Raw genomic sequence first — 72089 nt, forward strand, 5'->3', positions numbered from 1 at the left:
TTCATTTACTATTTTAAATTGATTTTACAAAACAGCTGCGCACTACTACAGTAACTCCGGTCGACCGGACCGGTCGACCGGAAATGTCTCTGGAACTCTTTCAGGTTTGTACAGTGCTAGCGGTCGACCGAAAAAAAGGTCGGTCGACCGCCCAGCTCCCAGAATGCCCATAACGACTATTTTTTTGTATCCGTTGGAGGGGTTTTTGGTCTTTTGGTTTGGGCTAATCTAGCTTTACATTTTATTGTTTGATTATCATTTTATTAAGCTAGTGTTTATATTGAGTTTAGTTGATTTTATTTATCTCTTTGTACACACACAACCATTGAGCTTATTGTATTTGCATATATTGTATAATTAGGTTGTGGGATTGTGTGACTTAGAGAGTGAGCCTACATTGAGTTCTCATCTATTGTAGAGAACAATCTTATTGTATTTTGAGCCTAATTATGAGATTCACTTTGTAATACACTTGTACATCGAGAGGAGTGTGTGGTGAGAGTCGGGGATCGTCCCAAGAGGAGTGGCGTCGGTTGACGTGCCTAGAGAGAGGTTGTAACCGAGCACTTGAGGGAGACACGGCTAGGTCCAACACTTGTGAGGGTGTAGAGTGTGATTGCAAGAGTGTCATTGTAAGAGTGTAAAGTGAAGATCTCCTCGAGGTGAGGAGCGGAGACGTAGGACGGAATGTCCGAACTCCGTGATCATATTGTTTGTTTGTGATTGCATTGGCGCACTTACCTTTATGTTCATATCTTATATCGTCTTTGTATATTGCTTGTTGATTATATTGCCCACTATCTAGTTTAGATTGTTTACCCTTGAGTTTATATATCCTTGCTCATATACTTGTAATATCTCATTGATAGGATATATTCATTTATTCATATTACTTATCCTAGCTTACATATCTTATTGTGTTTCATACTTGCTAGGATAACTTGTTAATTAGTTTTAATTGGCATTTAATCGGATTAGATTAGCATAAGATCCTAATCACCCCCCCCCGGGTCTAACAATTGGTATCAGAGCTTGGTGCTCTTTGATTTAAGGTCTAATCGCCTTGAGTTAAAGATCCAAGTTAGCTTATTGTGCTAATCTAATTTTGAGCTTTATTTGTATCTTGCTTGCCTTTTATATTATGGATATGCATGGTTTAGGTTATGCCATTAATATTGCTCCTAGGTTTGATAATTTTCCTTATGCCCAATGGTGTGTTAGATTTAAACTTTTTGTTCAATCTAAACACTTTGATTTATGGGAAATTATAGATGATGCCTATATTGTGCCCACTATGGAGAAATCCAAGTGGAATAAAAATGATCATCGTATATTTACTATGAACAACATTTTGTTAGAATATTTGCTAAATGCTTTTAACTCATCTATGTCTAACAAGTTTGTTCATGTTGATAGTGCTTACACCTTATGGAAATTAATTGAAGCACATCAAGGGGACTTGGAGGCGATCCAACAAGTTTTGGCGGATCCGGCTTCAAGTTCATGTGGAGCGTCATGCACACGTGCACTAGTCGATATCCCTAGTGAGGTTTGCGAGTTCGAATCTATAAATGATTTATCTAATGATGAACTTGCTTGTGCATATGATAGGTTAATGCATGCCTACACTAAGTTGCATAATAATTTTATTGATTTAAAATGCAAGCATGATAATTTAGAATCCGATCATGAGTTGTTGATTTCTAAGTTTGATAATATTTCTAATAAGAATGTGATCCTCAAAGAAAAGAATGATAAATTAACTTCGGATCATGATTCATTGCTTTCAAACTTTGCTATTTTAACTCATGAAAAAGAAAATGACATGCTAGAAGTAGAGTCTATTAGAAATGAAGTTCTATCATTCAAAAATGATCATGTTTGCTCTACTTCTTATGACAATGCACACATATCTCATGATGAATTGAATCTTGTAAAAAACCGCATATCTTGTTTAGATTCAACCTTAAAAGCATGCATTGTGAAAAATGATAAGCTTATGGACTTGTGTGCAAAGTCCCGTGTTAACACTTCCAAATCAAACACTCACTATGCACACATGTATAGCAAAATTTATAAATGCTCTATTTACGGCCGTAAAGGCCACCTAGGTAAATTTTGCTATGATGCACAAAAACATAAGAATATTAATCCTTATTGTGCATCTCATAAGACTTCTTCATCACATTCATATGTACACACACATATAGATCATCATAAACATGTCCATGTGTACAAATGTGATTTTTGTGGTCGATTTGGTCACTTGGCCAAATTTTGTTTTGATTTAAAGAGAGTTTCACATTTGCAAAACAAATTTAAAAGACCGTCCATGTTTGCAAATGTTTCTAATGTTCCACGTGCACCTTTTAATGGTCAACATAAGCAAATGCTTCCTTTCCATTGTACATATTGCAATCGGAAGGGTCATTTGAGTGATTATTGCTATGACCAATCCCGTGCACCACATATACCTAAGAGGGTTCATAACCCTAAGGTTTTGAGCTTAAATGATAGGGGTCATGTCCCTAAATCTTTTGGTACCAAGAATACTTGGGTACCAAAACAAATTTGATTTTTAGTGTTCTTATTTCTTCTTTTCTGGGTTTTGAAAATTTTGTCTTAAAATCTTTTTGTTATGAAAACAAATTTTCTTTGATCAAATCTTTTTTTGTTTTCATGATTATTGATCTTATTTTGATGAGTGGTTTGTGTTTATATAACCCTCCGGGTTTATTGGGTGTTTATTCCCAAATCAAGTTTACCGGATGCTAAAATGATTATATGGGTTGGAACAAGCTCAAGAGCTTGATATAATTGTTGCCTCTCTTAAAAATTGTGTTTTGATTTGTTGCTTTTGAATTCATTATAATTCACTTATATGATGATATTTATGTGTTCGTGCTAATGGATCATTTATTCGTGCTTTATAATGTATTCTGTGAGTGGTTTGATCAAGTATTACAAAAGAATTTTTTTGTTGATCAAACATCATTTTTGTTTTAAATGGTTGATTTATGATTTCATTTGGTTGATTTGTTTTCATTCGAAAACTCTTTTTGCATGATTCTCATGTTTTCTCCCTTTGGATTTCATAAATCTATTTATTATACATGGTTTTTAGGTTTGTATTTTGAGACACCTATTTATCGTGACATATCATTACGTGTTCTCCTTATCTTGTTTGAATGTGAGTGATTGTTAGCATATCTTTTATGCTTGCTCACATATTTGCCTTGATCTTTATTGCATATATTTTATATGGCATTTTGATAGGGGGAGCTATTCCCTATTCTATGTTTGTTTTTATACTCACCTATGCTTATTGATAGGGGGAGCTTTCGCTCTCTTAATTCGTTTGTCCCCTTTTTTGATGTTGTCAAAGGGGGAGAAATATTGTGAGTATACATTTATATGCATGTATATTATCTTGTATATGTTCATTTACTTCATGCATATATTCCTTTTTGTAAATTGTTTGTCATCATCAAAAAGGGGGAGATTGTTGGCCTTCTTGTTTTGATGATGTTTAACAAACAATTTATTACTAATGTTGTTTGTCTAGTATTTGTGTTTTCCTATATATTGTAGACAAACAACGTTGCTGGAGGATGGATGGAATAGAGCTTCAACGATCATATCCAAAGGATGTTGGCGGAATGTCGGTTAAGCATTGCTATTCAAAGTTTAAGATCCAAGTTAAAGCTTCATCCGCGAGATTACCTAGAAGAGCTTATTGAAGATCAAGATCTAGCTTGGGTAATTTAGTTTAGGTTTTATATTATGTGTGTTAGATACTCTAAGCTCAATATCATATACACACACGTATTTGGTTTCTCTCACAAAATGAGCTATTTTGAGAAAACTTTGTGATATTGTTTTATTGACCATGTTTACTTTATATTCATGTAATCATTGTGCAAAGTTTCAAAACATTGTTTATGTCAAAACATCAAACTTCATGTATATCACTTTTTCATGTTTTGAACACTTTTGCAAAATAATGAGATTTCACAATTGGGAAATGCAAATTGGAAAATTCTTTTTGTAACATGTTCAAAATATCATTTGCAAACATTTCTCAAAGTTTCATCAAGTTTGGAATTGATTTGTTATGTTTAAAGGAATTTACAAATTCACGTTTTCATTCATGCACATGTTCGTGCATGTTTTACAAAACAGATAAGTTTTTATAAATGGGAAGTTATATTCAAGAAATTCTTTCTTTGACATGTTTATCTACATGTTTAGAAACTTTTCTCAAAATTTTACTATTTTTGGAGTTGATTTACTATGCCTAATTGATTTTACAAAATCGTGTATCACAGCAGATTTTCAGAAACTGTATTTCTATGTTCAAACATTTATTTATCTCAACTGGGAAATGATTTTTCAGAAATTCTTTCTCTAACATGTTTTTATACATGTCTAGAACCTTCCCACAAAATTTCATAATTTTTGGAGTTCATTTACTATGTTAAATTGATTTTACAAAACATTTTCAGACCTGCTCGCGGTCGACCGGATTTGCCATCGGTCGACCGAATGCTTTCCATCGGTCGACCGACGAGATTTCCGGTCGACCGACAAAAGAGCCGTTGGCTCCTAACGGCTATTTCCTGAGCAGATTTCTGGGGGCTTTTCTGTCTTTTGTTTTGGGTGTTTTTGGCTGAGCTTTGAGTGGGTATATATACCCCATTGCTGATGTCTTTTCAAGTTGATTAAGAGAGTTTTTTAATCAAGTTTAATAAAGTTTTTAACAAGGGTTTTAGTTTGGTTTAAGTGTGTTTAAAAAGCTTTTAAGCAAATTGAGAGTTTGTTTTTGTGATTCAATTCTACAAGAGCTTGAGGAGATCATCTATTGGTGTTTGGGCATTCAACTATTCTCCCTCCAACTCTTGATATATTGAGAAGTTTTCTAAACTCTATTTCTAGCTTTTTTATATATTTGATTATCATTGTTATTAAGCTAGAACTACATTGAGTTTAGTTTTGATTTATATCTCTTTGTTCACACACAACCTTTTGAGCTTATTGTATTTACATTCATAGTATAATTTGGGGTTGTGGGTTTGTGACTAAGAGTTGTGCTTAATTGAGTTCTCACCTTGTTTTGAGAACAATCATTTGTCATATTTGTGCTTATTGTGAGAATCACTTTGTAATACACTTGTACACCGAGTGAGGAGTGTGTGGTGAGAGTCTGGGATCGTCCCAAGAGGAGTGGCGTCGGTTGACGTGCCTAGGGAGAGGTTGTAACCGAGCACTTGAGGGAGACACGGCTAGGTCCAACACTTAGTGGGTGTAGAGTGTGATTGCAAGAGTGTGAGTTGTAGAGTTTTCGGTTAGCTAGAAAACCGTACTGTGAGGGTGGAGTGTAGCCACATTGTGAGAGTGTGAGTGGAGATCTCCTCGAGGTGAGGAGCGGAGACGTAGGTTGTGGGGACCGAACTCCGTAATCATATTGTTTGTTTGTGATTGCATTGGCGCACTTACCTTTATGTTCATATCTTATATCGCATTTGTATATTGCTTGTTGATTATATTGCCCACTATCTAGTTTAGATTGTTTACCCTTGAGTTTATATATCCTTGCTCATATACTTGTAATATCTTATTGATAGGATATATTCATTTATTCATATTGCTTATCCTAGCTTACATATCTTATTGTGTTTCATACTTACTAGGATAACTTGTTAATTAGTTTTAATTGACATTTAATCGGATTAGATTAGCATAAGACCCTAATCACCCCCCTCTAGGGTCTAACAATTGGTATCAGAACTTGGTGCTCTTTGATTTAAGGTCTAACCGCCTTGAGTTAAAGATCCAAGTTATCTTATTGTGCTAATCTTGTTTTGATTATATTTGTATCTTGCTTGCTTTTTATATTATGGATATGCATGGTTTAGGTTATGCCATTAATATTGCTCCTATGTTAGATAATTTCCCTTATGCCCAATGGTGTGTTAGATTTAAACTTTTTGTTCAATCTAAACACTTTGATTTATGGGAAATTATAGATGATGCCTATATTGTGCCCACTATGGAGAAATCCAAGTGGAATAAAAATGATCATCGTATGTTTACTATGAATAACATTTTGTTAGAATATTTGCTAAATGCTTTTAACTCATCTATGTCTAACAAGTTTTTTCATGTTGATAGTGCTTACACCTTATGGAAATTAATTGAAGCACATCAAGGGGACTTGGAGGCGATCCAACAAGTTTTGGCGGATACGGCTTCAAGTTCATGTGGAGCGTCTTGCACACGTGCACTAGGCGATAGCCCTAGTGAGGTTTGCGAGTTCGAATCTATAAATGATTTATCTAATGATGAACTTGCTTGTGCATATGATAGGTTAATGCATGCATACACTAAGTTGCATAATAATTTTATTGATTTAAAATGCAAGCATGATAATTTAGAATCCGATCATGAGTTGTTGATTTCTAAGTTTGATAATATTTCTAATGAGAATGTGATCCTCAAAGAAAAGAATGATAAATTAACTTCGGATCATGATTCATTGCTTTCAAACTTTGCTATTTTAACTCATGAAAAAGAAAATGCCATGCTAGAAGTAGAGTCTATTAGAAATGAAGTTCTATCATTCAAAAATGATCATGTTTACTCTACTTCTTATGACAATGCACACATATCTCATGATGAATCGAAAATCTTAGACGTGGAGATCAAACTTCGCGTCGAAAATCTTAGATGCGAAGATCCAACCTCGCGTCGAAAATCTTAGACGTGGAGATCGAACCCCGTGTCAAAAATACTAAACGACAGAGTCCAGCTCCGCGTTATTAAAACGAGTATCCTCATTGATTCAGAGATCAGAACTCGCCGCAGTGAGTTTTGACGACCACATAAGTTATACTCACCCCCAATTAAAGAGAGTTGAGGCGGAGGCATGCTCGCCTGAGTCACGGTACCACCGACCGACGCAGATGCCGACGAACCCTGAGCCAAGGCGACATCGGATCTGGAGGGTCGAGAGACGGTTTTCTTCTTAGGCGCCATGGATTTCGGTCGAGAGAGAAGAGGAATAGTGCTCGCCGGAGATGAGAACAAAAATCTTCGTTGAAATTTCAAGAAGAGTCGAATGACTCTTGATTTGACCCCCAGCAGTCTATTTATAGATAGCTATGAGCTGTCAAATCGGAACGGGATTCTAGGCTAGAATCCCGCCCAAACGCGATTTTTAGCGTTCGAGTTGGTTGAACTTCCGAACGCGGAATTCACCCACGCGCGGAATTCACCTAGGCGTTCTAATTCTCAAACGCAGATCTCACCCACGCGTTCTAATCCTTAAATGTAGAATTTATCTATGCATTTAGACCGCTATAATAGCAGCCTCTCGACTACCAAGGCTACGGCACAGCCCTAGATAAATAAAAGAAGAGCTAACAGCGATCATCAAGGTGACCAAAGCCGAGAAGAAACAGACGACTCCGCTGTGGAGTCTATTGGATGAGTACAGATAGATTACAACCAACAACATTGAAATCATCTGGCTCGATCCGACGCGCGACTCATTCTTCTAAGTGGCTTAACATTCCCACAAAGATTAATGAAGCCAGGAGCTGCGCATAACTCATTCTTCTAAATGGCTTAACATCCCAATGAAGATTAAATGAAGACACGATTTGACGCGCAACTCATTCTTCTAAATGGCTTAACATCCCAACAAAGAGTAATGATGATATTGCTAAAATCGTCACCCTAGTTGAGCTGATCAAGAAAGGAGATAAAATGGATTCCTCTGAGGCTGCCCTCCTGACTAAACTTAGGATAAAGCCCCTCTCATGTGGGCTTGCGATTCTCTCTATCTATGACAATGGATCTGTCTTAAGCCCAGAGGTGCTCAACCTCACGGAGGATGACCTCGTTGACAAGTTTGCAGCTGGTGTTTCTATGGTTGCTTCGCTGTCCTTGGCTCTCTCTTACCCAACTCTTGCAGCTGCGCCTCACATGTTCGTCAATGCCTACAAGAACGTCCTTGCTGTTGCTGTTGACACTGAATACACCTTCCCACAGGCTGAGAGGGTGAAGGAGTATCTAAAGGATCCGAGCAAGTTTATTGTTGCTGTTATTTCTGTTGCATCTGCTGAGAATGCTGCTGCTCTTGTCTCTAAGGAAGAAGAGAAGAAGGACGAGCATGCCAATGGCTTTAACATAATTTCAACATTACAACAACCAGGTTCGCGATGTCTTTAAATCAGACGGAGTGAACAATCAATCCACTAAATTTTGGTATCCAAAGTATTCCGAAAATTTATCCCAGTCAACCGCGAACTTTCGAAAACTTTGGAGGGGGTTCTATAGGCTATCTAGAAATCATAATGGATAGTTGATCCCCATCAAGCTCCAACAATGAAAGTTACAATCAGATAGCTTTCATGCCAACAAACGAAAGCAGCAAATGGAGGAATTTTCACATAGAGTGAGAAGAGTTACAATTCAAAGACACTTCCGACAACTGATAAAAACTCTATTCAGCAGTCTTCACAATCTACAGTGAAAGTTACAATCTGACGACTTTCACACCCCCACAATAGCTAATGCGAGGATTACTGAACAATGGTCATTGCAACGCTCTACAGAAAAAGTTACAAATCAACTAGCTCCTTCTAAAACACAGAACTCATCTTCGCGTTACAATTCTTGAAATGCAGGCGACCCACATGTTTCCAAGCAGCAACAAGCAAAACGCGAGCAGCCCTCGCGTTTTTGACGTTTAGTCAACACCCAACCTCGCGTCTCAATTCCAAGACGCGAAGTTAGGGTTCTGAACACCAAATTGGGCGTTTGACTCATTCAAATATGAGTCGAACGGCTTTAGAACCGTTTTCCCCATGATCTGAGAAAATCACGCCCACCTAGGAGCGGATTTAGAGGACAATTATAACCTCTTATCCACCTATAAAACCTCAACAAACTCAACGGAGTAAGGGGTTGGATCTTTTAGCATCTAAACCGCAGGTGGAGGCTCGGAGTTGGGGATTTTTCCTCTGGAGATAGAGGATTTAATTCAGATTCAGAAGATCAAATCTAAGGGAATCCTTCAGCAACAGAAAATTTGTTTGGTTATTAACCGAATTTTCCGTTCTAACAACTCTATTCATAGAGTTCTAACTCGTTCTGAGTTCTTAAACTCGTTAAGAGTTATTCATTAAACTTTATACGAAAGTTCCCTGTTCCCACGAGATAAAAGACGGTCAGATCGTCAACGGAGAGCAAATTCGATGCAGGCAATCGAATGAGGCATTCCATCACCACCGTGAAGAACCCAGTTTTAAATAAAGGGGAGAATCAAATTCATTCTCCTCTTTTTTGTAATCAGAAAATCCAAATTGTAATCGATTTTGAGAGAATACAAGTCAATTTTCTTTCATTGTCTTTTTACTACAAATTTTCCACAAACAATTGCCCTTGCTCAGGGTACATCGTCGGCCAAGGCCACTGGTGATGCTCAGGCGACCGCGCTGCCATCGTAGGTTCCCTCAGTTAATGGTAAATTTGGGCAATTATAACTTGTTTCGACAAGTTTTATACCATTACTGAGTGAAAACTCACGTTTCACCATTAAAACACTGAGGTTACCCTCAGTGTTTCTTGATTTGGGATGCATGGTTAGCCCTGCATTTTAAATTTACAACGCAGGTCTGGACTGTGCGTTTGGAATTTAGAAGCGGGTCTGGACCCTGCATTTGCAATTTAGAACGTGGGTCTGGACCCTGTGTTTTAAATTTATAACGTAGGTCTGGACCCTGTGTTTAGAATTTAGAACGCGGGTCTGGACCTTGCATTTGGAATTTAGAACACGGGTTTGGACCCTGTGTTTTAAATTTACAACGTAGGTCTGGACCCTGCGTTTGGAATTTAAAACGCGGGTTTGGACCTTGTGTTTGGAATTTAGAACGTGGGTCTGGACCCTGCATTTTGAACTAAGTTTTTTTTTGAATTTATCATTAGTTTCGCACTAACTGGTTGTCTCTTCCATTTGCGTGCGCTATTCTAGTGAGCATCTTTCCTTCAATCATTACTTCGGTCATGCATGAGGTGCAAGGAAAAATATACTCTTTAGTTTTTGTTTAGAGTGTCCAATATTCCAGGATATGAACAAAGAAAGGGCAACACTCATCACTCAAGCTTTCCTTTAAACCCTTAGATATTTGGTTACAGATGCAAAGTTTGAGACAACAAAGCGTAAAGTTTTAAGTTAACCAACCTTCCTTTCTGGAGATTCTATTGATATGGATCTGAAGCGAATGTTTGATAACAATTACAAGTGGCTGATGACTGTCAATGACTGTTGCCTTTTTTGCCAAATATGGAGTGGATGTGGCCGATCTCTTATTATCAGCGTGCTTCTGTTCCGTGATCTATGGATTGGGATCTTGTCTAGGAACAAGATGGTGTCGCTACTAGACATATTACTCATTGTGGTACTCACCCAGTTGGCTTCAGTTACTTTATGATTTTGAAGCCTAGTTCAGTAAAAAAGGAACATACCGTCGGTGAGCCTGCTAAACTGGCGAATACATTCGTCAGAAAATTTATCTCTGTGCAGGGAGAATTCCCTGCTCAAGACTTTAGAGCTCCGACATGTGTACATTCTAGAGAGATAGAATGGTGGGGTCGGATGGTAAATTTTGTTCTGGAGGAATTAGAGGAGCCCCTTAGAATTTCTGACCTGAGAACCCCGATATTGGCTACTCGATACAGGATTTCTTCAAACTACAGTGACCTTTTTGCTATGCTAGAATTCTACAACCCTCATACGGACACCTTTTTCACTCTTGTTGGTGAATTAGGTTTTGCACTCCACGAAATGTTTGAGATCTCAGGGCTATCATTTGGAGAACTGCCTTATGAAGAGTTTGTCCCTGGGAATAGGGAGTTGGAAATTTTGAAAAATGTTGCTCCGGAAATCTATGACACTTATTGGGAGTTAATGTGCTATTTCTAGATATGTGCACAGACTATCGATAAGCGAGCAAGTGGTGTCAAACAAGGACAGTGGGCTGAGTATCTCTTTCAAAACTTGTATGATAAGGATACAGAAGTAACTCGCTTGGCTGCCAGCACACTGGAAGAAATCCATGAGTGTATCGACGATGCAACCTTCCATTACACTTGTGAGGCAGAAGAAGATGTTTTCCCGACATACACTATGTTTGAAAGTTTTCACTATCAGGCCGAGATCCTAATTTCCGGCATGGCCTTGTTTGCTGGTTTTCTCACACTTTGGTTGAAACGTTGTATAATATCAACCAGGCCTATGGATGCCATTACAATGGAAGTGTTATATCTAGCTGTTCTTCTAGCTTATAGATAACCTTTGAACCTCCTGTCGGCCATGGTATGTTGTCTGCATAGTGGCTTTCGGGAGTTAGCCTATGAATATGTTGCAGTTAAGAAGTTAGAATCAGACGGGAAGACTATTATCCAGACTCCTACCCCTCGGGTGCCGATGCCATATATCTACTTGGTATCTTAGTTCGTGCTACACTTTCCTTCCCTGTTGTCAACTCCTGCATCGGAAAATACTTCAGCCCCTATCGTCCAGTGATTAGAGACTGCTCGGTGGGTTGGTTGGTACCAAGTTAAGTTCCGAGAGATATTGAGGCGGGATTATAACTATGTGATAGCTTGTAAATTTCCCACTTTTGACGGTGGTGCATATGGGGAAATGCACCGAGATACTCCAGGGCGTAATTCATTCACTACACTTAGTAGAGGCGCTTTCTGGTGGCTTATAAACATACGCCATGGCTATCTTGTCTTTCGGTAAGGGAAGAAGTGTTTTAATGAACCATATCAGCCTTATCGCTTCTCCCGATAATTCGGCTATGATCATATTTATGTCAGAAATCCCAATCCGGCACTCGCATATACAGGCAACATGTACGAAGGGGCAAGAGCCTGATATTACTTAGTGTCAGGCTACACAGGGGCGACGTTCCAATTGCCACACAAAATGCCTAACGCCTACACTTCCTTGAGCTTTTGTACTTGGTATCAGGCTGCCTCACAAATCCCCAAGTATAAAATTTATACCTCTTGCTTGAAAGCTATTTGAAAATGGTATGATGCAAAGAGGAGTTCCAAAAAGTTTCGCACCAGGGGAGTTAGCAAGTACTTATCATATGAGGAAGCACTTGCTGAGGAAGAAAAGCAACATGCACAAGAAGGAGTTCAAGTGGAAGAACATAGGGCACCTGAAACTCATGAAATGGAACCCTCAAGGGTGGAAACTCGTAGCAAGAAGACTAAGGGAAACAAGCTCTTAATCCAACTGAATAGGGTGAACATGAGAAGCGAGCTCGTCACAAGTTAACACTCGAGCCTCCCACTTTCCAGACTTATGCAAGATGCCCGTAAAGCATGACATGCGAAGGAAGAAGAATGAGAGTCTGTTGCTATGGAGCTCTCACATCAGTCTGGGCTTCCTTTAGTTGGCCCAGCTCTAAGAGGTCCCACCTATTCTGTTCATCCACCGGATGAAGAAGAAGGTGGGGATGAATCGCTTGTAAAAGATGCATAATCCGTCCCTACAATGGACCCTGTAGCTTCAGTTGAAGAAATTAGGCCTTCTATGGATAAACTTATGATAGTCGAACCTGAAAGACTCAACAAAAGTCCATCTCCCTCCACTTCAGCATTAATACCATCGATGGAGGACACAAGACTTAGCCCTACCACGAGAATCATATCCAAGCCAACTACCATCGTGGACTCACCTGAACATTCGACAGCAGGTGACGAGGAGCAAGTAGACTATGAGAGTTCTTTGGGATGTGGTGGTGATGAGGTTGATGATGATGTAGGAGGTGACAACATCGGCGATGACACAAACGATAACGTCAGTGAAGAAGACTCTTTGGACGGATGCATCTACTTACATCCATATCTCTTCCCCAGGTAAGTGTTGTTCATTTTAGACTTCCCCAGAAGTTCTATTTTGTATTCTAACAAAATATTTTTTATGTAGGGTCGCCGGCTCCAGTTACCGAGGAGGCCACAATCGTAACTCCACCATCAGAACAGTTGCCACCTACACCAACAACTACTCCCCCTCCGGCGCAGCCATCTCTTACACCAGTGATAATGACTTCTCCGCTTCCTTTGATAATTTCTCTTACAAAGGTTGTGAGTACTCCAAGTTCTGCTCAAACGGGAGCGCTTATGGCTCCCTCTTCAAGTCCGGTGCACTTGGACGTCATAACTCCTTCTCCGGCCACCACACCAAAATCACCTGCTCACTTCCTGCTTAGCTCTGTGACCTCAGGGGCCTCAGCGTCATCTTCTGCTGCTTCTCTAAGCCCTATTGTCATCCCCGTCGTGCTTAAACTTCTTATGGGGCAATTGGAGAATATGATGAAGATGGCAGTTGAAATGGTCAGCGTTGAACAGACTTCTTTTGACTCTTTCAAGCCGATCTTACTGAACTATTTGAGCAGCATCAGGTGTCTGGACAACACCCATTGTATCCATCACTACGCAGAGAGTGTTTCTCGCTTAGAAGAGGACTTGAAAGCCTTGGAAGACTTAGGTCATGTGGATCTAAATATTCAAATCCAATTCACCGCTGTTGATATCCAGACTAAGGAGGCACGTCAATATGAAGCAATTCAGAAGGACTTGGCCGAGAAGAAAACCCGAATTACACATGTACAGGGCTATGCACTCAAAGGCGTGATGAGCTAAGCTCGAGCCAGAATTATTTAGACCGGAGAGGCCATTACTTAGCTGCAAGCAGAATTAGCCTGACAGAAGGCCTAATACACTCGGGATGAAGCCATTGTAACTGAGTTATCTATCAGGAATGCTAAAGCTCTCATAACTTATCACCAAGAGGTCCGAGTCTTTGAGGAGGCCGAGAAAGAGGTTGCCGCCAAGGTGTCGAATGAGGACGAGATTAAGAAGAGGGCTGAAGCGGTGGTGCGAGCTGCTCATGAGGAGAAGCTTTCCATTATTAAATCATGGCTCACATCAATTAACTTAATGAGCTCAGAAGCTTAATTATGTATTGATCTTTTTTGATAAAAATAAAATTTTGTATCACTTCTTAATGTTTTGAATAAAAGTGATATTATTTTGACTTTTCATTGTTTCTTTTACATGTCATGTTCTGACACAAAACAATAAAATACTTAAAAAATGCTAGAGGTGTAGCATAAATACCCACACAAAAATGAGATTTAAACTTCTCTTTATTATCAGTTAAAATAATTCCAGAAATTTTTTTAACTCGTTAAGGATGTTTATTGGCTCCCAGACTTGATATTCTGTTCAAGAATCATCAAACCCTTAGAGTTGTGTTGAACGATTGAAATTCTCATGAAATGAACTGACAACTCTGTTTCTTCACGTGTTATGTTTTCACTGGAAACACTGAAAGAAAGTTATAAGCGTCAGAGGTGTAGTATTAATGTGGCGTGAATTTTCACTTAGAATCTGGAACATTATAAGTTCCAGATTCTAAACGCCAAGGTCTGTGTTTTGTTAGTAGATCAACACAGTCCTGAGACTTGCGTTTAGAATCTGGAACATGCTCCTGAGAGCTGCATTCAATTTGGGAAACGCTTCCATGAGGGTTGCGTTTTAAAATTAAAACACATCCTTGAGGACTGTGTTTGGGTGTTGAAACGTGTCCCGGAGGACTGCGTTTTGCTTTTGAAACATGCCCCTGAGGACTACATTTTAAGTTGATTATGCATGACTCATAGTTGGGCTCATCAATGCAGTGCTCAAGTTGAGGCTCGCAAACACGGTGTTCGCATTGATTGAGAGATCGTCTCTCTTTTGGAGATAGGCTCGTCACAATGATCTTCTCCTCCGTAGGGCGATATTCTTCTTAGCCTATTTTAAGCCTTTGTAGGGAGGTCATCTGCATTGACAGAGCTTGTCGTCGCGATGGGCCTCTTCTGACCCGATACACATCGCTTTGACGTAATCTTGGGATCTTCAACTCATTTGACGAGTCCAACAGAAGTCGAGCCCACTCCTTCAGAGGAGGGGCTGTCCGAGCCATATAGTCCAAAGGGGAGGACCTCCTTTGATGGTTCAACAATAGTTTTGATCCCTTTGGAGACCACAAGGACCTTACGTATAGCCTTGGGGCTAAGGGATCCAAAGGAAAGTACCTCTTCATACTTGGCTTAATCAAACTCTACAACAAGAGTCTTGATCATTGTTCCAACGAGGTTGATGTTGGATTGCGTCACCACTTCTTCGTCAGTGAAGCTCTTCGCCAGCAGAGTCGCCATCTTTTGCTTAGTGAGAAAATTAAAAGAAGAAATGAGAAAATAAATTTGTATTATTCTCTCTAACAGACTTAGAAAAAGAATTAATTACAATTCTCTAGATGCAATCTCTCTCTAACAAACTTAGAAAAAAATTACAATCTTCTTGTATTGAATTCTCGATTTACAAAAGAGAGAATGAATCAACGGAGATTCTTCTCTTTGTTTAAAACTGTGTTCTTCTTGGTATCAATGAGATGTCTCCCTCGAAACTCGTGTCGAGTTTGCTTCTTGTTGACGATCTGACGTTTCACCTCGTTGGAACAAAGTCTATTCCTTTCGGATTTGATGTTGTGGGGAACTTGCGTGGCAAGTTGAACAGAACTCCCGACGAGTTTAAGAACTCAAAATGAGTTTAAAACTCTGTAAAAGAGTTAATTTAAACCGAAAATCGGTTTGTAAGCCAAGAGAGAAAACTCCAAAGATCTATGTTGCTGAAGAAGACCTTCGGTTGCAGAGGAAAAATTCTGATCTCTAAAAGATTCGAGCTCTCTTGATGATCTGCCAAAAGATCTGATTTAAGCTAATTTTTTAGCTATCTATAGGGGATTAAGGGGTGTAACTGATCCCTAAAATCACTCCTAAGTGGGGAAGTGATCCCCTCAAATCGTGAAAAATAATTTTAAAACTGTTCAGTTTGTGTTTGAACGAGTCAAATGCAAAATTCACGTTCTGACATGAATTATGCGTTCGAATGCAGCATTTGGAAGCTGCGTTAGCAACGGTTTGGAAGCTGCATTGGCAGCTTTTGAAGCTGCGTTGGCAGTAATGTTTTGAGCTCCGTTTGCAGCTGAATTAAAGTTGCGCTTGCAGCTGGATTACGTAGTTATTGCGTTACTTTGACTCTGGAACGAAGCCTCTTGTATTTTATTTCTGGGATGCAGAGATGAACTCTGCATCTTGGATTGAAGAGATCGTTGACTTGTAATCTTTTTTGTCAGAGCGTTACAAAAATTATCATTTTGTAATCTTTGCTTTAGCTCCTTGAAATGTGAGAGTCGTCAGATTGTAACTCTAGCTGTTGATTATGAAGACTGTTGACTCAGAGCTTTCATCGGTTGCCGTGAAGGTCGTCAATATTGTAACATTTCTCGATCTACTTGAAAATCTTCTAATTGTAGCCTTCCTTTGTTGACGTGAAAGTCGTTTGATTGTAACATTCATTGTCAAGTTGTTGATGCGGAAGTCATCAAATTGTAACTTCTATCATTAGTGTTTGATGGGAATCAGCTATCTGCAGTAATTTTTAGACAGACTACAATTTGACAAAGAAACCATCTAATTAGGTTTGCAAGTGTTAGAAACCTAAAAGGAGTTTTCTAAAAAATAGAGTCAAATCAATCAATGAGATGGTGTAATCTGTCAAATCAATCAATGAGATGGTGTAATCTAACCGTTCCATTTGGCTTCAAATTGAGAACAAAACAAAAGAAAAGAAAATTTTATAGGAAAAAAGTTTCCTATAATTAATATGTCTTCTTCTTTTTTGGGTCAACCAATAGGACCCTTAAGTCACGCACGTCCATATGCTACCTGTTTGCGCGTGTGCTCACAAGTCAATTAGTGTAATTAAAGCCAAGGAATAGGATGCCCAAGTGCAGACTAATCAAGCATGCAAACCTTTTTTCATTTGGCAACTAAGAATAGTCATGACAAGACAATTCTAACTTCAGTGTCATGCTGAAGCAGAAAGCCGCCGCTGCATCACCTACCCCTGGAATTCGTACATTTGCATGATGATGACCAAGTAATGATCTAATCTGTTTTTGATCATACTTGATTTTATTGTTTTTGAATCTACACTATCTTATGGGATAAAGTATGGGGAATCGTATGAAATGTAAGTCATTATCTGTAACCTTATATTTGATGTTTCATGACCGCAAAGATTGTAATTGCAGAGTTGCATGTGACTATGTGAGACATAAGTATATTTAATTTAAGTTAGTTAATGAATGTAATTGAGAAAGATCTCCAATCATCGCTGGTAGCTTACATGGATTTGATTGTGTGAGTCATAGTTACAGTTGCAAGTGGGTTATAACTCAGATTGCTATCGATCCCCACGCATAAACACAAAAGAAAAAAAAAAACTTTAGAGCAAACACTTGTGACTACAGTACAAATATTGTAACTCTAAGTTGTAAAAGTTTAAAACTAAATCAAACACTTACAACTAGAATTGTATGTGAAAACATTTTCGAATTTGCTTGCAGCTGACAATTACATCAACCAAATAATAAATGAGGGAACTCGTTGCTATTTACTAAAACAACTCTTGCTGGTTGCATAAATGATAAGCAACAGTTGTTTATGTATTTATTTTTGTGAAAAAAAATTAGCTATAAATTATAAAACCACCATGATAATTTCTTTTGCATGTTCTATTGAGAGTAGTTGTTTACTATTGTTTAGTTCCACATCGGTCAAGGACAAACTTTTTTATTTCCTTGAACACGGTAAATAACATTCTAGAGAGAGCTAATAAACTCGCTAGATTTTTCCAAATTACATGGTACCAGAGACACCTTGTTTTCTCTCTCTAAATTTCTAAACCTTAGCCGCCACCTTCCACCCCTCTTAAACCCTAGTCGTCATCCTCCACAACCAAACCCTCTCTGACACTGTTCATCCACCCAAATAATGTTCATCAGGCACTATTCATCAAACAGTGTCGTTCATTCGTTGTTAGAAAAAAGCTTATCAACTAGATCTTTATAGATCTTTAGCTAATTATTTAGTTTACCAACTATATCTTTATACATTGTCAGCTAATTATTTAGCTCTATGGTATGATCACTCGTTAACAATTTTTTTGAGATAAATGATAAGTCATTCTTTACGCGATGGTTTTACTTATCGAACTAATTACTTAATTAGTTGTTGATAATTTGATTAGTGGAAGTTTATTTGTTGTTGAGTGAGGTTAATAGTTTATTTTTGGGAAATTACTAGTTGAAGGATCTTATTTGCTGTATTGATGGCGTCCTCCAGTAATTTTGTTGATGAGATAAAGACCCACATGGAGGTACTATCTAGCAGGATCACTGACCAAAATCTAAATGGTCCAATTATCAACTTTGAAAATACTAGTTCGAGTTTATATTTCAGGAAGGGGAAAGGATCATCATCTTACAGATGACTCTCCCGTACCAGTTACTGCCTCCTAGAAACAAGATGACGTTAGTCTACTTCATCAACTTTGGAACAACATGGAATCATAGGTCCTTCAGCTAGCAATTCACTATAATATACTGAAACAAGTGTGGAAGTTCTTTGAACAATTGTACTCAGGCCGGTGACACACCAATCGGGCGTATGACGTTATTACGGAGTTATTTCGGAGCAAGATGGATGAGCATAATAAGACTTTTGAAGAGCATTGTGGCAACTTCAATCGCCTTGCAGAGGAACTGGGACAGATTTTTCTCATTACGGGGGAAATTCAGAAGATGTAAGATCAGTGGGATCAACTGATGGTATTCACCTTTCTTTGTTCTCTTCCGCAGTCTTATAATTCAACAAGGCCACAAATTATTGGGAGCTCTATTATACGTTTTTTTAGCAGAGACATATTACTTTTTGAGATCAGTAGTGCCAGCTTCACTAGCAAGTACTATTGCAAAATCTGCAAACAGGTCTGCTATCATCACACAGAGTAGACAGACAACTTGTCGAGCGGGTGGTCGTGGTGGAGATCGCTTTGGCAGATGTGTAGGACGCTTTGGAGCACGTGGCGGATGAGGTGATAGTTCGCAAGGAGCTATAGGGGAGGGTTCATCTAGTCCCTCTATCTGTTGTCATTATTGTAAGGAATCAGGTCACATGAAATTTTATTGTCCTCGGCTACAAGGAAAACAACATCAGAGTGCACATGTGGAACACATAAGAGTCCTGTGGATGAAGACACTTACCACTAGTTTGTGCGGTTTTAGCTCCAGTTATTTCAGCAAATGAAGAATACTCAATTCTCTCTTACTACGGCTACACTTGCCCAGACAGCTAAACCCATTGCTTGCCTTACATTGTCATCATCTCATACTTGTGTTATAGATTTAGGAGTAACTGATCATATGACTGGGAACCGAGGTATCTTTTCCTCCTATACACCTACCACCTCATTTCCTTTAGTAGTATAAGCTAATGGATACACCATACCATTGGAGGGTACTGGATCTGCCAACACTAATACTCTTCCACTTTCTTCTGTGTTATATCTTCCTCATTTTCCACTTAATCTCTTATCTATTAGTAGAATTACTAAAGCATTAAACTGCACGGTCATATTTTTTCCTACACATTGTATTTTTCAAGCACTTTGGATGAGGAAGACGATAAGCACTGGACATGAGCGGAACAGCTTGTACGAACTAAACTTTTCCCTTTCTCAAGAGGCATGTATCAGCTCCACATCAGCTTTTGAAGCACATTGCTAGCTTGGTCATCTCCATCTTTTAATTCTTAAAAGTTTAATTTTAGATTTAAATCATGTCGAGTCTTTAAAGTGTGAGTTATATCAACTCGGAAAACACCAACGGGTGTCTTACCCAAGTCGCATCAACAAGCGACTCAATAACCCTTTTGATTTAGTACATTCCGATGTATGGGATCCTTGTTCTATTCCATCTAAACTTGGTTTTCAATATTTTATTAGTTATATGGATGATTTTTCTCGCATGACTTGAATTTACTCGCCGAAAAGTCATTCTAAATTATTCTCTGTTTTTAAAGTTTTCTGTGTTGAGATTAAAAAGCAATTTCATAGCACCATCAAAACTTTAAGAACAAATAACACTAAGGAGTATTTTGAAAGCTCTTTCATAAAATATTTAGAAGAAAATAAAATTTTACATCAGTCTTCTTGTACTTACACACCCCAACAAAATGGGTTTGCTGAACGCAAGAACAGACACTTACTAGAAATTTCTAGGACTCTGTTATTTCCTCGTCAAGTTTCAAAATATTTTTGGAGCAATACCATTTTGAGAGCATGTTACCTGATGAATAGACTACCCTCATCTATTTTACAGAATAAAAGACTGATCTCCCTTTTATATTCAGCTGAAGATACTTTTCATTTACCTCCTAAGATCTTTGGATCTCTGTGCTTTATTCATAATCATAGTCCTCAATGGATGAAATTAGATTCGCGATCTCTTAAGAGTATTTTTCTTAGATATTCTAGGACTCAAAAGGAGTACAGATTTTATTGCCCATCCTTGAATCGATATATTATTTCAGCTGATGTTGCCTTCTTTCAGAACAAATCAGGACATATTGCCTTTGATAAATTATTAGACCCTCCTGATAATTATGACTACCTTTTTATTCGAAAAAAACATTATCAACGTTCTTTCTAAGGTTGTTGTACAAACTGAACTACCGTCCACATTTGTAGAACCAGTTCATGTTTATACAAGACGTACTGCTTCGTAACCTGAGCCATCATCTCAATCCACCCAAGAGCTTGATATACCAACAAGTCAAAATGTGCTCATACAACCAAATTCTCAAGCTACTGATGATCTTCCAATTGCTCCCCGAAAGGATAAGAGATCTTGTTCTCGAAGTTCTCGATATCCTCTTACACACTATGTCTCTTACACTTCATTATCTCCATCACATTACTCATTCATATCTTCTTTGGATTCTTATTCGATTCGCAAGAATTTGTCAAAAGCTCTATCTAACCCTGGTTGGACAGCAGCAATGCAAGACAAAATGACGGTCTTAAAAAATAAGACTTGGGATCTTGTTTTCCTACCACCAGAGAAGAAAACGGTTGGCTTCAAATGGATTTACACTTCAATTAAATCCACATGGCTCTCTAGCTCGCCTCAAGCTCGATTAGTTGCAAAGGGGTATTTACAGATCTATGGCCTTGATTATATCGATGCATTCTCTTCTGTAGTTAAAATGATATTTGTCTGCATTTTTATTTTGCTCGTTGCTCGCTATCAGTGGCTACTATATTAGTTGGACGTTAATATGCATTCCTCAATGACATTCTTGATGAGGAGGTTTATATAGAGCAACCACCAGGTTTTGTTGCTCAAGGGGAGTGTGGCAAGATTTGTAGTTAAAAGAAATCTCTCTACGGTTTGAAGCAATCTCCTAAGGCTTGGTTAGGATGTTTTGCTACAGTTGTCTAGACCTTTGGTCTTCATCGAGCTCAGAAAGACTACTTAGTTTTCTAGAGATTTCATGATGAATAGCGGATTTTCTAGAGATTTCATGATGAATAACGGATTCTTTTGGTTGTATATGTTGATGACATTATGATCACTGGTGATAATGCACATGACATTAGTCATTTGAAGAAATATCTATAGCAACAATTTCAAACTAAGGACCTTGGATTCTTAAAATATATTTTGGGTATTAAGGTACCTAGATCAAAGAAGGAGATTATCTTATCTTAGAGAAAATACGTATCTGATATGTTGCTAAATGCTAAGATGTCAGGATGTAAGGGTATTGGCTCACCTATGGACGATAAAATTAAACTACTATCGACTCAGGGGGAGTTACTAAAGGATACTAAAGAATACAGACGACTTGCAAGTAAACTAAACTACCTAATAATCACGAGACCAGATGTTGCATTTTTTGTTAGTGTAGTCAATTAGTTTCTTTCGGCACCTAGGGAACCTTATATGAAAACAGTGAAGAGGATTCTAGGTATCTTAAGAAAACCCTAGGAAAAGGATTACTCTATTCAGATAGTGGTCACATGAGAGTTGCATGATTCTCATATATAGATCGGGCAGGGTCTCTTGAGGACAGACGGTCAACTACTGGGTATTGTGTGTTTCTTGGAGGCAATCTAATATCATGGAAAAGTAAGAAACAGAGTGTAGTCTCTCGATCTACAGCTGAGTTTGAGTATCGAGCCATGGTGAATTTGACTTGCAAGTTGATCTAGATTAGAGATATACTAACAGAGATTGGTTATCCTCCAAAGTGTTCCATGAGCTTGTATGGAGATAACAAGGCCATTATATACATACATGAGAACCCGGTGTTTCATGAGAGGACAAAACACATAGAGATTGATTGTTATTGATTCGTGAGAAGATGGAGAAGAGAATCATTAGAGCCAAGTACATATCATCGGATCATCAACTTGCAGATGTTCTCACTAAACATCTTGGGAGAACACGAGTGAATTTTATTTTTAACAAGCAAGTCATGTACATAGGGCCGACCCCGAGGTTTGGGTTGCCCTAGCCCAATCCAATTTTGATTGGCCCTTATATTAAAAATTTGGTACGAACAATAATGATAAAAATAAATACATATAATACCATTTAGCATTCTATATTAGGCTCAAACTGATAATATTCTCTTGCAAAATCAATATTCATATAAGAAAATATTACATTTGTGCTACAATTTAATTCAAAGAAAAATACTTCTCCTTAAATTTTTTAAAGCGAATTCTTCAATTAAATCATCATACATATGCATGTGTTTGAAAAAAAACTAACAAAATACGCCCTCTGAGACTCGAACAGGGGCGGTTTACACAACAGACAAACCCCTCAACCACAATACCAAGCATGAATCATGTTAAAGCTTGAGATTTTATGTTTATAAATTATAACCCTACATTATATATAAAAATTTGGTTGCGCCCCGGTCCTGGGTTGCCCCAGCCCCGGGCTTGGTGGGCTTACCCCAGGGCCATGCCTGCATGTACAATATGTACACTCAGCTTGAGGGGGAGTGTTGAGAGTAGTTGCTTACAGAAGAGATTTGAGAAAACCCTAATTTTATTAAATAGATAACATGGGCTTATATAAGCCCTACAAACACATATTACAAATAACCCCCTTAACTATATTAATATGTCAACACTCCTCCTTAAGATGGGCGAAAGATATCCACTAAGTCCATCTTGTCACATCCTCTAATCATATCTACTGAGCTAAGTCCCTTAGTCAGACAATCTGTTGCCTGGTCTTTAGTTGAAACATGACTTAACTCCAGTAGTCCACTGTCCAACTTCTCTTTGATGAAGAACCTATCGATCTTGATGTGTTTGGTTCTATCATGTTGTACTGGGTTATTGGCGATACTGATGGCTGACTTGTTATCACACCACAGTTTCATCTTTGCTCCTTGATCCAGCTTCAGCTCCACCAGTATACTCTTCAACCACAATAACTCTGCAACTCCCAAGGCCATAGCTCTATATTCTGCTTCAGCTGTTGATCTCGCCACCACTGACTGTTTTTTGCTCTTCCACAAGACCAAGTTGCCTCCTACAAAGATACAGTATCCTGAGGTGGACCTCATATCATCAGCACAGCTAGCCCAATCCGAGTCACAGTAACCCTCAATGCTCATATGTTCATTTTTCCTGAATATCAACCCTTTTCCGGGGGCACTCTTCAAATACCTCAGAATCTGGTACACCGCGTCAATATGATCCTTCCTCGAATCATGCATGTAGCGACTCACCACGCTCACTGCAAAAGAAATATCAGGATGTGTGTGACTCAAAATAGATCAACCTGCCCACCAGTCTCTGGTATCTGTCACGATTAACTGGTTCTTCAGCCTCAGCACCCAGCTTGAACTTCTGGTCGATCGGTGTAGTTGTAGGTTTACACACTAACATCCCTGTCTCTTTGAGAAGATCAAATGCATACTTCCTCTGGGATAGGACAATCCCCTTCGCTCCTCGAGCTATCTCTATTCCAAGAAAGTATCGAAGCAAGCCAAGATTTTTCACCTTGAATTCCTTACCTAGTCTCACTTTGAGTTGGGCAATATCCTTCTCATCATCCCCTGTAATAATCATATCATCCACGTATATCGCAAGCATGGTGATATGTCCTTCATTCCGTCGAAAGAACACGGTAAGATCGGTGTTAATCTGCTGGTACCCCATACTTAGCATAGCTCTCCTGAATCTGTCGAACCAAGCACAGGGAGACTGCTTCAGCCCATAGAGAGACTTCTTTAATCCGCAAACCTTGCCCACTGTCTGATCTATGTCGAATCCTGACGGAATTTCCATGTATACCTCTTCCACCAAATCTCTATGAAGAAATGCATTCTTCACATCTAATTAGTGTAGCTTCCATCCACCATTTACTGCTAGAGAGATCAAGGTCCGAACAATGCTCATCTTCGCCACCGGTGCAAAAGTCTCATCATAGTCGATGTCATATGTCTAACTATACTATTTTGCCACCAGACGAGCCTTGTAGCGCTTAACCTGTCCATCTAGATTCTGCTTCACAGTGAAGACCCACTTGCATCCAACTGCTCTCTTCCCTTTTAGTAGTTTTACTAATTCCCAAGTGCGGTTCTTCTCAAGGGCCCCTAGCTCTTCGTGCATAGCAGCTTTTCATTTTGGATCCTTCTTTGTAACCTGCCAATTGTTAGGTACAGTAACAGAGTCCAATAATGCAATGAATGCTCCATGTGCAGGGTGGATGTTAGAATATGATACAAACTGGGTAAGATCCCAACCATATCTATCAAGAGGATTTTTCGCATTACTACGAGCAGTCCTCCGTACAGACATTGGTGTGGGAGGAATGATATCACCTTGGGAGGAATCTGGTAGTGGTGTAGGTGTCTTAGGAGTCGGGGCAGGCGTTGGCAAGGAACTTGGCACTAGTGACACTGTAGATACTATTCCTGCAATTTGCTTCCTCTTCCTACTATAGGTAAGTAGCTCCCCCTGAACCGTGGGCCTAACACCTCTTGTCTCCTTCTCCTCTTCACCTCTTGTCTCCTTCTCCTCTTCTTATTCATTCTCCTACTCCTCCTCGGCCAATTCTTCCTCCCAAGGAATCGATTTCTCCACATTATTCTCTACATTGTTCACCTGCCTCTCACCATTCTCCCCCCTCTCGCCTCATACTTCCAGTATCGGGCGAGTCACCAACGGATGAGGTTACCTCCCGGGTATAACATGGCTCGAGTTCTCGAAAGTGCACATTCATGCTCACAAACAGCCTCTTCTCCATCGGGCTCCAGCAAACATATCCATTCTGAGTAGCAGAATATCCCACAAAGATGCACTTCACCGCTCTAAGGGCAAGCTTCCCGATGGATGGTCTGTTGTCCTTCATAAAGCACACACAGCCAAACACCTTTAGTGGAAGAAGCCCACCATTATCTCCCTTCAACATCTCACACGGAGACTTCCAGTCTAGCACTCTTGAGGGCATTCTGTTGATCAGTGCCGCTGCGGTCAACACTGCTTGCCCCCACAATGTTTCTGAGACATTCATGGAGATCATCATGTTTCTAGCAACCTCTAAAAGATGTCTGTTGTTCCTCTCCGCTACCCCATTCTGAGCTGGTGTGTATGGACATGTAGTCTGGTGTTGTATTCCCTGAGCGGACAAGTATTCCCCAAGCACTCTGTTGGTATACTATGTCCTATTATCAGACCTCAATACCTTCACCACTGCTCCGTATTGAGTCTTAACATACCTATGAAAGTTTTGGAAGCAACCAAACACTTCACTTTTATTTTTCATTAAATATAACCAAGTAATGCGAGAGAAACAATCAATAAAGGTAACAAAATATTTGTATCCACTCATAGAACTTGTGGAATAAGGCCCCCAAACATCTGAATGTATCAGGTCAAATGCATGAGAACTCCTATGACCAGAACTAACATAAGGGCTTCTAGTAAGGTTTCCAAACTCACATGCATCGCATACAAGTTTCTGTTTATTTGCTTTCTCAAATAAAGATGGATACAATCTACTTAAAACACTAAAGGATGAGTGTCCCAAATGCTGGTGATGAAGCATCAACACACTCTCAGCACTCATCTCAGATCCTACTCCTGTTCTCTCTACCATTGATATCAATGCTGAATCTAGCTCTTCACGATCCAGGTACCACAGTCCATTACTCCATGTGCCAGTCCCAAGTCTTCGTCTTGTCCCCTTCTCCTGGAAGATCACCTTGGGAATATCAAAAAAATAATACATTTTAGTTGGAGTATGATGACACTAATGGACAAAAGATTGACTGAAAAGGAAAGGAGCATGCAAAACATTGGACAAAGTTACAGAACCTGTACAATTGACTGTACCCTTACCAACCAGCTAAAATGTGTCATCAGCTGTTTGGATACTATCAGCCGATGCGAGGTGAGTATATGATGAGAACTCACTAGCATTACCTGTCACATGTCGAGACGCACCGGAGTTGACTATCCATTCTGATGATCTATTGGGAGACATAGAAGTAAGAGCATGTATGTCATCAGTACCTTTGGTCGGATGAGCATAAGTAGCAGTGTTGCCTCTGGCGAAGGCCGAAGTGGATGTCTCCTCAGTACCTTTGGTCGGATGAGCATAAGTAGCAGTGTTGCCTCTGGCGAAGGCCGAAGTGGATGTCTCCTCAGTCCCACTCCTCCTGTCTCCATCTCCTGCTACTTTTTGCTTCCTCCTGAGTATCGCCAGGAGCGCATGATCCTCCTCAGTAAAGACCACTTTAGCCTCTTCTTCTCCCTCTGCTACCATCAGATTCGCCCGGTTGCCTGCTCCTCTTCCACCTCGTCTACCCCCACGACCACGACCACGACCTCCGAACTGTCCACGTCCACTCGAATCTTCTTTTTTGGGTGGCTTGGTGTAAGCATACCTTAGATGACCCACTTCACCGTAGTTGTAGCACTGTCGGGTCTCCCCCTTGGATCCAGTGTTGCTAGAGGTCGCCAGTGCTGACTTCACCACAGGAAGTCCACCTGTCCCCGCCTGCAGCCTAATGCGAGTCTCCTCCTGGATCATGACCGAGACTGCCTCCTCAAGTGTGGGAATCTTCGGCTGAGCTAGCAGCAATGCAGTCCGCTGAGCAAACTCTGATGTCAGCCCCTTGAGAAACACCATAGTCCTCTCCTGTAGAAAGGCCTCTCTCTCTTTACACTCCGGGTCCTTGCAGCTCACCCAAGGTGAGAAGTGATCATAATCTAGCCACAGGCGTTCCAGCTCTGTGACATACTCCTATACAGTCCTCTCTTCCTGGACTGTGGCGTCGATCTCTCCCTTGATCTGGAACACCCTCAGGTTATTCCCCACTCCATCATAGGTCCTCTTCAACTTCTCTCAGACGTCTTTCATCTTCTCAATGCCATCCACTGTGGCGGCGATCGACTGGATCAATGAGTTGAGGAGCCAGATGTACACCAACATATGAGTGGAAGAGGGGGTTGGCGGCCAAGGCTCTGATACCAAGAAGAGATTTGAGAAAACTCTAATTTTATTAATTAGATAACATGGGCTTATATAGACCATACAAACACATCTTACAAATAACCACATTAACTATATTAATATGTCAACACTTACTATTGTTTAGTCCTACGTCGGTTAGGGACAAACTTTTTTGTTTTCTTGAACATTATAAATAACATTTTAGAAAGAGCTAATAAACTCATTATGGTTCATTACGGTTTTTCAAATTATAAATACAATGAAAATTCATTTTTATATAGAGGTCGGATTATCTGTCAAAGTATGTCTGCGAAAATATTATAATCCTATTTTGTAGTTAATTAAAAGAACAACAAAATCTTTGTGGAAAAAAGAGCATCTGATGAAGTGGAGCCGGATCATAAAATGTATATGGCTCCGACGCGGTTCTAGACCGTAGCCTTTATAAAAAGAGGAGAAAATATTCTTTTAAATAAGAAAAGTGAACGGCAACCGTAGGAAAAAGGGACTAGCCCGTAATCTCGCGCGACGCCCGTAATCCGAAGCTAAAAAGGCACGTGCCTAGTACTTGCACCTCAAGCTCATGCACCATTTTATTTTTATTAAAAGCTTAAACATTAGCAAACCCCTTCTTAACTTTGGACGATTATCAGATATCCTCCGCACCTTTCAAAATATTAGAAAATCTCCTTTAAAAAGTTAGGGTTGCAAGGTTACCTCCTTAATTTTAATATTTACTTTGGAAAATATCTAAAAGTGTGAATCACAGTTTTCACATGCAAAAATATCCCGTATATAATCTTATCCGTCTATGAGAAAATTGGAATTAACATAGTTTAGGGGTGTTTCCTTATAAAATTGTAAAGGTAAATATGGTTTTATGATAACTCTTATCCCTATCAGAATCGCCCCAATACGAGTGGGTGATTCTGGCCTTCAATGTGAAAAATAGGGTGGGGGTGCAATTTGATAGTATGCCCCCTCAATTAATGGCTCAGAACCACTTACTGCATGTTGGGGGTTCTGATAAGATGTGTGTTCTTCAGATATTCTTCACTACTAAAAAAAATAGTATAGAAACAACTACTTTATCATGATCTTGATTATCTAGTGAATGGTTATTATTTATTTTTAGGTGTACACTAGAAATGAGTGTAATTCATAGGGAATAGTGAGTGTTTTATTTAGAATGAATCACAGTCACCCATGTGTAATCAATGACCGAGATAAAAAGTAGTGCTCTTTTCACTAAGTGATAGTAAAGAGGATCCGAATTCAAACTTAAGAGGTATCTTCTGATATTTTGAAAGTTAAGCGCGTTACGTAATAATCACCCAGGATGATTTTTTGACATTTCGCCCTTCTAGAATTATCTCTTTTAATTTCCTCCCATCTTTTGGATGAAAAATCAAAGATTCTTAATTGATGCATGTGCCTATATTATTCTTTATATGACACTCTCTTTTAACTGGGATACTTGGAATAATATCTATACTCAGAATGGTGCATATATTTTGTTATGATTTTTTTTAATACTAATTTTTAGAAGGGTCGCGCTTATTCTACACATATAACGTCAACAAAGAAATATCCCAAAGTGATATAAAGAACCTAACACAGAAGAAGAAAGAATAAATAAAGCATAAGAAAGAACTTTTATGCTTTATGAATAAGAATCGTTACCAAATTAATCCACTCTAATACATACGGATCCGGAAGTGTGTCCAATTCTCTCAATCTTTACCATCCTTATCACTTCAAACGGATGAGATCACGCCACATAAGATTTCCATCGTTATCTTGAAAACCATTAGTAAACTTGAAAACCACTATAATCAAACCATTAGTGAAAATTTTATGTGGCGTAATGTCATCCTTTGGAATTGAGATAGATGATAAGAATTGAGAGACTTTGGCTCTAATTACCACCTAGTTAAAGATGAACCGAATCTCATACATCTTGTATACTTCGGGGCAAATTGTGAGAGTCAAACTTACAACCTAATGATAATAATTAAACCAAAACAACCATGTGATGCAAAATATAAAAACAAGCTAAATCTTGCGAATTAAAAGATATATGTAGTGAATTTATACCAACTATCCAACTATCCTCTTGAACAAAATTACTGGGTAACAAATAATTTAAAAACAAGTTTCAGTGTACATTTAGAATTGTGTGGTTCATAAAAAAATTTATCAACTTAGATGCAGTTGTAATTTACAAAATATATTACATTCAAGTTGTTGTGTTCATGCAATTGTTATATTTTTGTCATTACAGCTGTAAATGAACCATCTTATACAAAAACGGTTTGCTACGCATTCCATCAACAAATCATTTGTTAAAAAGTGATCTTCTTTACGATTGTAATTGCAGCAGAACAAATAACCGCAGTTGAAACTGATTTTGCAATTGCAGTGAGACCCCCCTGTAGGCTGTACTTCTATCATTGTGGATAGATCCAATTGTGGATATACCCCCTGAGTTAATTTTTCTTGCTATTTTACTTTTGAAACATTTACTTGACAAAACACAAATTCCTTTTTCTCTGAGGGTAAAATATGCTGTCAAAATAGGAATATAATAATATAAAAAACAAATTAAAGAGTTAGAAAATTCAGGCCTGATCGGTAGCAGTCGTGATATCACTGCCCTAGAAGATTAAGGACCCGCCTATTCGCAATTTGTCCCCTCTCCCCTAGCGGTAAAAAACCCCGGAATCGGCCGGCCTCTGCACTCGGGCGTGAGTCACAGAGCTTATGCTCAGACGAAAACAGTTGCCCAAAAAATAGAAATATAAAATATGTAGCCAAAATTTCTTGGAGGAATGAGAGTAGAGAAAGAAGAGAGCTTAGAAGTTCTTCTCTTCGTTGGTGTGTTTCTGAATGAGCTCCAAGCCTGCTTATATAGGTGAGGAGAGGTGTAACCCCCGCTGAATCCAAGGGACCGTTACGCACAAATCTTGCTTCCGTTACCCGCATGCAGCCGTTACAGAACGTGTAAAACGTGCAAAAATAAAAGCTTGAGAAGCAAAAATGTGTGCGTGTGCGGCGTGCGTGGCGAGGCGTGGCGCGCGCACGCGTGTGTGGTAGACGAGCCGAGGTGTGGCGTGCGTGCACACGCGTGCGTGCACGCGCGTGCGTGTGTGGTAGAAATGCAAAGCCCACAAAACCCAAAACACTATTCAAAGCCCAATAAGAAGAGAACCATTATATACCCTATACTATTCATCTTATTTTCCAATGTGGGACTATTCACAAAGGCAAAATTGCCTTTTCATAAACAAAACATCCAACAGTCCCCCCCAAAAGGCAATATTGACTGAAAATAATAAATCAATAAATAAATCACAAAATAAATATAGGTTGGGCAACCTTTCGTATCGTGAATTCAGGAGAGGTAGCTTTCGGCTTTGAACCTTTCCTTAGGTTGGGCAACCTTTCGTATCGTGAATTCAGGAGAGGTAGCTTTCGGCTTTGAACCTTTCCTTAGTGAATTCATCGCCACCTGAGGGACATAATGGACTAGGCATTGAATTAGGCCCCTTGGATCAGGTATTGATAAAAACACTCACAATACGTTTTTATCTATTGAGCTAAGCGGGTTGAGCGTTAAAGGCCATGCTCACAAAAAACCGACTCATGAGAGTTTCTAGGGGTCAGCCCTGCCCCCCCCCCAACCGCGGCCATCACGGTTCCTCTTACGTAGGTAAGTCCTCAAAGGGTACTACAGTTGTTTATTTAATACCCCTCACAATACACGCGTTGGACTTATTAAGAGTAAAACTCAGTCTAGCCAGCTGTATCATAAGAGCATCGTCATCATAGAGAAGGGGTAGTAGCAAATACTATATAATAATATATAAATATATCTAGGTCGATGCTCCACACGAGAGTCACTTGTCCAGCTTGTTTCTACCACATTGAACAGACATTAGGACTACGTCTCCAAATAAGGGTTGGGTTGTCGCTGTCAGTGACCTCATTTATGGGCTTAACCTCATCTCCCTCGATGAATCCAGAACCACACTCCTGGATAATTCCTTAGTCAAAGGGTCAGCAAGATTTTTCTCAGACTTTACAAAGTCTAAGATCACAACTTTATCTAACAGGCGTTGTACAGACTTATATCTTATTTGAATATGTTTGTTATGTTTTTTATTTACATGTACTTGCTTAAGAAGCTCTATGGTAGATCTAGAATCAGAGTGAATGGAAATAGGAGGAGAGGGTTTAGGGACCAAAGGAAGATTAGAGAGAAGATCTTTTAACCATTCGGCTTCTGTGCAAGTAGTATCAAGAACAATCAGCTCAGATTCCATGGTGCTCCTGACAATTATTGTTTGCTTACATGATTTCCAGGATACAGCAGCACCATAAAAAAGAAATACATATCCAGATATAGACTTTACACTATTGGAATCCGTGACCCAGTTGGCGTCACTATACCCTTCTATAGCATCAGGGTAACCAGTGTAAATCAAGCAATAGTCAATTGTGTCTTTCAGATATTTGAATACTCTTTCTAAGGTAGTCCAATGATCTTTGCTAGGGTTGCTAGTATACCGACTCAGTCTCCCTACAACATAAGCTATATCAGGTCTGGTTCGGTTGGATATGTAAAGAAGAGATCCAATCATCTGAGAATATTTCAGCTGGGAGACATGTTCACCTTCATTCTTCTTCAAGGATATAGAAGAATCATAAGGTGTGGAAACAGGTTTAGAGTTATGAAAGTTGAATTTGATTAGCATTTTATCAATGCTATGGGAAAGACTCAAAGATATTCCTCTAGTGTCTCTAGAGATTTTCATTCCAAGTATAATGTCTGCAAGACCTAAGTCTTTCATATCAAAGTTTTTGGAAATATAATCCTTAGGGCTTTTTGTTTTTAGGTCCATTTGTTTACCTAGCTTTATCTTTAAACCCAAGAATTATTAGGTATATTTTTAAACCCAACTTTCTTTTTGTATTTATCTTTAAACCCAATTCCAAAATATAATACTCTTATATGTGGGTCCCCCTATATAAGAAAATTGGGTTTAAAGATAAATACAAAAAAAAGTTGGGTTTAAAGATACAACTAATAATACTTGGGTTTAAAGATAAAGTTAGGTAAACAAATGGACCTAAAAACAGAAAGCCCTAATCCTTAACCTTTGAAATTAATTCAAGTGTTGTTCCAAAGATAAGGATATCATCAACATAGAGACAGAGAATGACATAGTCATTGTTTATCACTTTAGAATAGACACATTTATCTTGTTCATTCACAGTGAAGCCATATTGTGCAATGACGTTGTCAAATTTCTGGTGCCATTGTTTAGGAGCTTGTTTAAGACCATACAAAGATTTAACAAGCTTACAGACTTTGTTTTCCTGACCCTTGGCAATGAGGCCTTCAGGTTAGTGCATATAGATCTCTTCATCTAAATCACCATTCAGGAAAGCAGTTTTGACATCCATCTGATGTATGATTAGCTTATGGATAGCAGCAAAGGCTAATAATACTCGGATAGTTGAGCTTCAAGCTACAGGAGAATAGATATCAAAATAATCAATGCCCTTTTGTTGAGTATAGCCTTTAGCTACTAATCTAGCTTTAAATTTATCTATGGAACCATCAGCTCTGAGTTTTTTCTTGAATATCCACTTACAACCAATATGTTTACAACCTGGAGGTAAGTCGGTGAGTATCCAAGTATGGTTTCCCATGATAGATTTAATTTCATTATCGATGGCTTCTTTCCAGAAAGGAGATTCAGGTGAATCCATTGCTTCTTGGAATGAGCTTGGATCACCTTCAACAAGAAAGGTAAGAAAGTCTTCTCCAAAATCCTTTTCGATTCTACCTCTTTTGCTTCTTCGAGGTTCAATATCAAGAGGTTAAGAAGAACTGGAAGATGGTATATCAGAAGGAATGGATGATCTGGGATTTTCTGAGATTTTAGATTTGAAAGGAAAGATGTTTTCAAAGTAGATTGCATCTCTTGCTTCAATGATGGTATTGTTGGATATGTCACTAATTTCAGATTTGATGACTAAAAATCTGTTAACATTGCTATCTAGTGCATATCCAATAAAAACAGCATCTACAGTCTTAGAACCAATTTCTTTTTAGGTTCGGGAATAGCTACTTTAGCCAAGCAACCCCAAACCCGGAAGAAATTCAGATTAGGAGATCTCCCCTTCCAATATTCATAAGGAGTTGTATCAGAATTTTTCTGGAGAATTCTATTGAGAATAAAGCAAGCAGAAAGAAGAGCATCACCCCAGAGATTTTCAGGTGCTCCTGAACTGAGTAACATACAGTTCACCATGTACATTAGTGTTCTATTCTTTCGTTCAGCTACCCCATTAGACTGTGGTGTATAGGGAGTAGTAACCTCATGAATAATACCGTGTTCTTGGCAATATTCTGTCATATGATTTGAGCTATACCCCCCCCACTATCAGATCTTAGAATCTTGAACTTCCTGTCAAGTTGATTCTCAGATTCAGCTTTATACACCTTAAACTTATCTAAGACTTCATCTTTAGTTTTGAGAAGATAGGTGTAACAATATCTGGAGTGATCGTCTATAAAAGTCAAAAAATACCTTCTGCCCCCTCGGGTGAGAACTCGGTTTGAGTCACACACATCATTATGAATTAATTCGAGGGGTTCAGAGTTTCTAGTTATAGACTTGAAGGGTTTTTTAGTGTGTTTCCCTTGAACACAGATTTCACACTTAGATGAGGGATCATGAGAAGATTTAGGAATGAGGTTTAATTTACTCATTCTCTGCAACGTTTGAAAATTAACATGTCCAAGTCGTCCATGCCAGAAATCACAAGATTCAACAATTTGTATAACAGAAGACTCAGAAATTTCATTAGAACTGGAATTGATTACATTGAGTTTGAAAATGCCATTGCAGATAAAACCTTTTCCTATGAAAACATTACTCTTTGTAATCACAAATTTATTGGATTCTTTTACAATCCTATAACCAGCTCTAAGAAGAAGAGATTCACTAATCAGATTGCGACGGAGAGAAGGAACATGATAAACGCCTTGCAGATGAAGAGATTTCCCAGAAGTCATGGTGAGCTCTATACGTCCACTTCCTATTATTGATTTAGTGGAGTCATCTGCTAAGCTTATGCTTCCTCCACGTGATTCCTGATAATTTAAAAACCAAGAGCGGTCATTACAGACGTGGATATTTGCTCCGAAATCCAAATACCAATCAGTGGAAGAAGTTAGAGAATTTACAAGATGAGATGAAGAGGCTAACCTGAAGGAGGTTGGATTCATTTCAAGCATATTAACTTTGTTGGATCCATTTCCTTTAGGGGCAGGTTTGGCCGGTTCCTTCTTCCGAAAGATACAGTTGTGAGCCATGTGGTTGGTTCTACCACAGCCAAAGCAGAACTTCTCATCAGACTTATGGCTGGAAGGATTGGGATTTGATTTGAAGGAGGATTTGTTGAAAGATTTGTTGAAAGATTGTTGATTTTTCTTGAATTTCTTCCCTTTGGGTTTAAAATTCTTAGATTTAGGATTATCCTCTACCAAGTTTACTTTAGCTTTTGTTTCATTCTTGGTGTTGGAATTTTGCCTATGTTGGTCTTCAATACGAATAGTCTTGAGGGTTTTAGTTAAGGTTAGATCTCCTTACTTGTGTCGGAGATCTCCAGCAAATCTAGACCAGGAGGGAGGAAGTTTATCAATCAAACAGGAAACTTTATAATCGTCAGTAAAAGTGTTTCCTTTTGATTGGAGATGGTGGAGGAAATCTAGGAATTCATGAATTTGTTCATTAATGAGCTTGTCATCAACCATCATGAACTTATTGAAGGAGGAGGAGGTGAAACGCAGAATTCCGGTATCATCATAGCCATATTCTGCTTCAAGAGCATTCCATAGGTCTTTTGCACTTTTGAACTCATAATATATGTCATAAAGGTTATCCGCAAGTGCACTAAGAATCCTATGACAACAATGATAGTTGATTTCTTCTGGTTTCATAGAACTAGAAAATGAGCTAGCACCAGAACCTGAAGTGGAAGGAGCAGGTTGAGCAGGATCAGGAGTCAAATGTTGAGAACCACTAGTAGATGACTCAGAAGTGTCAATAGCAGATAAAAGACCTAGTGACTATTTTGTTGGATGCTTTGTTCATAAAAAGGCAATTTTGCCTTTGTGAATAGTCCCACATTGGAAAATGAGATGAATAGTATAGGGTATATAATGGTTCTCTCCTTATTGGGCTTTGAATAGTGTTTTGGATTTTGTGGGCTTTGCATTTCTACCATACACGCGCGCGCGAGCACGCCCGCCTCGCCCGCACGCGCGCGCCACGCCGCACCGCACACGCACACATTTTTTGCTTCTCAAGCTTTTATTTTTGCACGTTTTACACGTTCTGTAACGGCTGTATGCGGGTAACGGAAGTAAGATTTGTGCGTAACGGTCCCTTGGATTCAGCGGGGGTTACACTTCTCCTCACCTATATAAGCAGGCTTGGAGCTCATTCAGAAACACACCAACGAAGAGAAGAACTTCTAAACTCTCTTCTCTTCTCTACTTCATTCCTCCAAGAAATTTCGGCTACATATTTTATATTTCTATTTTTTGGGCAACCGTTTTCGTCTGAGCATAAGCTCTGTGACTCACACCCGAGTGTAGAGGCCGGCCGATTCCGGGGGTTTTTACCGCTAGGGGAGAGAGGACAAATTGCGCCAGGGCGATAGGCGGGTCCTTAATCTTCTAGAACAGTGACATCACGACTGCTCCCGATCATATATATATATATATTTATATTTATATTTATTTCTTTGCTGCTTCTGTACTCAATTTCTGCACCTGTCACTTTTCATATATATATATAGTAAAAAAAAATCTTTAAGTGAACTGGTTCAAGTTTTCTTGGATTAGTTGGTTTCTAAGGCAATGTTTAAGGGTTGCGTAAAGCGCTCTGCAAGAAACGAGGTACTTAATAGATCTTTGATCAACCTCTAGTACTATCCTTACCTGGCCAAACTACTCGACTAAAACTTTAATCTTTTCACTTTTAGAGTTTTTGGTTAAGAGCAGGTTTAATTAAGTTTCTGGTCTAATAGTATTGATAAAATCTTTTATTTGATCAGATTACATCTATCTACACTAGTAAACTTGAATTGGACTTATGACAATTCCTGATCATTCAAAAGTGTCAAACCTGAGAAGTTCACCGATGTTAACTATAAACGGTGGGCTAATCAGATAAAATACTGGCTCACTACCTTAGGTCTTTTATCTGCTATTGACACTTCTGAGTCATCTACTAGTGGTTCTCAACCTTTGACTCCTGATCCTGCTCAACCTGCTCTTCCACTTCTGGTTCTGGTGCTAGCTCCTTTTCTAGTTCTATGAAACCAGAAGAAATCAACTATCATTGTTTTTATAGGATTCTTAGTGCACTTGCGGACAACCTTTATGACATATATTATGAGTTCAAAAGTGCAAAAGACCTATGGAATGCTCTTGAAGCAGAATATGGCTATGATGATGCCGGAATTCTGCGTTTCACCTCCTCCTCCTTCAATAAGTTCATGATGGTTGATGACAAGCCCATTAATGAACAAATTCATGAATTCCTAGATTTCCTCCGTCATCTCCAATCAAAAGGAAACACTTTTACTGACGATTATAAAGTTTCATGTTTGATTGATAAACTTCCTCCCTCCTGGTCTAGATTTGCTGGAGATCTCCGACACAAGCAAGGAGATCTAACCTTAACTGAAGCCCTCAAGGCTATTCGTATTGAAGACCAGCATAGGCAAAATTCCAACACCAATAATGATACAAAAGCTAAAGTAAACTTGGTAGAGGATAAGCCTAAATCTAAGAATTTCAAACCCAAAGGGAAGAAATTTAAGAAAAATCAACAATCTTTCAACAAATCTTTCAACAAATCCTCCTTCAAATCAAATCTCAATTCTTCCCGCCATAAGTCTGATGAGAAGTTCTGCTTTGTCTGTGGTAGAACCAACCACATGGCTCACAACTGTTTCTTTCGGAAGAAGGAACCAGCCAAACTTGCCCCTAAAGGAAATGGATCCAACAAAGTTAATATGCTTGAAATGAATCCAACCTCCTTCAGGTTAGCCTCTTCATCTCATCTTGTAAATTCTCTAACTTCTTTCATTGATTGGTATTTGGATTCCGAAGCAAATATCCACGTCTGTAATGACCGCTCTTGGTTTTCAAATTATCAGGAATCACGTGGAGGAAGCATAAGCTTAGCAGATGACTCCATTAAATCAATAATAGGAAGTGGACGTATAGAGCTCACCATGACTTCTGGGAAATCTCTTCATCTGCAAGGCGTTTATCATGTTCATTCTCTCCGTCGCAATCTGATTAGTGAATCTCTTCTTCTTAGAGCTGGTTATAGGATTGTAAAGAATCCAATAAATTTGTGATTACAAAGAGTAATGTTTTCATAGGAAAATGTTTTATCTGCAATGGCATTTTCAAACTCAATGTAATCAATTCCAGTTCTAATGAAATTTCTGAGTCTTCTGTTATACAAATTGTTGAATCTTGTGATGTCTGGCATGGACGACTTGGACATGTTAATTTTCAAACGTTGCAGAGAATGAGTAAATTAAACCTCATTCCTAAATCTTCTCATGATCCCTCATCTAAGTGTGAAATCTGTGTTCAAGGGAAACACACTAAAAAACCCTTCAAGTCTATAACTAGAAACTCCGAACCCCTCGAATTAATTCATAATGATGTGTGTGACTCAAACCGAGTTCTCACCCGAGGGGGCAGGAGGTATTTTTTGACTTTTATAGACGATCACTCCAGATATTGTTACACCTATCTTCTCAAAACTAAAGATGAAGTCTTAGATAAGTTTAAGGTGTATAAAGCTGAATCTGAGAATCAACTTGACAGGAAGATCAAGATTCTAAGATCTGATAGTGGGGGGGGAGTATACCTCAAATCATATGACAGAATATTGCCAAGAACACGATATTATTCATGAGGTTACTACTCCCTATACACCACAGTCTAACGGGGTAGCTGAACGAAATAATAGAACCCTAATGGACATGGTGAACTATATGTTACTCAGTTCAGGAGCACCTGAAAATCTCTGGGGTGAAGCTCTTCTTTCTGCTTGCTTCATTCTCAATAGGAATCCCCAGAAAAATTCTGATACAACTCATTATGAATATTGGAAGGGGAGATGTCTACTTGCAACAAGAGAACTACAGGAGTTTCTATCTGCAATTGGGTGACAATACATGAGGTCTATCCGCAGCTAATCTAAAAAAAAAACTTCAGGATGTCAAAGTTAAAAATGATGTATACACGGGGGTACCTAAGTGCAAATAACTCTTTCTGAAACATCGTTCATAAACTCAAAACTTCTACTTGAATTGAGTTACAGCATGAGGAAACTTGCACATTTTTGCCAGCATCTAATCTAGGACAAACAATGAAGTGACTGGCAGTAATTTTCCATGGATACCACTCTATTTGCACCATCCTCATCCGTCACCAGAAAAAGACATAAGGGCACTTTGGCTGATAACAGCATGAACCTATCTATGCCTGTAAAGATGAGAAAAAGAATCCTCTTTAGAGTGTGGAGGAACATCGCCCTCTCTTCGTCGCATAGCGAGGCTCTAAGGTACAGAAACTGTACATGTGGGCAGGGAAAGTGATGCACATACTCCTCTTTCACTGTTACACTGCTGACATTTCCAATTTTGCATGCCTTTTCGAAGTTTCTGATATGGGAGAATACAGGGGAAACCGATGAAGTGGCATTCCGCTTGGTTCCTTTGCTTTTGTGCTTACAGGTTGAGGGATTCAGGCATTTTGATGATAATGGTTGTTCACACAAAGATTCGAGGATTAGTATTTTGAACAAAAACATGCATGAATACCGGTACTTTATATCACAAACTTATGGGGATGTATCACAAAATGCATATACCAGCAATATTTGTGCAGTATGTTTTCCATATCCTTGGCCTCCAGATGAAGAACGCGACCCGAAAGTTTGCTTGGATCTACAGTGGAACAACAAAGAATAAAAATCGACTTTGCTAGATAACGGTTTATGCCTTAGGTTGCTTGGAGTCTAAACCATATCTAGAAAAGTTAAATGATGGAACCTACAGTAAAATTCTAAGCCAACTCAAAATAAGGGAAAAGTTACGCCAAGTTTATTGATACCGTATCATGTCAAATTGAAGTGTTGCTCTCAGCTGGTGGCCTCCAGAAGGTGAGTGAATTATGTGTTTATATGCAGAACCATTTCATTGGTGTAAGAAATGAATATTTCCATTATCACAAAAGTGATATAACAAACTTTGGATGGAAAGTATGCATTTTATATCGGAAAGTTCTAACCATTAACTCCTTAATGGAGCTTAAAAAAGATTATAGCATTTTAATCAAAGATTTTTAACGATCTCAGTTGTCTTGTTCAAGTGTTCGTGGATATCATAAGGAATCATCAAATGGATAAAAGAAGAAGAATCGTAGAGTGCGAGTAAGCGTGAGATAGTAAAAACCTTACTAACCATTTCAAAAGCATTGATTCAAAACAAAATGTACATATTGAGAGAGAGAGAACAACACCACTCTTGATTTACTTCACGAAAGAGGAGAAAGACCATAAACCATAACAAAAGTAACATTAGCTCCTCTACAGAACTAGTTACTCTACTGTTTATTTTTACAATTTTACCCATACCTTACATGCAACAAAAGAAAAAAAAAACTCCTCTTTGTTGTAGAACTTCGCCGCGATATTTTATAACGAGGTATTAGAGCCAGATAGCTCCTGCGTCCCTAAGAAGGGGAAGGAGATTGCCTTCAAGGTGTAGAGACATGACCTTATCAGTGGGCCCCACAAGCTTTCCACCAATGAACACAACAGGCACAGCGGGGTTTCGACCAGTAAGCTTAGCAAGTGCCTGCTCCATCTCCTTTCCTTTGGAGTCCTCATCGAGATCGATGATCGCAGGATTCACTCCCAGCTCGCAGAAGAGACTCTTGACCGAGTGACACATGCAGCAAGAGCTCAAACTAAAGATCACTACCGCTCTTTGTGAGGCCAACCTCGTCACTCTGTCCATCTCAGCAAGTAAATAAAGTCTAAAACGTACAATGTGGATGTATAGGGAGTTGGAACGAAATGTAGTGCTAAAGTCCTGATACAGCGCTAACGCGTAAATGTCTGTTAAGTGCTTAGAACCAAGGGAGTTTGAGGGAAAGGCTTGAGAGGAGCGGGAAGGTGAGCAAGATTGCAGAAGGTAATAGAGTAAGGAAGGCTGTCGGATGTAGAGACTTGAACTCTGGAGGTTCTATTTATATGGGAGGAGAAATGGTACCTGCATTGCGAATTTCTAATTGGAAGGGATGGAAAATAGAATGTTCCTCAGATATTTTGACTCTGACAAAAATGCCCTTCTGGTCATTACTTCGAAAGTGACCTTGGTTCATCCGTCCCTCTTTACACCGTCAGTGGGCTGTTCAGTCAACATTGAGGCGAGAGGGTGGATAATCTCTGAATTCCTTGTGATTGTGCAGGAAGATAAAAGAAGTTCTTATTGGTTTTGGGAATAAATTTGGCAGGCAAAGTATTATCCCTTGTGTCTGTGATAAGGTTTGGATCCCTTTGTAGGTAGCTAATGGCAAGGCATCTACAGGACCCACAATATCAGCATGGGATGCCGTGAGGTTTTTGGTCTTATTTTAATTGCAACTTTCCATATTTGAGCGTGGCTTCAGTATCAAACAAGTTTTCAAGTGGCATACTGAGGTAATTAGGAGCACATGTTTATAAGAAAGGGTGACTTTTAGGCAGAAGATGAGAGGACCTCTTGATGATTTGGTGGGCCAAGTACAACAGTGAGAAACTACGACGGAAAAAAAACTTAGGGGAGATACAAAAAATGTTTTTTATTTGAGTATTGACACAAGATAAACATCCCGTGGACGTTCTCTTTTACTAGAGTGCTTCTCAGACCAGAATTAATGGGACGAAGCAGGAGGAGGCAAGGCATCGTGTGTCCTCTTTGGGTTTTTTGTTTCCTTGGAATTCTATCGAAAGTCAATAACTCATAAAGCGAAATACTAATACCAAGGTGGTACCAAACTAGCAGTACAATTAGCATTGCACAAAACTTTCCAACTAAATTCTAACACAGAACTGTGCGGTGTAAAATGCCAAAACATATCTCCAGATAAACATCACGAGGTCAATACAGCCGGTTACTTGCTTGGTAGCATTGGCTAACATCCTAAGACGAGTGCCCTAAATTGAAACCTTGAACCAATATAAAGAGACCTCAAGATACATTAGCTAGAAAATTCAAATTTCAGACACCTAAAAGCACCTGCTAATACTGAGTATATACTTTAAATATACTTATAAGTTATAACTAAATACCACTGTGTAGGATCAATAATAAATTTCTATTTGTCTGTCAAAGGATCCTGCGAATGCAAAGTGGGCATCACTCTATTAAGAGCGAAGTGGAAAGGTTGAATCCTTGGGTTTAAATATGATCACAGATTCGCATGGTTGCTGAACCTAACTCTCAATCTAACTGTCAACATCCGTAGCGATCAAGAAAGATTTTATTGTATAGACAGGTCAAAAATAAAAATCATCTCTGAAAGCTAAAATTAGGCTCTATGATCACACTGACCCGAACTCTCATAATATTTACCTGACAAACTCGATTAGATGGTCCACACGTATTTCATTATTCCTAACAAAAGCAAGGATTTTTTTTTAAGGAAAAAAGCAAAAAACAAAGTAAATATCCAGTGTGCATCTATTTGCTGCTGGAGTTGGAGAAAAGACTTGCTGTTTATCCATTTTGATTTATCCCTGTCGACTGTTCCTTGCAAGGTTAAGATCCAACCAACAGTCCATTTCATTCAAGGACGATAAAAAAGATTCTATTGAACTGTCCAGACAGTTAAGGATACTGACAGCACTGTGCTGAAGATGAGCTTAGAATGCAAGAGATTTGACAACTAAGTAAGAAAGAGAAGCACTGATATCGTGTGGAAATAGTTCTGCTGTGAATGGACCCCAGACTAAGTTCTTTAAGGTTAGATTGACTGTTGTATATGATGAGAGTAATGATTATACATGCTATGAGATGAGACTCAAACTAACAATCATAGAAGAACTCATTACATACTTCACCAAGTATTATAACGGATAATGATGACGATGATGGTCCACACAGCAATGATGAGATTTTGAGCTACCTGGTCAAGATGGCCAACCAGTTATCTGATTTAATCCTTACTTGAATTCATTGGTTTGAATCAGTTACTCACGTTTTGAAGGTTCCCTGTCGACCTAAACCCATAAATGCTAGAAAACTAGTACATGATAAAACTAAGGGCCGAAGCTAAGAGCTCTTGGTATATAAGATTTTCACATGAATCATCTAAGTAAGAGTGCGCCACACTCGTGGAAGGTTCATCAAATGAGCATGCTGACAAATCAAGACGATCTCTAAGGAGATTTTTCTCTTATTGGTATCTTTGCTTGAATCAACAAGTGAGATTTGGTGATGGTTTTTCCAATTCTGTATCCAGTGTATTTTCCTCTCTTTTTGCTTTACCTTTTTTCTCACGATGAAGATTCCCAAAGCATCTTTAATGCAAAGCACATCCTATCCTCAAGAAGAATGGTAAGAGCTTTCAGTGGATACTCCTTAGAGATTTTCCTAGTGCCTAGCAAGATTTACCTCCTCCTGGCACTCAAGGCATCTCTCCATTCGATAATGGTAAGAATTAATCTGAATTGGGAGAAACTATTGTCTATCACATCCAAACAAAGTAATTTATCCTTGAAATTATGTCTGGCGAATTAACATTCTAGTAGCTGAAGATGAATCATATATTTTGCCTATTAAAATGCCTTAGGCCACGCAGAGTGATACTAACAAATGAATAGGTCCAGGAATGTGGCTTGCATATTCACACCATTATTCTGTATAAATGTTGATGGCCATCTAGATATAATATCCTTATACTGTTGATGGTTATATTTGGAAGTGGATGTGTCATATATGAGACCAAAGCTACAAGTAAGATGTAGATAATTTTCATTAAGGCTTCATGCCAGATGCATGATCTTTCAATTTTTGTGGACCCACATCAATTCCTTAGAGCATATAGCTGAGAAGAGCTAAGATATAGAGGCTGTTCTAGTACCCAAAGGTTACTACCCCTTCTATATCAGAAAGGGAAATAAGACCATGTATCAAGTTGCATCAAAAGATGCATAGCTCGGTAACAGTCTTACTGTAGGGCTGTAGGAAATAATATGCAATGAGAGGTGAGAGCTGAAGAAGAACGGAATCAAGTGATCTTACATGACGTATGCAATAAACTCAAAGTTAAACATGCAAATAATGATTTCCAGGTTAAACATACAAATATTTATATTCTTATCTTTCCGTGATGCTCCATTTCATCCTCTAGGCATCGCTCTTCTGCCTGTATAATAAGCGTGAATTATTTATTCAATCTATCAAGGCTGTCAACCAAAAAGTAGTACATAAGATAAGCTCCTTTTAGTACAAACCTAGATGAATGTTCATTTTATCAGCATGATGAGGTTGTTCTTCTTACAGACTGGAAAAAGATCACCAGAAAAAAACCTAATTTAAAATAAAAATCATTTTCTTTGAAGAACTTAATAAATAAAATCTGGCAGTTTTCATTTTACAGGCGAAAACTACTAATAACATGTACAGGTTTCAAATTTTGAAAACCATAATTTGTTTAAAGAAAACTGAACTAAAACAACTGTTCCGCGTGATGCTAAGATACATCAATTTGAAACATAACTCGCACTTCAAGCGTCTTTAGATTTTCTTGCTGAATTTCCAGCCAAATACCAACCAACTGAAATCGAGAGGATAAAATATTGGTTAATGCGAGCTTTAGTTACAGACCGCGTATATGGCCTAGCACAGCTGCAGGTAAAGGAATGTCTATAAAAGTTGGATGGTTGCATCAATGTTTAGATGATGACAAAGACAGAAAGTGTACAGGTCTGTACAAATGAGCCGTATTCCTTTTTCCTCCATGGCTTTCATAGATACCCAAGAATAATCGAAGACGTCGCCAACAGTGAAGCTGGAGAACACAGCATTTGTTTCTCTTTTCTGGATATCTGACGAAAAATTGGTGGGGAGCAATACGGAAGATGGCCTACGTGTTTAAGCTCATGGAGGAAGGTGGCTACAAGAAGCCATTATTCTCTTTTCGTACAGTTTTCATTGACATAAGATGGATAGATTCCATTCTTAGATGTTCCTATTCTGTCCATATGAGGCATCCAGCACACAGCCCGTACAACATGTTGCTTTCAACCACTTGTGGCTCAGTGGTCCTCTAGCTATTCCTCCTTTTTTCTTATTGTCTTGAAAATGTTCTCTCCACAAGCTCGTTAAACTGAACTTGAACCCTACACTTAACTGAAAAACATATTTACCCATTCTGGTAACTGAAAATGCTCAGTGCAATCAGTTAACTTGTGGAATAACATGGATCTGTAGCCATGCAACATAGGGTTGAATACAGTACAATGGTAAGGTAAGGCGCATAAGCTAAATGGTTTAAAGGACTAGAAAGATCCTGTGTTAATGAAAACTTACCGGTTATCATTATGTCTGTTATTTTGACTTTGAATTCAACACCAACCAAACTTCATTGTGCCACCAACCCAAAAACGTTATTCCACCAACCCAAAACACTATTCCACCAACCCTTTTGAAGGCTGTAAATAGAAGAGAGTGGTGAAGGATTAGATCATCGAACAAAGATCCAAAACAGAGAGAAAAAGAAAGAGAGATTTGAAAAGAAAAGAAAAAGAGAGTTTTCTTTTGAGTGTTCTCTTTTTTGTGTGAGTTTAGTGAGACATTAGAGTGATTTTCCTTTGTAATCTTTTTTTTGTAATTAGTGAAGTTCTCTATTGTTCTCGCCCATGCACGTAGGTCATACTGACTAAACCACGTTAAATCATTGTGTTGTTCTCTTTGTCTTTACTGTGTTTATTCAGTGTTGTTATTCTCCACTCTTGTATAGACATCTTCTGTCTCTGTGAAGCCCACCACTACAACAAACTTGTATCAGAGCCTGGCTTAGAGTACGTGCATCTACTTATCGTATGTTATGTGGCTACCACTAAAATGGATACTTCACATCAGAAAATAAGTTAGATTATCATTTTCTTTAAAGGCACTAGATACTAGTCACGAGTACGGTCCTATTTATAAGTACTGTTACTATTCATAAGTACGACACTGTTCACAAGTGTGGTTACTGTTCATAATTACAATTACTGTTCTAGTGGGCTTCAAGATGTTTTCTGCAAAATATAAAGTGAAAAAATTCGATGGGAGAAACAACTTCAGTTTGTGGATAGTAAAAATGGTGGCTCTCCTAGAAAACAAGGGTTGTTCAAAATCTTGTCCGGAAAGGATAAGTTGTCGGAATCTATGCCTGATGATGAGAAAGAAGAGCTGGAGATAAAAATGCATAGTATCATACAGCTCTGTTTGGTCGATGAGGTCTTGCGGGAGGTTACCAATGAAGATACCGCCGCCGGCTTGTTTCTCAAGTTGAAGAGCTTGTACATGACGAAATCTCTAACGAACAAGTATTACTTGAAGCAACGCCTCTTCACCCTTCCCATGAAGGAAGGTATGCGGATTAAAGACTATTTAGATAAACTTAACACTATTCTTATGGATTTAAAGAACATTGATGTTAAAATTGATGAAGAAGATCAAACCCTTATTTTGTTATGTTCATTACCTCCTTCCTATGAAAATTTTGTTAATAGCATGTTATACGGTAGAGATACACTTTCTTTGGAGGATATCAAATCAGCCTTATATTCAAAAGAGTTAAGATAAAAAGTATCTGTCGTAGGAGGAGAGGATCAAGCTTAAGGTAAAAAGGGTGTTTATGGTAGAGGCAAATCTAGAAATATGTCTAGATCAAAGTCCAAGCTAAGAAAAAATGTTGATGTTATTACTGTCACAAGTATAGGCATATAAAACCTAATTGTCCAACACTTAAAGCAAAGGATAATTCACAATCAAAGTCTGGGGAGGTGAAACCTTTAGTTGCCACTGTAACTGAAGAGTTTTCTACTTCACATGAAGTTCTTTCAGTTAGTGTTAAATATTCATTCACAAGATGAGTGGGTTATTGATTCAGATTGTTCCTACCATATGTGTCCGCATAGGGATTAGTTTGTCATATATCAGTCTATTGATGATGGGAATGTCTTGTTGGAAAATAACATGTCTTGCAACATTGTTGGTATCGGATCAATTAAGATTAAAACCCATGATGATATTATTAGAACATTGAGCAATGTCTGACGTATACTAGAGTTAAAGAAGAACCTCATTTCTTTAGGCATCATTGACTCAAATGGTTTTAATTTTTTAGTTGAAGGTGGAGTTTTGAGAGTTAATAAAGGTTTTCTTATTGTGATGAAAGGAAAGAAGGTAAATACCCTCTATATGCTTGAAGGCGGTACAGTGACAGGTGTTGTAGCAGTGTTATCCTCAGAGGATTCAGATTCTGACACTATACGTTTGTGACGTGTGCGATTAGGGCATATGAGTGAGAGGGGACTAGATGTATTGAGCAAACAATGTCTGCTTTGTGGTCAAAAAATTAGTAAGCTAGACTTTTGTGAGCGTTATATTTTCGACAAACACCACAGTCTCCTTTAGTACCAGTGTCCATAGAACCAATGGTACTTTAGATTACATCCATTCAGATATTTCGGGTCCTTCTCAGGTTCTATCAAAAAATAGAGCTCGTTTTTTGCTAACATTAATTGATGATTATTTCAAAAAAGTTTGGGTGTATCCTTTGAAGCATAAGAATGATGTGTTTGTAACATTCAAGCAATGGAAGGTTATGATTGAGAAGCAAAAAAATTGAAACGCCTCAGAACAGGCAATGAGATGAAGTTTTGTTCCGCAGAGTTTGACCAATTTTGCATGAATGAAGGTATTGTGCGTCACCGTACAGTTCGGCATACACCACAGTAAAATAGAGTTGCAGAAAGAATTAACAGAACACTTTTAGAGAGCTCGGTGCATGCTCTCTAATGTTAATTTGTCAAAATACTTTTGGACTGAGACAGTCAATACAGCTTGCTATTTGATAAACAAATCTTCTTCTATAGCAATTAATTTTAAAACTCCAGAAGAAGTATGATCTGGTGCCCCTGCTAATTACTCTCATTTAAGAGTATTTGGTAGCTCCGCTTATTTTCATGTTAATGATGGTAAGTTTGAACCCAGAGCAAAGAAAACTATCGTTTTAGGATATGCTACTGGGGTGAAGACATATAGATTGTGATATTCTGATCCTAAATCACCTAAGTTTATTATTAGTAGAGATGTTACTTTTGATGAGAAATCCATACTTCACCCGAGAAAGGATTTTGTTATTGATACCAGATGTAGTAAAAGGGAGTTTAGCAAGCAGGTGAAGCTAGAGAGCTCAATTTTAAATAGAGTGCTTGAAGGCGCTCATGTTGAACCAGTTAACACTACGAAATGTTCAACTTCAGATGCTGATACATCGCAAGAACAACAGTATAATATTACTACCGAGAGAATAAAAAAGCAAATCCGACCTCCTCAACGTTATGCAGACATGTTTGCTTATGCTTTGAGTATAACAGAGTCGATTGAGATTCCAGAACCTTTTACCTATGAGGAGGCTATTAGTGAAAATAAGGCTGTAAATTGAACTGTTATGATGATTGAAGAGATGAGTCTCTTCACAAGAATCAGACATGAGTTAGTAAAACCACTAAGGGGACAGAAGATCGTTGGCTGTAAATGGGTGTTCAAGAAGAAAGAAGAAACTCTAGATACAGATTCTGTAAGATACAAGGCACACTTGGTAGCTAAAGGCTATAGTCATACCGAAGGTGTGGACTTCAATAAAGTATTCTCTCCAGTTGTAAAACACTCCTCAATCCGCGTGTTACTTGCCATGATTGCTTATTTTAATTTGGAGCTTGAGCAACTTGATGTAAAGACGATTTTTCTAATGATGAGCTTGAGGAGCAGATCTTTATGCATCAACCAGAGGGGTTTATTGTTAAAGGTAAAAAAGATCATGTGTGCAGGTAGAAGAAATCTCTTTATGGGTTGAAACAATCTCTGAGATAGTGTTATTTAAAATTTGATACTTTCATGTTTGAGCATGGTTACTCCAGAAGTAAATATGATATTTGTGTTTATCATAAAAAGCTCAATGATGGTTATTTTGTGTATTTTCTTTTGTATGTTGATGACATATTGATTGCAGCTAAAGATATGTTAGAAATTAACGAGTTAAAATCTCAAACATGAGTTTGAGATGAAGGACTTGGGAGCAGCAAAGAAAATTTTAGGGATGAAGATCCACAGGAACAGACGAAAAGAAAATTTATTCTTATCTCAAGAGAAATACATCAAGAAGGTGTTGGAGAGATTTGACATGCTTGATACTAAACCTGTGAAAACTCCGCTTGGTGCTCATTTTTTGTCTTTCAACAGACTTGTCACCTCAGACTGAGAAGGAGGAGCAGAACATATCTTGTGTTCCTTATGCGAGTGCAGTTTGAAACATTATGTATGCTATGGTCTGCACACGTCCAGATATTTCACATGCAGTCAGTGTTGTGAGTCGATATATGAATAAACCTGGAAAAGTCCATTGCAGGCTGTGAAATGAGTACTTAGATATTTGAGAGGATCAACTAATATTGATTTATATTTTGGCAAGAATACAAACTCAGATTACAGAATACTTGGCTATTCTGATTCAGATTATGCGGGTGATTTGGATAAGAGATGATCCTGACAGGTTATATTTTCACTCTTTCAGGTAGTGCCATTAGCTTGAAGGCAACTCTACATCGACAGTTGCTTTGTTTATCACAGAGACAGAGTATATGACAGTGACAGAAATAGTGAAAGAAACCATTTAGTTAAGAGGTTTGGTTGAAGATCTCGGCTTACACCAAGGTATTACTACGATATTTTGTGATAGCCAGAGTACTATACATTTGATAAAGTATCAGATGTATCATGAAAGAACCAAACATATAGATGTCAGGTATCATTTTAACAGAGAAATTAAAATCATCAAGATTGAAAAAATTGCTACTGCAGATAATCCAACAGGTATGATGACGAAGCTCGTACATTTGCGCAAGTTCGAGCATTATCTCGAATTGATTGGAGTTTAACAAAGTGGAAGTTAAGCCCGTAAAGGGCTTCTAGCGAGACAGCAAGAGTTAAGAGAAGATCTTCATATACAAAGTCAAGGTAGAGATTTGTTATTTTGAATTTGAATCAACACCCACCAAACTTCATTGTGCCACCTACCCAAAAATACTATTCCACCAACCCAAAATACTATTCCACCAACCCTTTTAAAGGCTATAAATAGAGGAGAGTGGTGAAGGATTAGATCATCGAACAGAGATCCAGAACATAAGAGAAAAAGAAAGAGAGATTTGAAGAGAAAAGAAAAAGAGAGTTCTCTTTGAGTGTTCTCTTCTTTGTGTGAGTTTGGTGAGACATTAGAGTGATCTCCCTTTGTAATCTTCTCTTTTGTGATCAGTGAAGTTCTCTGTTGTTCTAGTCCGTGGACGTAGGTCATACTGACCGAACCATGTTAAATCTTTGTGTGTTGTTCTCTTTGTCTTCACTGTGTTTATTCAGTGTTGTTATTCTCCACTCTTATATAGACGTCTTCTGTGTCTGTGAAACCCCCGCTACAACAATGTCAAAGAACCCTTCACTGACCCACCCTCAAAAGAAACTATAAGGATCTCAAATGTGCACACATGCGCATATGCATCTATCTAATGCACTGATAGCAAGTAAATTATCAAAATGAACAAAACCATGTCCTTCTTCTTTATGTGGCCAAACACTCCTGTAATGTTTTGGGTGAATTTTGTGAACTGATTCTATTCTTCACAATCTAAAGGTCATTTACATATTTCTTTGAGTACATCTTCAATCCCTTCAGCACCAGTTCAGCATAAGGGTTCAAACATATTCCACCAGTTTCGTTGCACCTTTCCATGATCTTAAATGATTTTATAGTGTCTTTGCAAGTTAGTGAAGAAGAAAAAAATGGGAAACCCCATTCCACGGATAATTTTCTTAGTTCAGGACTTAGTAATTTTGTGAATTTCTAGAACCAAATATTTGTTTTGTGGATGGAAACTGACTTGTGCTTGGAGTAAGTTTAGTAATCCTGTAGCTGTTTCTTGCCCCACTTTTTTGTTTGGCAGTTATGTAGTCAAATGGGAATCTTGAAAGAAAATGAGAAATGAAAGAAAGGAATATTTTGATGTAGTTCAACCTTAAAGATGTAAATGAACTTGAGTGAAGTGGGTCTTCAACTAAGTTTTCTATCATCAAATTTAAATAGGAAGAGCTTGCTTCATGTCCTTTCTGAAAGGGCCAAATCTATAAATATAATACGTAGTTCCCTATTACCATAGGATTTGGAGAGATATAGTTCCCATTAAACTGCAACATTTGGAAATTCATATGAAAAATCCCCTTCGTTAAATTTTATCTCAATCATTTCAAAATGCCTTTTTAAAATTCTTTTGCACATCCACCACAAGGTGCAAAATGCAAGATGCAGATAGCAAGTTGGTTAGGTTAAAAATGTACAATGTCCGAGATTTATTAAAAACTGGTTTGCAAGAGTTCTTATGTGTTCAGACTAAGATCAACATTTGATGAATATTCATATGCTCTAAAAGTGTAGATGTGCACCAAATACAGTTTTTGGACATCTATTTGTACGTGCTTGCTGCATAAGCGGAAAAGTTAAGATATGTGACTTTGGTTTCGAAGACTTTTATGATGTAAACCAACTTTAAAGGAGTAGATTATAAAAATGGATGTCACTGCAACAAATCCTTTCAAAGGACCCAAGTATACATATCTCCTTCTTTGTGCAAACATACGTATATGTGTGTACACCACCCTAACACGAGCTTTCCTGGAACTTTTGATTAATTTTACTTTCCTCCAATTGAAGCTCACTCGCTCTTTGTCCAATTGTTTGACATGGCCATTTAAAAATTTGATATAGGCTGTCACTTAAATTATTCATATAGGCTCAGCTTTGACAAAAGGCCAAAAGGCAAAAACTACAAGAGCCAAGAGGTAACAGTCTTTCATCTGTTAACTTATCCACTTCCATAGATTTAAAACTAGAACAAGCATGAACCTGTTTCAAACCTAAAACTAACAAACCACAATTCCCATATTTCGTGTTTGATTTAGATTTTATTGGATTCATTCTAGTGCCTATACCCAGATCAAAAGATTTGAACAATAATGACACATTTCTTTTTCTTTATTCACCACAATACGAGTTTCAGGAAGCTCCTCTGGTTCTTCAAGTATGCATTCAAAAGGTTGAAACGTTAACTCCTTCAAAATTAGGTCCTATCGATATTTGCCATTTCACAATTCCGTCATGACTGGCAGAGAAAACAAAACTGTGAAGCCAAAAGGGTATCTCTGGAACACTACTGCTATGTTCCTTAATTTAAGCCGTCCCTCAGGTGAGCTTTCCAAATACTCTCCTTTCGCAAACCAAGAGATTGTAGCCAAGATTACTGAAAAGGAGACATTTAACAAAGCTGAAAAGACTTGGCCCCAAAGTCAAGGTAGCTTAGCTTGTGAGACTTATGAATGTAGTAAAACCAGGAGATATGAAATTCTATATTTCAACATAGAAATCAAAACTATGAATGTCAATTGTGTATGTGAATCAACTTATAGGAAGAAGAGGAGATATAGAACACAAATGGAAGAGCTAGCGATATAGCCAAAATTGATCCTGCAAGATTGAAAGAAATCCTACATCTTTATTATCCTTTGGGAGAAAGTGAAGAACACCTTGCTCCATCTTTATTATCTAGAGCAGTCAATCATCCCTATTGAGCATAGCATGTCTATTGCTCTAGATCAGCATGCTGCCCTTGCAGCTACAACTTGATTCGTTCTTTTAACAGAGATCTACAAAACTTAGAGAGATGTAAGTTCCAATAATGCACAAACACAAGCATCAGATTTACTAGGAATGCTTGAATCCCCATTATGGTCCTGCAATATTTTGGAGTTAGGTACCCATTGTAGTAAGGTGTTAAATCCTTACACAGCTGTAGGTACCCACTCAGTAATCTTTCCACAGCTATGATAAGAGTCCTATAGGCTAATCTCTTTTTATATTAAAACCAGTGGTCTGCATTATGCACATTTGATTTTATGGCGGAAACAAATGAAAGGAAGCAAGAGAAAGGTGTTGCATGCGATGAAGAACTTTAGCCGTGACCATGATAACAAGGCCCAACTAGATGAAGACATGGCCGACCACTAACAAAGCGTGATCCAATAAATTCAATATGAAATTTGATGCTCAAACAATGATATCAATGCATAAAGGCAAAATCATACCTAGTTTAATGTTTTCGATCCAAACTCTCTGTCTGCTTCTATCGCCCTAAGGCACAAGCATAAAGCATATGCAGCATATCAACACCAATACTCAGCTATAGTGCAGCAATCCAAAAGGTGGTGATATCTTGGTACATATGTGATTAAGCCTTTCCCCTCCACAAAATATCTACAAAATATCTACAGGAAAATATCATCATATAAAACATCAGCAACAGTAAATATGTCATTAATGTGGTTAGGCCTTTCCCCTCCATAAAATATATACAGGAAAATATCCTCATATAAAGCATTGGCAACAGTAAATGCGGAAATGATGGTGTGCAAAGAGGGGACAACGAAAAATAACCTTCAAACACTATTTACTGTAAAACCAATGGACAACTACTTAAACTTCTATTCCTGTCTTTCTCATGCACCAAACATGACCTGTGATACATCGTACTGAAGGAAAAAGAAAACAGATCAGGTATTGACAGAAGATTTTCCAGAAGTAGATTGGAGAAGGAAACAGATAAACATATCTTACTTTCATGCTTGCATTTATCACATCCTATGTTGCATGGGTACGGGTGCGGGTGCGGGTACAGGACATGGTAAATTTGTAAAAGGCAACGGGGACACAGCTATGTAAATATTTATATACTCATGGAATTAATAATTTATATGAGAACAAGGATGATAATTAATATTCCTATAGCAAATTTGTGTTTCTTTTATTATGCGGATTATAAATTGGAAAATCACTAGCTTTTGAACTAAACTTTAAAACGATCTTTCAAAATCATAATTCGAAAGCTGACTTATGTCCAACGCGTTTCAGGAGGTGGATGTGAAGTGTAGGATATAAGTCCAAAGAAGTGTTTTAAATTAAGACATGTATTGTATAATTGAGTGCACACACAAATAAATGTATGCATATATGCAATGAGCGTCCAAGGGGAATGGATATTACGGGCATGGGTACGTGTCGGGTACCGGTATGGCTTCATATTAGAGTACCCAGGTAACATAGAACACAACACTTAACTTTAAACTTTAATCTTCAAGAACTGTTCAGCATCAGAACTGAACCCACTCGTGCCCTATACATCACATCAACAGGATCAACAAACACCATTTTTCCTTTGGCATGCACTATAAAAAAAGAACGATAACACAAGTTGGCAAGATGAGATTTGAAAACCTTCTACTATTAAAGAGACTTGTAAATTCAGCACATGGATGTTACGTGTGATGGACCACCCAATACCTTGACTACAGTAAGTACGTACAATATGATGATGCTTGGCAGTTGGCATGAGCACATCTTCATATGATGTAAGTACAAAGAATAATCCCAGGCGTGGAACTTTTAGTGTTAATGTGATAACTGAATATGCATGTAAAATAGTTGATCATGTGGTGTGATTTCGTAAATTCACAAACATAATAATAAATAATAATAATTACACTTGCAAAATAAAAAAAATGCTAGTGTTACTTATCCATTATCTAATTGTACCTTCTTCCCATCTCAGTAATGTAATTTAGATGTATACACAAGCATGCTGAAATGTTATCGACAGGGGTGGTGGTAGTGGCACTCACCCTTGGACCAATTACTCTAGGAGGAAGTCATGTTCATATTGATTACTTACCCAATACAATTCCCACAGATACTAAAACGATTATTGCTGGACACTTCTATATATAAGAATCTAGTCCATATCCAGTATTAGAGTAGTGTATATCTACAGACCATTTTCGTTTTGAGTCTCTTTATCCCTGATGAGTATAACATTTAATTAATGGATTCTTTTTGTATTATGTTGTGAATATAAAAGTACAATAGGATTCACACTTGAAACTACAATTTTCCATGACATATATGATGGAATGGTAAGCTAATCTATCCATGAGGAATCCATAACCCTGATTTTTGGCACATTACGTCTCCATGTATCGGTATTGTAGATATCTAGAGTAATTACTGATGTGAAATCAAAGTAATCAAAAACATCATCGTGGACGTAATATTTTGCGGTTAAGATCCATTACAAAACCCTAATATAATGGAATCAAGAACAAGAGGAATCTGAAGATGAACATGCGACAACACGAAAGCAAACTGCATTCTATCAAATGCATACATTTGTTAAATAGTGGACAAATTTGTTGTGTGCGGCGGAAGCTTCTTGTGCAACACGAACAATAACTCGAGATAAACCACAACCAATAAGCAAAACACAACTTACAGCAAGAACAAACGATTTACGTGGTTCGGCAAGTTGCTTACGTCCACGGGGCAAGGAGGGGGGAGTTTTTACTATTAGAAATCAGAGAATACAAGTAGAGTTACAAATCTTACCGATCAAACCCTAAAACAAAGCTCTACATCTCTCACAACTCTCCCACAATTGGATGCAATAATTCTCTCTCAAAGACTGTTCAAAATCGTCCTTGCTCTACCCTAATTAATCAGGTTTAGGGTTATATATCAACTCAAAAACGAACCGGGTCAAAAACCAAAAGCCCAGCCCAATCCAGTTTGCGGTCGACCGCGGTGGTCGACCGCGCAGGGCACGTTCGCGGTCGACCGCGACGGTCGACCGCCAATCTGTCTGGCTGATTCTTTGATGTTTCCTGCATTTCTTCGATTCTCCACCTCAGCGAATGTTTCCACCAAAACTGAACCGACACCAAATCATCCAATAGTCTCTCAACAAGTCAAGGAACCAAACTAGAGCTGAAACGCGATCTCCTCCCATCTGAATTAACAGATCAAACCGGCTGCATCTGAAAGATTGCCTACGTATCCTCTTGCCCAAGGAATCAAGCCGAACGTAGTTCACCCAAATGGCCTCCAAAAGCCTCAGCACTGAAGGATGTTCAAAAGCTTCAAACAATGACCAAATTTTACTCCTGAAACAACTTTGGTACTGAAGGATGTTCAAAAGCTTCAAACAATGACCAAATTTTACTCCTGAAACAACTTTGGTCAACATATTTGCAGGGTTGTCATTCGTGTGGACCTTCTCCAATATGACGTCTCCATCATCCAAAATATCACGTACAAAGTAGAATCTGACATCGATGTGCTTCGTGCGTGCATGATAAACCTGGTTCTTCGCCAAATAGATAGCCGACATGCTATCACAATATATCTGAATGGTCTCCTGAGCGATCCCCAAGTCCTCCAATAATCCACGCAACCATAAAGCCTCTTTAATAGCTTCAGTTACTGTCATATACTCTGTCTCCGTAGTAGAGAGAGCCACTGTGGACTGAAGCGTGCATCGCCAACATACAGGTGCACATGCCAATGTAAAAGCATAACCTGATGTAGACCGGTGTTTGTCAAGATCTCCAGCATAATCTGAATCCACATATCCAATACAATCCTACCTATTTTTCTCATCCTTCTGGAATACTAAACCAACATCCATGGTGCCTCGAACATATCGTAGAATCCACTTCACGGCCTCCCAATGATCCTTCCCAGGGTCGTGCATGTATCTCGATATCATGCTCACGGTCTGTGACAAATCTGGCCTCGTACATATCATCGCATACATCAAGCTACCTACTGCACTGACATATGGGATCTTCGACATATAACCTCTGTCCTCAACTGAAACAGGTGACATCAACGCTAAAAGCTTAAAGTGGGGAGCCAATGGTGTGCTAACTGCTTTTGCATTGCCGTCAAAGCTGAATTTCTTTAACATCTTCTGCAAGGAGCTTTTCTGTGTAAGTTTCAAACTCCCTTTCACCCTGTCTCTCTCGATCTCTATATTCAATATCTTCTTTGTCTCTCCAAGATCCTTCATCTCAAACTCGGATGACAGCTCATCTTTCAACTTTTAAATAGCCGAAGAATTCCTGGAAGCAATAAGCATATCGTCAACATATAAAAGCAAATATATGTGCTCACCATCATGTAGCTTATGCATATAAACACATGGGTCATATGGGCTCCTTGTGTACCCTCGGCCAATCATAAAACCGTCGAATCTCTTATACCACTGTCTTGGTGACTGCTTCAAATCATAAAGAGACTTCTTCACCTTACAAACTAAATCTTCCTTTCCTACAGCTTTGAATCCCAAGGGTTGTGTCATGTAAATCTCCTCATCTAAATCACCGTGTAGAAAGGTTGCCTTCACATCCATCTGGACCAAATCCAAATCTAACTGTGCCACCAACGCCAATAAAATCTGTATCGACGAATGTTTCACAACGGGTGAATTCCTCGTTATAATCAATACCCTCAAGCTGTGCATATCCCTTGACAACCAATCTGGCTTTGAACCGAATGTCCCCAATAGAAGATCTCTCCTTCTTCGCATATATCCACTTACAACCAATAGCTTTCTTATCCTTGGGTAGATGTGCAAGTGTCAAAGTATCGTTCTTCTGAAGAGACCGCATCTCCTCCTCTATAGCTTCCCTCCACCTAATCGAATCGGGGCTAGACTCTGCCTCCCTGAATGTGGCTGGAACCATATCATCAACGACCTCCACTGATAATACATATGCGACCATGACATCATTATATCTAGCTGACCGACGAATCTCTCTCCTCGGTCTATCTGCTGCAATGGATCCCTGAACATGACCATGTTCCTGAGTTCCATAATCCACTGTATCATCTATCTGTCTGGCTGTCATCTCATCTTCTCCCAGTGTCACCTCTGTAGGAGCCTCAATGGATATAGTGCTCTCTGGAGTGAGTAGAGTCACATCATCCTCCACCTGTTGTGATATCTCTCCTGTCTGGTACCAATTATGGCTCTGATACCAATTGTTGTGCGCGACGAAAGCTTCTTGTGCAACACGAACAATAACTCGAGATAAACCACAATCAATAAGCAAAACACAACCACAGCAAGAATAAACGATTTACGTGGTTCGGTAAGTTATCTACGTTCACAGGGCAAGGAGGGGGGAGTTCTTACTATTAGAAATCAGAGAATATAAGTAGAGTTACAAATTTTACCGATCAAACCCTAAAATAAAGCTCTAGATCTCTCACAACTCTCCCACAATTGGATGCAATAATTCTCTCTCAGAGGCTGCTCAAAATCGTCCTTGCTCTACCCTAATTAATCAGGTTTAGGGTTATATATCAACTCAAAAACGAACCAGGTCAAAAACCAAAAGCCCAGCCCAATCTAGTTTGCGGTCGACCGTGGTGGTCGACCGCGCAAGTTTCGCGGTCGATCGCGGCGGTCGACCAAACCACAAACCCGAGACTTAAATCGATTACAGTCATCCGCGATCGACCGCGGCGGTCGACCGCCATCAGCTCCGAATCCTACTGGCCTTCGTGCACGTTAGCGGTCGACCGCGGCCGTCGACCGCCAATCTGTCTGGCTGATTCTTTGTTGTTTCATGTATTTCTTTAAAATTTTCGTTTTAGACCTCTTTAGAAACTTTGCAAAAAACAACCTATTTCAAAAATATTTGTCAAATTCGACCCTGTTTCAGCCAATTGGCTAAAACTGGGTCGAATTTGACAAAATAAACTTAAAAAAATTCACGGGACTTGAAAGTTTAAGCTCCTATAAGCAAGTTAATTAATATTTACCAAAGCTTCACGAGACTTGAGGTCCGGTGAAGTTATAAGCTTCATGGGATTTGAAGTCCCGTGAAACTTAATTCCCAGCAGGAGTATCTCACAACAAAAGTGCAATGGTTAAAATAAATAAGAGATTTATGCATACCGCTAACAAGGAGGACTCATCAACGCCCTTGGATTTAAGCTCCTCTGGTTTAGAGATGAAACCCGGCACGTGCTGCATACTGCCAAAAAGTTAATAAATAAATAAAGATAAAAATTAAAAAAGAAAAATTTCTTTTCTTAAATTAATCCAAATTTAGAAAAGTCACCTCCTTTCCTCAAATTGTGTTCTTCTAGAGTCATATGAAGATCCAAAACTAAAGGGGGAAAAGAAAACCCTAAGGGCCTGTTTGGATTTGTAGGGGGTGAAGGGAAGTTAAGGGAAACTGGGTGAAAGAAAGGGAAGGGAAGGGAGTTCCCTTCCTCTTGGTTACACCCCAATTTGGGGGTAACAATTTTTATACTATTAGAGGGTGAACCAAGGGGAACTAGGGTGGGGGTAACAATTTTTATACTATTAGAGGGTGAACCAAGGGGAACTAGGGTGAATTAACTTAACCTCCTAAGTGTTCCCAAACAAGGTGAGGGGAACTAGGGTGAATTAACTTAACCTCCTAAGTGTTCCCAAACAAGGTGAATGGAGGTGAATGGTTCTCCTCCCTTCCCCTCACCCCCATTACCCTCAATCCAAACAAGCCCTAAATTATACGATTTACCTGCTGGTAGGGGTGAAGGCGCTGGGGACGCCGAAGAGAATGACCTTTTTCCCCTGGGCAAGGGAATGGATGGAGAGCTGCTGCAGCTGATTGTTCTGGTCGGACCACGCCCGGGTTCCCTCGGGGATAGAGTCGCCGACTGTGATCGGTGCCATTTCTCTCGATTTCTTCGCCACTGAAAAATCGCCTGAAGATTCACGACACTTGAGGGGGCTTAAACTTCACGGGAAGTTTTTTAAATTCTTTTCCACCAAATTCGACACAATTTCAGCGGGAATTTAGCAAATATTTTTGAAATAGATTATTTTTTATAAATAAGTGTCTAAAGAGGTCTAAAATAAAAATTTGTCCTAAATATTAATTGTAAACTTATCTGAAACGCCATGAAAAGGAGAATTAAACAAAATAAGGACAAATTTTGAAAATATACCTATTTACAAAATTAATTATAAAATTCGATCTCTTCTGAAGTTATTTGTGAAAATCAACCTACTTTCAGCGATCGGGCTAAAACTAGGTCGATTCTCACAAAAAAAAATCTCTGAAACTTCACAAGACTTGAAGTCCTATGAAGTTTAGCAAGCAGCTAATTAAGCTGCGTAACTTCACGGGACCTCAAGTTGAAGTCCCGCGAAGTTTTAGAGATTTTTTGTCAAAACCGACACAGATTCAGCTATTTTAGAGTTTTTTTTTGTCAAAAAGTTGGCTAAAACTGGGTCGGTTTTAACAAATAAGTTTCAAATAGGTCGAAATTTGCAGTTATTTGTCAAAACGAGTCTATTTTTAAAATTTGTCCTTAAAATAAACTCCAATTTCAATCAACCACGCAAGAGAGCGAACAAGACAAGAGAAAATAGGGTTTCTCGCTTGAGAAGATAAATGGTATAGGAGAGACGAAGCTTACCCCGAGCTCGAAGCCGTCGGCAATGGCGAACTCTTGGTTGATGAAGCAAGGTTGAGGATCGAGAAGAGAAACTAGAGGAAGGGTTTTTGGAAACTCCACGGTCCAAAATCAAGAGTCTCGACAGCGGCAAAGGCGTAGGGAGAGGATTTCCGCCAAGAGGCAGTTTTCGATTTTAGGAAATAAGAAGGTTAAAAGTGAATAAGGCAATTGAAAGGGTCATTCAGATAATTACTCCCTCACAACTTCAAATATTCCATGTACTAGTGTGCTGTAAGTGCAAAGCACAGCGATAATTTTTTTTTCACCCTACATTAATCATGTTTTTAAATGCTATAGCATTTTTTTTAATTGCTACAGTATCCTATTTTTTTAAATTATTACAGTATACACATGCTACAGTATTAATGTTATAGTATTTTCAAAGAACTCTATAGGTCTCGCTTCTGTTACAATAATTTTTCTTTTAAAATGCTACAGTATACCTTGTGCTACAGTAGTAATGTCGTTTTAATATTTATTGTAGTATTTACTGTAGCATGAACAGTGAATCTTTGATTCTCCCATTTGTATAGAGGAATAGATTAGTCGCTCAAATCTTTAGAAATTGCTCATAAGTCCTCAAATCGTGTGGGTCTTGCAATTCGGTCATAAACGGCCGAAATAAGACTCATGAGCAACAGGGCCGGCCCTGGACCTGGGCGGGGGGGCGACGGCCCAGGGCCCCAAACATAGGGGGGCCTCCAATTTATATAGATATCTTTAGTAGTAATATGTAATGTGCAGCAGCCCGTTAGCATTTATTTTTTGATTACTGAGCTTGGAGTACTTAATTAGGTGAGGGGCTGAGGGCCCATTTAATACTCCGTATATGAGTATATTATATGACCATTTATATCATAATTGCCTTGCCTTTACTGTAGGAGTAATTGCTGAGGGCCCATGTAATTGCCTCATTTTTTATTTTCGCCAAGGGCCACCAAAATCTCAGGGCCGGCCCTGAGCAACTTCAAGGATTTGAGATATTGATATAGAATTAGTGAAGATTTGAGGCATTGATATCTAAATAACCCAAACTTAAAACCCACGTGTCAAACACATATCATTCAAGTGTTGGTTAAGCATTAATTAAAACTAGAGCTGCGATAAATGTTGTGTTTCGATCGTTATTTGTACTTGTAAGACATGACAAAAGATGAGGAGGGTTGTGTTGTTGGAGTAAAATATAAATCACAATGAGTTTTAATTAATATTTGAAATAATTAATTAAGAGTTTTATACATAATATTATTTAATTTAACCTATCATTTCACCTGTTTGTAGGGCTTGTTTGAATTGAGGGGAATAAATGAGAATGGAAGTTAGGGTAACTATTCATCTTGTTTGGGAATATTTAAAAGGCGAAGTTATTCATCCTAGCTCCCTTTCGTTCACCCGCTAATCTAATACTATTATAAAAGTGGGTTGGGATGTTAAAACATTTCTTCCCAAAATGCTCTTTTAAACATATACATACATACATAAAATACATGCATCCATACATAAACAAAAACCATACATACATAACTTAAATAAAATGCCCTTTTAAACATATACATACATACATAAAATACACGTATCCATACATAAACAAAAGTCATACATACATAACTCAAATTGTTGGACCCTAGAGGGGGGATGATTAGGGTCTTATGCTAATCTAATCCGATTTTATGCCAATTAAAAACTAATTAACAAGTTATCCTAGCTTATGCTAATCTAATCCGATTTTATGCCAATTAAAAACTAATTAACAAGTTATCCTAGCAAGTGTGAAATACAACAATATATATGAGCTAGGATAAGCAATATGAACAACAAGATATATCCTAATAATGAGATATAGGCAATGTATGTGTAATGATGTATAAACAACACAAGGGTAAATAATCTAAACAAGATAGTGGATGATATAATAATGAGCAATGCACAATGGCGACAAGAAATATAAACATAAGATTAAGTGTGCCAAAGCAAACTCAAACACACGATATGATCACGGAGTTCGGACCTTTCGTCCTACGTCTCCGCTCCCCACTCCCGAGGAGAAATCCACTATCATAACCGGGTTTTCTACGCTCACCCGAATAACGTTTACAACTCACAGTGTAGGTTTTCAATGCTCACCGAACAACGTTCACTCCTCACACTCGGTTTTCTAGTTCACCGAAAACTTCACAACACACTCGGTTTTCTAGCTCATCGAAAACCTTACAATCTCACAATGTAACAATAAATGATTTGTTCTCTCATACAAGGGAGAACTCAATTAAGCATAACTTAAAGTTACAATCTCTCACAACCCTAATATACTATGTATGCAAATACAATAAGCTCAAGTGTGTGTGTGTGTAACAATGAGATAAAATCAAATCTAAACTCAATATAATGCAAATACAATAAGCTCAAGTGTGTGTGTGTGTAACAATGAGATAAAATCAAATCTAAACTCAATATAAAACTAGCTTTAATAGAAATGATAATCAACAAATAATTATAAATAAAAGATAGAGTTGAGTTTAGGAAAACTTCTCTAGATGACAAGAGAGAGAGATTGATTGAATACCCAAAATACAATTGATAATCTCCTCAAGCTCTTGTAAAACTTTCTTCATAAACCAAACCCTTAAGTAAGCTTAAACTCTTTTTAAAACACTTTAAAACATTCTCTTGTTGTATGTAGAGCTGAAGGTAAAATGGGGTATTTATACAAACCCCAAAGCCAAAAGAAAGCCAAGAAAAAGACCAAAAAACCATACTGCAACGGCTCTGAAAACTAGCCGTTGGGACTGATCTGACAGAGCGGCGGGGGGGGGGGGGGGTGGCGGTCGACCGCGGCGGTCGATCGCGAGCAACAAAAAATCAACAGAAAAGTCCAGAGAGTTCGACGATCGACCGCGACGGTCGACCACGAGAAATTCTCAGCTGACGGTCGACCATGGCGGTCAACTGCGAAAGTTTCTGCTACACACTATGCAAAAGACTCAGGCGCGGTCGACCGTGGAGGTCGACCGTGAACTGATACATGAAATATAGGTTTTGAAAATTTGTTTGCTGATTTTAAAACACTGTTTAAAAATATCAAATAAATTCTAAAAAATATAAAACTTTGGGGAATGATTGTAGACATGATAATAAACATGCTACAATGACTAGTTTCCAAAAAGGACTTCCCAAATAAAAAATATCATCATTTTACAAAATAGGCCAAAACATGAAAATGTAAACATGTGAATTTTGACATTTTGTCTAAACCATGTTTTAAAACTTTGCACAATGATTATGTAGACTTAATAAAATATGTATATGATTATTGTTAAGTCCAAAAAACTAAGAAAATGATATTTTAACAAATACATTAGAGAATGAAACATAGGAGTATGTATATGAAAATATATTTGTTTTATATCTAAGTAGTTAAACCAAATCAAAATAATAAATATTTCATATTTGTAAACATGAAAACCCAAAACCATGCATGTATATATATAACTATATATATACGTAGAAACCAAATACTTGTGTGTATATGATATTGAGCTTAAGATATTTAACACACATAATATAAAACCTAAACTAAGTTACCCAAGCTAGATCTTGATCTTTAATAAGCTCGACTTGGTACACTTGCGGATGAAGCTGAACTTGAATCTTTAACTTGAATTGCACATAGCTTCACCTGCTATTCTGCCAACCTCCATTTGATATTATCGTTGAAGCGCTATTCCATCCATCCTCTAACTCGTTGTTTGCCTAGAATAAATATGAAAACACAAACACTAGACAAACAACATTCGATGTAAATTGTTTGCTAAATCACCATCAAAACAAGAAGGCCAACACAAATTAGTATAATAAATATATATAATCTATTCAACGTGCTAATAATTTTATAGAATACATGCTAATAACGGTTATTTCAAAATAATTTTATCCATAACGTGCTAATAACGGTTTATCTAATACTATTATAAAAGTGGGTTGGGATGTTAAAACATTTCTTCCCAAAATGCCCTTTTAAACATATACATGCATACATAAAATACATGCATCCATACATAAACAAAAGCCATACGTACTAATACTATTATAAAAGTGGGTTGGGATGTTAAAAACATTTCTTCCCAAAATGCCCTTTTAAATATATACATACATACATAAAATACATGCATCCATATATAAACAAAAGCCATACATACATAACTTAAATAAAATGCCCTTTTAAACATATACATACATATATAAAATACATGCATCTATACATAAACAAAAGCCATACATACATAACTTAAATTAGTATAATAAATATATATAATCTATTCAACGTGCTAATAATTTTATAGAATACATGCTAATAACGGTTATTTCAAAATAATTTTATCCATAACGTGATAATAATGGTTTAATATAAAAGTGGGTTGGGACATAACTCAAATTAGTATAATAAATATATATAATCTATTCAACGTGCCAATAATTTTATAGAATACATGCTAATAACGGTTATTTCAAAATAATTTTATCCATAACGTGCTAATAACAGTTTAATATAACGTGTAATAATGGTTAATAAATATAATCTATTAGTTTTATTTCATAAACGTGCAAGTGTAAAAGTGGTAATGCTTATATAACAAAAAATTAGAAGGTATAAACTCCCAATTAGCTCTAATAAACGGACGTGCATTTAAACGTGCTAATAATCTATACTACTTATAAAAGAGAATACCCATGTCAAAACTTTTGATTTTCTTTTTTACCCCCTCAATTTTTTATAACTCAAAATTATACCATTAATTATAAAATTAATGATCCATAACCTCTCTTTACCCCCTCAATTTTTTATAACTCAAAATTATACCATTAATTATAAAATTAATGATCCATAACCTCTCATTAACTATGCACCTTTTCATTTTCTCAAATTATTTGGTTATTCACCAGAATATATTAATAATTTATAATGATAAAAAAATTCATGAACATATGATAATTTATTATAAATAATTATTAATTATATAAAATAGTAAACGTCATTCATTTAATAAATTATTGCACATAATTATAACTATTAATAATAGTATAAATATGGGTTATTTATTTATGTTGTAAAGAATATTACCTTGTTCGATAATTAATATCATCTTAGTAATAAAATTTTGGATTTTATAAGTTAAAAATAATTTTATTTTAGAAATTAATGTATATAAAAAATTTGGATCCTTTAAATTTATGAAACATATATTTTTCTCTTCTTTTCTTCAAAATATTTGACCACTTGCTAGAATATTCTAATAATTTATAATGATAACAAAATTAATAAATATATTATAATTTAATATAAAATAATTATTAATTGTAATGAAATAGTAAAATTATTTATTTAATAAAATATTATACATACATCCAATTTTTTATTACTAAGATGATATTAATTATTAAACAATGTAATATTCTTTACAACATAATGTCATATAATATTAAAAATTATTTCCATTATTTAATAGATATTGTAATAAAATATGTACATGACATAAATGTTTAATAATTTAAATGGTTTAATTATATCAATAGTGTTACTTAAACTAATGATTACATTATTATTTAATAATTATACTCCTAAATAATTGTTTAATAGTATAATAAAAAATTTAAATAACTATAAATGTATGTTAATAATATTATAAGTACTAATATTAGTATAAGTTAAAAAAAATTAATCATAGTGCAATAAAATATTTTTTAATGGTTATATATAATTTATTAAATAATATAATATTAAATACAACAACATATCCACGTGCAAAGCACGTGCATTATACTAGTGGTTAATAAATATAATCTATTACCCCTAACCGAAAATAAAAGCAAGGAGACGAACGAGGAATAAGAGATACAGAAACCCCTAACCCCCAATTTAAACATACGTGCATTTAAACCATTATTAGCAAAAGTCTATCAATGATGCTCTTCTTGAATACTATAAATTATATACTTTTTTCATGAATTGTCCCAATCATCCAAGTGTCAACATGACCATCGTCGCTAGAGAAGAGAGCTGGACATCTGAGGCTGACAGCATGGTTGTTGGATCGATCAAAGCTAATGCCCTCCCTTTTGCAGCAGTTGGTGCTGGTGTTCCAACTGGCGAGAAGACATGAGGAGTAGTCAGTGATGCTCTTCTTGAATTCAACCAAATCCTAGAGTTAAAAATATATCAGAATAATGGAGTATAAATGTTCGTGTTTTACGTAATACTATAGACTCCTTTAAGAATGGAGAAGGGAAGAAGCAAAAGTTGATTATAATTAATGAAGAGGTGATGAGAATTTTACATTGTTATTATTTTATGTAATTTTCATATTACCATGATGATGTTATTTATTCTCTATTGTGTCTTTTGCAGGGAACACTTATCCAAGCAATTTTATTTAATGACCTGATAGAAAGGTTCAGCGTTTTGTTAATAAAGGAAGAAACATATAATATAACAAATGGAGAAGTAAAGCCTCCAAATTTGAAATATCCAGCAATTAATCCAGAGAAGGAGTTGGCTCTAAAATTAATCTAGAGAAAGAGTTGATGACTTTGTAGATAATTGAAACTCGCCTAAAAATAAAACAAACGTGAAATTAAAATATTTTCACATCATTTTAATAACATGCTTGTCATTATTTCTTTTTACCTAAAGAACTCTAACAACAAATACAATCATTTGATAAACAAAAATTGTATCATTGGAGAAGTTGAAACCAACATTCCTTTCATTTAAAGATACTTCTGCTTTTGATGATGGAAAAATGTCTTTCGGTAATATTTTTAAAATAATTATGATGCAAATATTTCTACATATTAATTATCGCTAAAAATTTCTCCATTGTAGATGTTGTTGAATTCGTAATAACTGTGAAGCCAATTTTTAGCAATCTCACTTCTAAAAGAAGGGAGATCATAATTATAAATAAAGAGCAAGAATTTAATATTTTTTTATTACTATGTACTGATTATTGGTAAAAAAATCTAATATTTTTAAAAAAAATTAGGTTTGATCAACTTTCAGTGACACTATGGGGCGATTTAGCAGAGATTGAAGGATCATCTTTGGAGGATTTGAAAGATGTGAAACCCGTTGTTGCATTGCTAAGCGTAATTGGTAGACGTTATTTAGGTAAAAAGAAATAACGACAAGCATGTTTTTAAAATAATGTGAAAATATTTTAATTTCACGTTTGTTTTATTTTTAGGTGAGTTTCAATTATCTACAAAGTCATCAACTCTTGTCCTCGTGAATCCTGAAATTCCACAATGTAGAGAAATGATAGACTGGTGTGCAATTTTAGGAATTTCTTTTTAATTAAAAAAGCACAATGGGATTCAAGATAAAAAACAAAAAAAGAGTTAGTAATAGATATGGATTTATCTCTTTTATTTAAAAGTTTTATAATAAGTTTTTTCGACATATACCCTCAAATTATAGGTAACTTTAAAATTACATACTATATTATTATTCTTGCAAAACAATGTTGAGAGTTTTGCAATGAAGGTATTAGGTAAAAAATTAGCCTAGGAATAGTTGTTGATTGCACATGCGCTTGAACGGATAATAACAGGGATTTTTAACATATATAAGGCTCAAATTTTGGTATTTACAAAAATGTTCATTATTTTTAACTCTTACTTCTCATAAATTTTAGGCTTGGTAATTCAAACAGTGAGCGTAGTAAAAATGTAATGTTAAAACCAACAAAAATGATTATCCAAGCAAATAGGGTCAAGCTGACTGATGTTATCAATACTTCGCCTCAATTGACTAAGGTATGTTAAATTTAGTAATAGTGAAAAATAATTTAATTAAACAGCTAAGTTTTAATGTTATTTGACTTCTCTGCAGAGTATGTTTTACTCATTTGCGAAAAAAATTATAACAATAATTAATGCGGAAGAACCATTTTTCAGTGCCTATGCAAAATACAACAAGGCGGTGCATGAGATTAATGGTAGCACGACAAATTGCACAAACTGTAAAAATGGACATTCAGATTGGACAATTAGGTTGGATAATATACATTGATTATTATTTTATTGTTAATATATATTTACACTTTCTTATGCAAAAAATCATTCCAGGTATAAGTTACGCTTAGAGGTAAATAATGGAACAGATACAACATATGTAATTTTATTTGACGAAGCAGAATTTTGATTGGTTGCACAGCTATTGCACATGTATAGATGTTAGAGGATGAATCTTTTTAATGTTACAAGAAAAATGAAATCATGCTTAGAAAAGGAATATGTTTTCCTTGTGAAGATAAATGAAAAAGAACCCAATCAAAAAACAAGATGTATAATTGTGCAGGAAGTTCAAAAATTAGAAGAAATACACCCTCCTACTGTGGAAACTGAAGAAACTGGTAGTAGCAAGGTTATTGATGCCAAAAAACGACTATTTGGGCTCAAGAGTGAAATACTGAAGAAGAAAATGAAAATGGAACCAAGTACTTCAAGCGGCTAAAATTTGTATTTCTTTTGTTATGATGTTATTCTATTTTATAGCTGTAATGTGATTACTCTTTTTCTCATCTTTAATTCAATAATTAGTCTCATGTCTTCCAAATCACCCATTCTATTTTAATTAACTCTGTTACTTCATTTCACAACTCACACCAAGAGTCATGCCACTTATAATAGGTAACAATTAACTTTTTAATTCTTAGCTCTTTATTTCTCTATGAAAACTTATTTCTTACAAATGTCTTCTATTTCCTTTCTTTCTCTACAAGCTCCTTAACGCCCCTCCTTCATTTTACAATTGATAAATAAAATAATTGATGTAGCTATAGCTGTCTTTATCAGTCGTTTTATAAATTTAGAAACCGATTAATTTAGAATGAGATATGCACCGTGTAAAACGTAGCATGACTTTACAATCAAAATTTATATGGCTACCCATTTTTAATAATACAGCTATAAATGAAACTATGTAAAATTTACATAGTTTCTATGATGAGTTATGAACCGTGTAAAACGTAGCCTGACTTAACAATCAAACTTTATATGGCAACCCAATCCCAATGTATTAATTATTGGATATATATGGCAAATTATACCTTTATTAGCCGTTTTATAAAAATATGAATCAAAACGTAGCCTGACTTAACAATAAAAATGTTTGTACGCAGATATATACTTTTTTTTATAGTGAGTATTTGAATATAGACTCAAAACAAATGCTCATCTATCTTCGTTACTTCATAATTATTTGGAAAATCATTATTACTACATATATAATTTGGTTATAAATCAAATCTTGTCAAATAAGAATAAATAGGAAGGCAAAAACATTTCAATTGTTGTAATATACTAAAGAAATGAAACAAGAGACAAAAGAAGAAGAGAAATTATAAATTTTATTCATTCATTCCATTTCCATACATCGTACAATTTATAGATACATGATGGAAGATAAAAAGGACATCAAGTTAATAGTCCACATACATTTTGTCTTTTAAATTTCAACAAAATGTTTTTTAGATTTCAACACTCTCCCTTGGACATTACTTCGAGATGTCAATACCTCGTTAAAAACCTCGCTAGAAAAACCCAGTGGGAGAAAAACTAGTCGAGGAAAAGAGTACATGACATAAATAGATTCTCGTGTTGTATTAGTTGCCTCATTAAAAACCTTTAGCTAAGAAAACCTTGTGGGACAAAACTTAGCAAAGGGAAAAAAGAGTACAACTATAGTCCTTCAAGACGTAATCTTTGGAATTGCATTGAAAATTTGCTCCCCCTGATGATGACAATCTTCTGAGTCTATGCCAAGAAAACTCAGTGGGACAAAACTTAGCGAATAAGGGGCAAAATATGATGATAGACCTTTAGGGCCCAATCTTCAGGATTGTTCTTTAAGAATTTACTCCCCCTGAAGACGATAGTCTTCCAAGTCTGCGCATACCAACATTGTGAACATATTTCTCATAAGTTAATGTAAACAGAGATTTAGTGAACAAATCTGCAAGATTGTCACTTGAGCGAATATTTTCGATGGTGATTTCGTCATTCTTTTGGAGCTCATGTGGATAAAAGATTTTTGGCGCAATATGTTTTGTCATGGTTCCTTTTACATATCCACTGCTCATTTATGTAACACAAGATGCATTGTCCTCATAAAGGACAGTGAGGGTAATATTATCTTTCGCTAGACCACACAAGCCATGAATATGTCGTATCAACGATCTTAATCATACACATTCTCGTGAGGCCTGATAATCTATGAGTGGTTAGAAGAAGTAGTCACCATGGTCTGCTTAACAGACCTCTAAGAAACGACAGTACCACCACAGAGAAAAATATAACCAGTCTGGGATCTGGCGTTATGAGGATCAGACATGTAGCCAGCGTCCTAATAGCCCACCAATGTCATATCTTGGTTTCTTTTATAGAATAGTCTAAGATCTTTTGTACCTTGAAGATAGTGAAGGAAATGTTTAACGCCATTCCAATGCCTCCTTATAGGAGAAGCAGTATACCTTGCTAGCAAGTTCATCGCAAATGCAAATATTAGGCCTGGTGCAATTTGTGAGATAGAAAAGTGCTCCAATGGCGCTCAGATAAGGAACTTCTGGCCCTCACATTTTTTATTATCTTTTTTGGGTCTAAATGGGTCTTTATCCACTTTGAGGGACCGGACGACCATTGGTGTGCTAAGTGGATGAGATTTATCTATATAAAATCTTTCCAAAACCTTTTTCACGTAGGTCGACTGGTGTAGAAAATTTCCTTCTGGGAAATGCTCGATCTGCAGGCTGAGACAAAACTTGGTTTTTCCTAAGTCTTTCATTTCAAACTCCGTCTTTAGGCATGAGCTAGCTTCTGTAAGCTCCTTGTACGTTTCAATAATATTTATATCATCAACATAGAATGAGATAATACAGAAGCCATTTTTGGATTTCTTTATAAACACACAAGGGCAGACATCATTATTTGCATATCTCCTCTTCAGGAGGAACTCACTCAGTCGGTTATACCATATTCTACCCGACTGTTTCAAGTCGTATAACGACCTTTGCAATTTAATGCTATACATGTTGCGATTCTCGTTTTCTCTCAATTCAGGAATTTTAAGTCCATCAGGGACTTTCATATAAAAATATTAGCGTCTAATGACACATATAAAAATGTGGTCATGGCGTACATATACTGCATATATAAATTCATAGTTTCTACCATAGGTATTAACTTGCGGAACATAATACAATCACTTATAGGAGAATATGTTATATCTAAATCGATGCCGGGTCTCTGCGTGAACCCATTGAGCTATGAATCTCGCTTAATATCTTACCACCTTACAATTCTCATTTATTTTTCTTACGAAGACCCATTTATATCCTGCAGGGATATATGGACTACAAGTTCAAAATACTTTAGCGAGTTCAGCTCAGTCTCAATTGCCACTTTCCATCTCACCTAGTCCGAGTGCTTCATGCACTCTGCTACCAACTTAGGTTATGGATCCAGATTATTTTCGGAGATACTAAGAGCAATTGTAGAGGTAACTATATTGTCAACAACTTTTATATTTCTATTATATATTTCTCCTTTTTCATAAATTTGTGGCCACTTTAATTCTTATTTTATGTTAACCAAATCTTCGTCATTTCCCTTAACAATTAGATTTGGTCGTTCCGCATCTCCAGTATTGTGATTAACAAGCACGTGCAACTTTTC

The 72089-nt window shown here is 37.4% G+C and overlaps 1 protein-coding gene across 14 annotated transcripts; it reads right to left on the minus strand.

Moving 5' to 3' along the window:
* On the minus strand, positions 38840 to 60525 carry LOC109848844 (glutaredoxin-C1-like). Of its 14 annotated transcripts, XR_002248888.1 has the most exons (8): positions 60321 to 60522; positions 59417 to 59603; positions 58804 to 58882; positions 53096 to 53275; positions 45224 to 45345; positions 44146 to 44195; positions 43995 to 44057; positions 38840 to 39589 (listed from the first exon to the last, which is right to left on the minus strand). XR_002248888.1 is itself a non-coding variant. In XM_020418547.1 (7 exons), exon 7 carries the CDS (start codon positions 40661 to 40663, stop codon positions 40352 to 40354), a length of 312 nt encoding a protein of 103 aa, XP_020274136.1. In that variant the 5' UTR covers positions 40664 to 44057; positions 44146 to 44195; positions 45224 to 45345; positions 53096 to 53275; positions 58804 to 58882; positions 59417 to 59603; positions 60321 to 60500; the 3' UTR covers positions 40087 to 40351. The 14 variants fall into 14 exon arrangements, 1 of the variants encoding a protein (XP_020274136.1); XR_002248898.1 differs by lacking the exon at positions 45224 to 45345 and having other exon boundaries at positions 60321 to 60524; XR_002248889.1 differs by lacking the exon at positions 44146 to 44195 and having other exon boundaries at positions 60321 to 60520.

This window comes from Asparagus officinalis, chromosome 7 (assembly GCF_001876935.1).
Source record: "Asparagus officinalis chromosome 7, Aspof.V1, whole genome shotgun sequence".
NCBI lineage: Eukaryota > Viridiplantae > Streptophyta > Magnoliopsida > Asparagales > Asparagaceae > Asparagus > Asparagus officinalis.

Bases quoted from the DNA above. Each gene is read 5' to 3' on its own strand.
- LOC109848844 (XM_020418547.1), bottom strand. From the start codon at position 40,663: ATGGACAGAGTGACGAGGTTGGCCTCACAAAGAGCGGTAGTGATCTTT.